This window comes from Carassius auratus, chromosome 9 (genome assembly GCF_003368295.1).
Source record: "Carassius auratus strain Wakin chromosome 9, ASM336829v1, whole genome shotgun sequence".
NCBI classification, from domain to species: Eukaryota; Metazoa; Chordata; class Actinopteri; order Cypriniformes; family Cyprinidae; genus Carassius; species Carassius auratus.
Window position 1 is genome coordinate 32,048,040 of NC_039251.1, and position 72,089 is coordinate 32,120,128.

Sequence of the window (72,089 nt, forward strand, 5' to 3'; positions counted from 1 at the left end):
GTAAACTGTGAGCACAAGCTAGATTAAAGTGATTATTACATTTTGAATATAGATATTTTCTTACAAAAACATATCGATTCGCTACAGAAGGCTTTTGTTCGCCCCCCAGAGCCGGGTTTCTCTGAAGTAGCACTCATTCACTCTCTTTAACATAGACAAGTGTAATATTTGTTAAATAAACCGATTCTTGAACATGAAAGGACATTAAATGTGTTTTAGAGAAAATGAAGGTGCCAGAATAAAATCGTTCCTGTTGTCATCTGAATTTCACCTTTTTAATTTTTTTTTTTATGAACTATGCCTTTAAGAGTGTGATTGAATACGTTTTCTCTGGCTTTGGGGCTTATATAAAATTTAATCAAATTGTGATCTTTTTTTGTGGTCAGATTTTTTTGAAGAGGGAAGCTGTTGGTAGAGGCTTTTTTACTGTATCTCAGAGTGAGAGAGATATATTCAGAGCCACAATTATAGACGAATGTCAAAAGGAATTTCACCAAGATGTCTTACTTTACTTAATTTTTAACTGTATAACAAATTTCTTTTTATCCCAGATCTGATGAGAAGCTCCTGGGAAAGGCTTTGGTCTCATTTTAATTATTAATGAGGATGCATATAATATGCATAAAATTGCATCATATTTCTTTACAACTCAAAATCATCAAAACTGAAGCTTTGCCTTTTTTAATTTAAGTTTGTACCTTCATTTACTTAATTTAACCTCTTTGACTTGAACTGTCTGTTTTACTTTTTTATATATACATAAATAAATAGACATTTCAATTTACTCCTTGTTTTTATTATTAATAATATTCATTCAGATTATTTTAATTTATAAATGATGAGTTATTATTTAGGTATTTTAGTCATCCTACAGCCCCCTGGATGGGAAACATTGCTTTAAGAAATGGCTGCATGTCTTTCTTTTGGAGATATTGAAAGTTTTGATAATCTGCATGCAGGGTTTTCTTTTTTTCTTCAAAATTACAAAAACAAAGCCCACTGTAAAAGTCCCTTTAAAGCAGTCCATATGAAATGTTGTTCTAAAAGTGTAAGTCATACTGATAATTTCCCACTTTGATCTGATCTGTTTGCAAAGAATGTATCAGCACTACTGGCCATGAATTTCATCTTCTGAAGAGTATTAAATTGTGGAAGACACTTGTTTATATGCAATGCAACCATTTATCAATGCTGTATTTGTCTTAGTCAGTTACACAAATACTGATATTTGCGATGTAAACTTTCTTTTGTGAAGCATTTGATTTAAGTTGTTTCCTCTGTTAAGTTTTTTTTTTGAGGATATTGAGTAGGGCCCTTTGTTGAAATCTAAACTGTCCATGACATGTCTCTCACTTTTCTACAATTGCTATTCTTTAGATATATGCTCCTCCTTCTGTCCACTGAAGCATTAATGTTAGATACTAAATGACTTCATTGTATCTCTTTCTCTCAACAGGTCTCAACATGGGATTTCCTGTGCTCTGTTATGAATGCTTATGAAGGTTCTTAGTCATCAAGGTCATTGTGTGATGTCAGGCAGAGTTTATTTCTAGAGCATCAGATCTTGTTTAATCATTCTTAACTCACTTAATCTCTGGCAAACCAGCATTAGATTTGAGAGAGAGCAAATGTGGGTGTGGTGTTATTGGTTGACAACGCTCCATTCTCACCATGGCAACTATATAAACAGTCATACTCGGGTAAGAAAAGGAAGTGTAGATCTGATGTCTGTCAGTCAGCTTTACATTGAATGAGATTGTACTGTTGTGCCCACTCGATCTAACTGAATATTTTAATACTCCTCAAAAACAGTCATAGTAGGATACAGTATCAGATGATAATACACCATGGTTCATATACAAACCCGATTCCAAAAAAAAAAAAAAATAGAACACTGTACATTGTGAATATAAACAGAATGCTGAGAAACCATTATATTTACATTGTAGCCTACTATGGTGTGTCTAAAACACCAAGGTAATATACCATAGTACTTTTTGGAACATTGTTCTTTGTGGCATGTATAATGTGAAATGTGTAGTTATCTTTGGAAACAGCCTTAAACATGTTTGTTTTGGTGTAGGGCGCCCTCTGCTTACCTTAGGGTTTCTAACTCCAAATCTCAAATGTAACAAAAAGATCTGGAGAAATATTATTTTTGAAACAGTAAATTTTCTCTTTAAAAAATTTGTGAAGGAAAAATATAAAAAATATATAGCCTGCTTAGTCATGGTAACAAAGCATTTGTACTTTGTCAATATACTTATGCAAAAAAAAAAAGAAAAGAATTTGGATAGGCCTCGGAAAGTTCTAGATGAATATTTAGTGAAATAAAGAGATGGGCCCGTATTCATAAAGAATCTAGAGTAGTACTGCATCCTTCATAACTACAAAAAATATTTAGTTTTATTATATTCATAAGAGAAAGATAGTCTGTACCGATTTTTCCCGGAAAAACACGAGCGCCTGTAGGCGTGACGTGTGGGCGGAGCTAAAGAATCACGAGCACCAGTTGCGTTGAGAGCGTTTGGAAGCTGTGACAGCTGTGAAGGCTGAAACTGAATGGCAGCAGCAGCAGCAAGGACTCGCTCCGAGCGGGGCTCGAACCCCGGTCTGCGATGGGAGGCGGACGCACTAACAAGGAGGCAGAGATATTTTAAGCAGTTTTACTCACCGCCTGTGGTTCCAACACACAATTGTGACCCTTTTTCGTTGGGATTGCATCATCCTTAAGAAATAAACGATACGCAAATCCGTCGTCAAACTGGGCCTTGTTTGTAAAACAAGCATTTTCGAAATGCAGGGAACAAACAAAAACACTTGCACAACTCCGTTGATGCTCTGTAAAAATAAACTCCATCCACTGGTCCCTTAATGCTGTTTTTTCTTTGGTAATCTGTGCAGGGTTGTCTTGCCCTGGCAACCAAAAACACACTCCTTTTGTGACATTTCGCGACGCTCTCGCTCTGATCAGTGATTGTCTGTGCCAAGGGGCAAGGATCTCGACCGGAAGTTGAATTCGGGTGGGGGCTGCCATCTTTTAGCAGAACTTCACTTGCGTTAGCATTCCCATTGACTCCCATTCATTTTGGCGTCACTTTGACAGCGAATAACTTTACATCTGAGGCGTTTAAAGACTCTGTTTGTCCATTATTTATTTCTAAAGATACACGACAATGTATAAAGGGCTCCATTACCTTCTATGTTACATTATGGCCCCGTAGAAACAGTTTTTGTAAAAATAGGCTAACGATTGCGTCATAACCACTCAGCTCTCTGTCGCATTACCGTACAGACAGGAGGAGAAGCTCGCAGGCAATTAACTTAATATGGCGTACTGGCGTTACATTTTAAAATACTATACAAAATAATTAATCAGAATACTTACTCCTGCTCACTCACGACAAAGAACTCCCCGCTCAAGCTCGCCGTCTCTGCAAGATTAACGATGCCAGTTTGCACGCACAGCCACATAGAAGATTTACATCTGTCAGACAGGTTGCTGACGTCGTCAAGCTTCGTTTGAGTCTGCGTGTCAGAAACGGAAGTGCTAAAAAACGCTAAAACTGGGCTTCATTTGTCTCAATTGAGTTCCAATGGGGTCGCTGTGTCCATTTCTTTTACTGTCTATGGTCTGTGCACAGCCTGTCACGGTTGGTAAACCGTGATCTCGGGTTGTTTACACTTTGTGGTGAATTCTGTGTGTTCTGCGTTTGCACTGATTAGTTGTGGGCGTCTCCGTTAATTGTATCAGCAACAGCTGCCACTCATTACTCATCTCCTATATATATGGCTTGTCTCACGTCTTGTGTTTGTGAGATCGTTGTTTCATGTCGTTGTGTTACCCCCGTCTGGTTAAAGTGTTAGTTTGCGTTTGGATGTCTGTGTTTTTTCCTAGAACCTCATCCACTCTCCGCACGATCACTCAGCCACGGACACTTACCTTCGGCTCTATTCCCCGCAGTTCCTGTGCCACTCTCTCCTGCTGCCTCACGCCACCAAGTCCCGGACTTCCCACCTACACAGGCCGGATTTTTCACCAACCACCGTCTCCCTGGAGTGTTATCGTCCCATCGTCTTTGTGTATCATCGTTCTACTTGTCTTCATTTCATTAAATCCTGTTAACTCGCATTTGTTTCCGGACTGTCTTTCACCAGCCGTCACAGAACGATCTCACCCAACATGGAAGCAGCGAGCACCAACACCCTCACCGATTTCATGCACCATAGCGTCAAGAGAATGGATCAGCAGCAGGAGAGCATCTCGAACACCGGACGCGCTGTCCAAGTGCTGGTGGCACAGGTGTCCGAGCTCACCCAGCAGATCCATCAGCTCACGTCTCCCACTGCGCCCATCGCCCCGCCTGCGCCGACCGTTCCCCCGGGGATTCCCCAGGACCACTTCCGGCCTGAGCCGCGACTTCCGGCACCGGAGAATTACGCTGGTGAGCCAACTTATTGCAGAACATTTCTTAACAAGTGCTCTATGCATTTTGCTCTGCAGCCCCGCACTTTCGCCTCAGAAGAATCCAAGGTAGCGTTCACGCTCACACTATTATCAGGCAAGGCTGCCTTATGGGGAACGGCGGTGTGGGAGAATCAACATCCGTGCTCTGCCTCGTTCCACCTCCTATCTGAAGAGATGAAGAGAGTTTTCGACCGGGCCGCGACCGGCAGGGAGGCCGCCCATCGCCTCTCGGAACTCCAACAAGGACACTCATCTGTCACTGAATACTCCATCGAGTTCCGGACCCTGGCGGCCGCGTGCCAGTGGAACGAGGCGGCGCAGTGGGATAGATTCCTGCATGGGTTATCCGACCGTGTTCAGCAGGAGATCTACCTCCTCGAGCTGCCTCCTACCCTCAACGAACTCATTGACCTGGCGTTGCGGGTGGAGGCCAGGTTTAATCGCCTGGGCCGTCAACACAGTCCCTCCAGACAACCCTTCTCTTCCGGTAGGGGGCGCTTGAGTCGAGAGAACATGGTCGGTTCAGTCGACGATCACGACCCCATGCAGGTGGGTCGAGCTCGGCTATCCCGGAGGGAGAGGGAACGGCGGAGGTCCCAAGGACTATGCTTGTACTGTGGAGGCGCTAATCATAACAACTACTCTTGCCCGGTAAAAGAGTCAGCCCGATAGTAAACCTGAGGCTACTATCGGGTGGGATCTCCGCCGAGAAGTCCTCACCCACATCCTCGACCCTCCTTCCGGTGAAACTGCGGTGGAGGAATCAACATCATGAATGCCAAGCTCTTCTGGACTCTGGAGCCGAAGGTAATTTCATTGATTCTTCACTTGCACATCACCTGAACATTCCTGTCCTTCCTGTGTCTCTCCTCATCCATGTCACCGCACTCAACGGCCAGGAACTGCCTCCTGTCACCCATCATACTGAACCCATCACACTCATCACATCCGGCAATCATCAAGAAACTATATCCTTTTTTCTCATGGACTCCCCTGTTGCTCCCATTGTTTTAGGTCACCCCTGGTTGTCCAAACATAATCCACGAGTGGAATGGGGTTCGAACACTATCACCTTGTGGAGTGAAAGTTGCCATGAGTCTTGTTTGGTTTCTGCCTGTCCTGTTGTTCCTGTGTCTGTCTTTCAGAAGGAGATCATGGCGTTGCCAAACGTGCCCGTAGAGTATCTGGACCTGAAGGAAGTGTTCAGTAAGTCCCGGGCTGCTTCTCTTCCTCCGCATCGTCCCTACGACTGTGCCATAGACTTAGTGTCAGGTAAATCTCCGCCTAAAGGCAAGTTATACTCTCTTTCTATTCCTGAGAGGGAGGCCATGGAGAAATACATTCCTGATTCCCTAGACTCTGGATTCATCCGTCCTTCCTCATCTCCAGCGGGGGCGGGGTTCTTTTTTGTGGGTAAGAAGGATGGTTCTCTGCGACCTTGTATTGATTACCGGGAGCTGAACAACATTACTATTAAGAATACTTATCCATTACCACTCATGTCTTCAGCTTTCGAGAGGTTGCAGGGAGCATCGGTATTCACAAAATTGGATTTACGTAACGTTTATCATTTGGTCCGCATCAGGAAGGGGGATGAATGGAAAACTGCCTTTAATACCCCTAGAGGGCATTTTGAATATTTGGTTATGCCGTTCGGGCTTTCCAACTCGCCCGGGGTTTTCCAAGCACTCGTAAATGACGTGTTGAGAGATATGGTAGATCAGTTTATATATGTTTACCTGGATGACATACTGATTTTTTCTTCATCTCTCCAGGAACATGTCCAACATGTCAGACGAGTGCTCCAGAGGTTACTAGAGAATGGGCTTTTTGTCAAGGCGGAGAAGTGCGTATTCCATGCACAGTCGGTCCCCTTCCTAGGGTTTATCGTGTCGTCTGAGGGAATACGAATGGACCCTGACAAGGTAAAGGCTGTGATAGATTGGCCATCTCCAGATTCCCGTAAGGCCCTACAGCGGTTTCTGGGGTTCGCCAATTTCTATCGGCGTTTTATTCGTAATTACAGCCAACTAGCCTCACCTCTGACAGCCTTGACTTCCCCCAGTACTCCGTTCAGGTGCTCTGACGCAGCTGAAACTGCGTTTTCCAACCTAAAGAGCCGCTTTGTCTCGGCTCCCATCCTTGTCGCCCCTGATCCCACACGGCAGTTCGTGGTGGAGGTCGACGCATCAGAGGTGGGGGTAGGAGCAGTGTTGTCCCAACGTGCTGCTTCAGACGATAAGGTCCACCCTTGCGCGTTTTTCTCTCATCGATTATCTCCTGCCTAACGTAATTATGACATTGGCAATAGAGAGTTGTTGGCGGTCAAATTAGCGTTGGAGGAGTGGCGCCACTGGTTAGAGGGTTCAGGGGTTCCCTTTATTGTTTGGACCGATCATAAGAATTTAGAATACATTAGAACTGCTAAAAGACTCAATTCCAGGCAGGCTCGGTGGGCACTTTTTTTCGGTCGTTTTGATTTTACCCTATCGTACCGCCCGGGTTCCAAGAATGTTAAACCCGATTCTTTGTCACGTCTTTTTGATCCCTCCGCCCGTCCCGTTACTCCTGAGTGTATTTTGCCTGAGAGATTAGTTGTCTCAGCACTCGTATGGGAGGTCGAGTCGAAGGTCAAGACGGCCTTAGAAGGGGTAACGCCTCCGTCCGGTTGCCCACCGAACCGCTTATTTGTGCCGGAGGAGTTAAGGTCCGAAGTTGTCCGGTGGGGTCATTGTTCCAACATGGCTTGTCATCCAGGGATAAGTAGAACTAATGGGTTGGTTAGACAACGATTCTGGTGGCCACGTATGGCTCGCGACGTCCGCGATTTTGTTTTGGCTTGCTCAGTGTGTGCCAGTGGTAAGTCATCTAACCGACCTCCTGATGGGCTCCTTCAACCGCTGTCTGTCCCTTCTAGACCCTGGTCACATATCGCTCTAGATTTTGTTACCGCCCTCCCGCCCTCTAATGGCATGACAGTCGTTTTGACTGTAGTGGACCGGTTCTCGAAGGCGGCACATTTCATTCCCTTGCCCAAATTACCTACAGCCAAGGGGACAGCGGTTACTGTGTTAGATCACGTCTTTCGGCTTCATGGCCTCCCGGTAGACGTGGTCTCAGACAGGGGATCCCAGTTTATATCCAAATTTTGGAGAGAATTTTGCAAGTTATTAGGAGCGTCAGTTAGCTTGTCGTCGGGTTATCATCCCCAAAGCAACGGACAGTCTGAGCGAGCCAACCAAGATTTAGAGAGGACGTTGAGATGTTTGGTCTCCAAGAATCCTTCTTCCTGGAGTCAACAACTCTCTATGGTGGAGTACGCCTACAATTCGTTGCCAGTGTCTGCTACGGGCCTCTCTCCGTTCCAGTGTAGTGTAGGGTACCAGCCACCAGCATTTCCCAGTCTGGAATCTGAAGTCACGGTCCCCTCCGCTCACGCGTTTGTCCAGAGGTGCCACCGCACCTGGACCAGAGCCCGTGAGACTCTGCTCCGGGTGAGGGAGCGCACTAAGGCCAAGGCCGATCGCCAGCGGTCAAAGCCTCCCGTCTACGTCGTGGGTCAAAAAGTGTGGCTTTCTACCAGTAACATTCCATTGCGATCCGTTTCTAACAAATTAGCTCCCAAATTTACCGGCCCGTTCACTATCACCAAGATCATTAGTCCGGTGACAGTCCGCCTCAAACTACCTCCTGCGTACAAGAGGATACACCCCGCCTTTCATGTGTCCAAAATTAAACCCGTGTTTTATGCACGTATTAATCCGCCTACTCCGGTTCCCCCGCCGCCGCGTCTCGTAGAAGGGGAACCAGTATATTCGGTTAATCGTATTCTGGACTCGAGACGGAGGGGACGAGGATTCCAGTATCTGGTGGACTGGGAAGGTTACGGTCCGGAGGAGAGGAGTTGGGTACCTGCTAGGGACATATTGGATCACTCCCTTATTGATGAATTCAATCAGCAGGTAGGCCCTTCTGGGAACTCCAGGAGGAGTTCTTAGAGGGGGGGGTACTGTCACGGTTGGTAAACCATGATTTCGGGTTGTTTACACTTTGTGGTGAATTCTGTGTGTTCTGCGTTTGCACTGATTAGTTGTGGGCGTCTCCGTTAATTGTATCAGCAACAGCTGCCACTCATTACTCATCTCCTATATATATGGCTTGTCTCACGTCTTGTGTTTGTGAGATCGTTGTTTCATGTCATTGTGTTACCCCCGTCTGGTTAAAGTGTTAGTTTGCGTTTGGATGTCTGTGTTTTTTCCTAGAACCTCATCCACTCTCCGCACGATCACTCAGCCACGGACACTTACCTTCGGCTCTATTCCCCGCAGTTCCTGTGCCACTCTCTCCTGCTGCCTCACGCCACCAAGACCCGGACTTCCCACCTACACTCCACCTCAGGCCGGATTTTTCACCAACCACCGTCTCCCTGGAGTGTTATCGTCCCATCGTCTTTGTGTATCATCGTTCTACTTGTCTTCATTTCATTAAATCCTGTTAACTCGCATTTGTTTCCGGACTGTCTTTCACCAGCCGTCACACAGCCTCTCTCTGCTCTGCTATACGGGTGCGCGCGCTCTTCCGGCAGACGTGCCCTCAGGACCCATATAAGGAGATTCCGCTCCATCTAACGTCACACAGAGCCATACTTGAAAAAAAACTTTCCGAAACTTGTGACAAACCGGAAGTAGTATTTTTGGAACAGAAATACTCCTTCAAACGTACAACTTAATTTTTGAAACTTTGTCCATGTTTAGCATGGGAATCCAACTCTTTAACAGTGTAAAAAACTCAGTATGCATGAAATAGCATTTCACCCCCCCTTTAAAATCACTCTTTTTTTCCTTCTTGTACAACCAACCAATCACAGTCTTCAAAAGAGTGTGTCATACATCGCTACAGGTTCAACCCCGCCTCCTCACTAAGATAAAAGTTTTTGTCTTTTCCTTACTCAGAGTTGCTCTCAGATCGGTCCTGAATCGCTTTCAAGCTAAGACTCCCATGTAAAAGTTTTTAAGCTAAATTAAGATTTTTCTGAGAGGATTCTTAGAATCTTTATGAATACAACCATGATGATTATTCGACTTTTAGCAGGACAATGATACAGCCAAATCCACCAAAGACTGGTTTAGGTTTCCTGGCTTGAATGTTCTTGAAATTTCTAGATTTAAAGTCCACTGAGAATCTATGGTGAGATTTGAAGAAAACGGTGGTAGCAGAGAAACCAAAGAATGTGAATATATGAATAAATTCATTAATTTATTCTGAACATTGTTTATCTTTAATCATTTTAGTAGTTTTTTCTAGTTTGCAACACAAGAGGGCATCCTAAAAAATAACACATAAGAGAAAGTGATTCTTCAATGCATCATTCATATACATCTCATGTGTAATAACATTTGAATAATATTAGGCTTAATATGGAAAATGGTAGTTTAAAGGCTGAGGTAAGCACAGTGTAGATTAACATGTTTTCTTATCAGCATTTCCTTTCCTTGCTGTATTTATATTCACATTTACATTGTGGTCAAACAGAGGGGCTTTGGCCGCACAAAAGTATGTTCTTCCTCTGAAGCTCAACCCACAGCAGTTTCCGTTTCTCGTGATGCATAGGCAGGCAGAGACGTGATGATTTCACAATGTTCTGTTAAATACTGTAAAGATATGATAATTTCCTACATTCCTATATCAAAGTGTAACCATATAATTTAGAACAGTGTTGAATACTTGGACAACACAGTATAAAATCCTAGATTTGAAAGAATCAAATTCTTTACTGTGTGAGCTGACATGACAGAGAAGAGTTTTGACATTCAGTGTGCAGTGGAGAGCTGTTTAGTCCTCTGCGGTCTCTGCTTGAAATGCTTGAGGCAGCGTGTTTTCCTGCCATTTGAAAGAGTCTTATAAGCAAGAATTGCAAGTATTTAAAAAAGATTTTACCATTTGAAATAACCACAGACAAGCAGACGCTGTCCCCTACTCTTTTATTTTTAGTGAATGAAATATCAGCCTTGTCTAGTGTCCAATGTTAGATCAATCAATATTTTTTGGCACAAGTAGACAGATATACACTGGTCAACATTTGAAGTGGATCAAAACCTTTCATCAAAATTGTCCTAAAACCTATAACCAAAATGTGTTCTTGTTTTAGAACAACTTAGATTAACTTTTTTGATCCACTTCAAAGGTCGACTTTTTCAAGCTTGTTTCACTACTGCTTTTTTTCACTTCCTGTACCTGTGAACTTCTCTACTGTGGAGCTCTTAGATTGATCTTTGACATATTTCACTTTGATTTTAAGTGTTTAGCCTCTGCTGGCATTCTAATATTTTATATTTAATAAGAAAAGAAAAGGTAAGTGCTACTATTAGTTGGTTAAGTGCTGACGAAAAAGATGTCTTTAGATGTTTTTTTTTTTTTTTTTAAATGAGTAAAGACTTGAGATCGGGAGGTCATTCCACAACCTGGGCACTTCATAATAACTTCTTAATGAACTCTTGTATAAGATGAGTATCACATTTTGCACTAATGTGATATTGCACTTAGCCTGCAGCTTGTGATATGATGTATATATGAGACACAATCTCAAACGGGCATTTTGCCCCATATCTTCAATTGTAGGGATATTCTCTAGGCCCCATCACGCAGTAAATTGTTGTCCTGCCTCATATTAGTCATCAATCGACTGTATGAAATGGCAGATGATGCAAGGAGTAGATTTGGGGCAGGGTAAGTGCATTAATCATTTAAAAGTGTCATTTTTCTCCATAATTAATTAATCTAATTAAGATGTTAAATTACCAGCCCTAATTATAAAATTTTGAATATGGATATTTATCTTACAAATTCATAAGTTTTGGATGAACTTTGCATTGAGGCCATTCTGATGATGATGATGATGATGGCAGCACGTAATGCAGGTAACCACTGCTAACAAGAACACAATTGGAAGCGCTTTTTCCCTCCTTAAAATCAGTCAATTATTGTTTGTAAACATTGTTTCTTGAAACGTTGTGCCAATGTGTTATTGACAATATTGTATAATTATTATTACCAGAACAACATCCTCAAAATGTTGGAGGAAAAATGTTCTTTCTTAGTTAAACATTAACTAATTAAAAGAACATTTAATGAAAATATATCATCACCTCAAGCCTCAATGATGTGGCTGAGAGAATGCTCTTCATTTGTTATCTTGAAACATTGTGCCAATGTGTTTTTGATAACATTTTATATTATGTTACCTCAACAACATCCTCAAAAAAATCCTCAAAATGTTGCAGGAAGAATGTTCTAGCTTTGTTTTCACTTAACATTATAGGAACTTTTTTTTTTTTTTTTAATTATAAACATTCTTAGAACATTTTTTAAACATTACATTCAAATGTTTTCTTTCAAACATTTAAAAATCTTTTACGGAATGTTAGCCAAAGTTCTAAGAATGTTCCCTGTGGGGAAACCCTTAAATACAATAATTTTATAAGAATTCTAAATCAAAGGTGGGTAATCCACAACATTGCATGGAAATAGTAAAAACCCCAAAACCACTCATAACAGTCTAGACAAACATTTTTTCACAAAAACTAAGTGAGAAAACTGTGTGGTCCAACATGAAAAATCAGGAAGTAATGTGACAGGAACTAGACTAACAGTTTTATATCCTGGAGAGGGCACCCTCTAGTGATCTACAAGGGAAATTTGGGTTGAGATGATACATCTATTACATCTGTAATAGCCTGAATTGTCATTTGCAGTCTTGGAGGCCTTGAAAACCACTCATAATAGTCATAACCACTTTTAATAGTCTAGTCATAATAGTCTCAGAATAGACTGAGGAAAGTCTTGGCCTAGTTGTTGCAGAGCATGAATTCTGAGTATGGGTCACCATACTTGGTTGTACATCACATCGCTTTTTTTAAACAGAAATTAGGTTGGACACTTCCTGGTCTCTGAAGTAGCGCTCATGTGGTGACATATGATGAATGTAACATAGACATTAATGTCTTTTTTTTTTTTTTTTTTATAAACTGACTCTTGAACATGAAAGGCCATTAAATGTGTTTAAGAGAAAATGAAGGTTTCAGAATAAAATCGTTGTAAGAATTTTACCTTTTTCTTTCTTTCTTTCTTTCTTTCTTTCTTTCTTTCTTTCTTTCTTTCTTTCTTTCTTTCTTTCTTTCTTTCTTTTTTGAGTGAACAATGCCTTTAAGAGAGTGATTAGATACATTTTCTCTGGCTTTAGGGCTTATATAAAATGTAATCAAATTGTGATATGTTTTTTTAATTAATGGTGTACCTGTAAAGAATATAGTAGGAATCAAAAGATGCAAAAATACTAAGTAAATAAATAAACAGGTCAGTTAAATTTTCAATCTGGGTTTGTATTATGGTTAATTAGAGACTTGTTAAGATATATAACTTTTTTTTTTTTTTACTTTTATTTCCTCTTTTTTTTCAGAACAGATTTTGCAAATTTCTGTTAAAATGTAATCACTTTTTAGAAAAACTCGCGGTGTATAATCAAATAATGGTGAGTTAAAAACAACAACTGCTGGTATGTTGTATTGTTCTGTTCACAAACACAGTAATGAGAATTTGAGGACATTGACGCGTGTGAAGATCAGTGTGGTGCTAGACGACAGGAAACCATATTTATCACACTTGTTTCCTCTTTATGTGATGTCACAGTCACTTGTTTCAGAGAACTTATATCAGGTTTAAGGCACTCTCAGTGAAACCTGTAATAACTTAGAGATAAGAAAGCAAACGGATCGATCAGTTTAAGGATGGTAGACTTCTGGTGCCAAAAGTGGAAGCTGCCACTATTGTTGTGTCTCACAGGACTGCTGCAGTGGGGTAAGACTGAACTGAATCACAAATATGAACCTTGACTTATTTTCTCTGAGGATATAGAAGTTTTGGGACATTATTTAATTTTCTCACCCTCATGTTAAATCAAATCCTATGTGAGATGCAAAATGCTAGTAAACATTGAAGCTGGAATTCCCATACAATGAATGTGGATGGTGATTACTTTCACTACCATAAAGATTTAAAAATGAAATAAACGTTACATGCAAGTGGTTTATATGACTCAGGAAATATAGCTTTTGAAGCTTTTTGACATTTAAGGGTTATTATTAACTAAAAATTTACTTAGCTGAAGATCTTACATCTTGTATGCACTGCTTTTCGTTTTACTTTTGTAAATTAAAAAAAGGTTAAAGAGAATGAACAAATCAGAGATTCTTGATTTTATTGCATTTTACAAAATGTCCCAGCTTGTCTGGAACTGGGGTTGTGTTTCTGTGTAAAATATCTCTGAGATTAACCTGTCTAATGCTTCTCTCCACACAGATCTGTGCAGTGGTCAGATTCAGGTCCAGATCCAGAAAGGTCCTCTGTATAGAGTGAAAGGATACCCCATCTCCATATTCTGTAACACAACAGGGTTTACAGGCCCATCTGAGAGGGATTTTGAGTTCATTCTCAAGAAACAAAATATGGAGTTAAATATGATCAGTACCAGTGACCCAAACTTTGCCTACGGATTGTTCTCCGGTAGAATAAGAAAAAAAGAGATTTATGTTGAAAGGCTGTCAGGATCTTCAGTTGTCTTGTGGATCAAAGATTTGCAGGAGAGTGATGCAGGCGATCTGCTCTGTGCGACCCTACACACAGGTGGTGGATATTTAGGAGATTATGATGATGAAGCAAAGCTTAATGGTAAGATATCTATTTATTTTCAGGGTTTGGGTGATTAATGAGATGATCTTAGAGAAATCTATTCTTTAAAATCCATTCAGTTTCCGATTTATCCCAAAAGAAGGCGTTTGGCTGTAAGTTATATTCATATTAAACACTACTGCATCATCCATCAGTCACTGATGTAGTATCAGCTGATATCAGTTCTCTAGATGCTGGTACTGGCTTGAAAAATGGATATTGGTCAATCACTTTTTGTCACTTTGTTAATACAATGGCAAAAAATAAATAAAAAGTCTGTTTTCTCCACAGTGATAGCAGACACCCTGGAGGCATCGTACTCGGGCTCTCCCTCACAGAGCTTGTCTGAAGGGGATCCTCTTCAGCTTGAGTGCCAGGTCTCCAGCCAGACTTTTCAACACACTCATCTGTCGGTCACCTGGTTCCTTCATGGTGAAGAGGATGAAAACCCCCGGCCAATCATTACTCTGGACAAAGATCTGACTGTAAAGCCAGGAGCTGGATTTGAGGATCGCTATCGTGCTGGTCTTATCAGCATGGATAAGGTGGAGGACACAACCTACAGACTGAAGATGCCTCAAGTGGCGCAGTCTGACCAGGGGAAGTTCTTCTGCAAAGCCATTGAGTGGATCCAAGACCCAGACCGTTCCTGGACACAGATTGCCCACAAAACCACCACGCCATGCGATGTAGAGATTAAACGAATCGGTGAGATTTATATTCTGTCAATTAAACCAAAGGGTCTTTGATTTTTACTTACACTTAGAAATCTAAGACAAAGTTTATTGTACGAAAGTAACAATTATATGCTTACAATCAAATGTTGATGTGTATTCCCATTTATCTATCCATTTGTCTAAATAGCTCTTGAATTGTAATAGTTTCATGCTCTTTTCAGTCAAAAATTTACAGCAGAGAGAGAGAAAAAAAATCACTGAACCTGTGTTAACGTATTTTGTGTCAGATTTGCTGTTACCTGAAGCAGTTTGTAAATGTTTTTGAGGATAAACGCAGGTCACACAGCCCACCCATGATGGCATTTTTAGCTTCTACCAAATGACAGATACATTTGTTGCATAATAATGTTCTGCAGATGTCATTGTGACTACTTTGTAACTACTTAGTCAGAACCTGTTGTAATGTCTGAGTGAGTATGAATGCAGTCATACACAGGAAGTTGTGTAAGAGAACATGTTTAATCTCATGCTGTTTCCTGTGTCTCAGAAGTGGCCCCTGAAGCTGGTTCCTTCAGTGTTAATCTGAAGGCTTCAAAGGGGCCACTACAGGAGGGAGACGCACTGGACATCCGCTGCAGTGTGAATGCACAGAACCTTCCTGGTCATTTCTTCTCGGTGACTTGGCTGAAGGACCAGCAGAGAGTGGCCCAGATCGGATCCTCTGGGGTGCTCACCGTTTTCGACAGTTACAAAGACAGAGAGAATGCAGCAGAGATGAGAGCAGTGAAAACCAGTCACATGGACTACCTGCTGACCGTCCGTTCGGCTCGGACTGAGGACCACGGCCAATACCAGTGTGAAGTGTGGCAGGAAAACATGAATGAAGATGGCACCTTCAAAAAAATACAAAAACAAATGTCCAGTCCAGAGACTGTGAGCATCACGGCTAAAGGTAATAAACGATACAGTTCTTCTTTCTCTGCTGTCATTGTGATTTACAATGTTAAGTATGGAGAAGATTACCTAATTATGAGTGACTATGACAGTGAGGCTTGCCTTGAAATAATTGCCATTGGTTTGCTTTCTTTGCTGTAAATAATCTAATCACAGATTTCACAATAAAAATGCTTGCATTAAAAAACAGACAATGGTAAGTTTTTTTTTTTGTCTGTCTGGTCAGAGAGTAATCTGGCGGTGGTCATGCTGATGAAGGATGCGGTGACTGAGGGAGATGCACTACACGTCTCCTGCTCAGTGTCAGGATTCAAGGGTCCTTTATCAGTGTCATGGCAACACAAGAAAGACCCGGGGGCTTCCTTCAGTGATGTCGTTAGTCTGACCCATGAGGGAGTGATGAAAGATGTTGGGGCAAGGTATCAGAGCAGAAATGTCCAAACATTTCATTCTCCAGCTGGAAACTTTACTCTACAGCTTGGTGCATCTGCAATATCAGACAGTGGAGAATATAAGTGCATTGTGTCTGAATGGACAGTACAGAGCAATGGAGAGATGAAAGCCATCACCCAATCTCAGCAAAAAGCCATTACAGTTAAATCTATTGGTAAGATTACTATATAATAACATTATTCTCAGTAATAGAGAAAACTGTCAAGAAATTCTGTCATAAATTCTTTGTCATTACTCTGCTCAAATTTGTTCTGTTACTGATATTAGAATTGTAATAATCACTGCAGACGTTTCTTTTCAGAATCTCTAATGGTGGTGAGCTTGACAAGTCGTACATCAAATGTACCTATAGATTCTCCAGTACAACTGCTATGTCGAGTCAGAGGGCCTAGAGTGTCTTTGGCTCTACGCTGGATGTTTCAGCCACACAATTCAACTGTTCAAACAAATATTTTATCCATCAGTCACACTGGAGAAATGGAATGGAGAGCAGATCAGAGAAACTATCAGCTGAACATTCAAGCACAGCCGGAAGACACTCGTTTCACTCTCATGGTGCCGAGAGCCAGCAAACAACAAAAAGGACAGTACCAGTGTCAAGTTGATGCCTATCAAAAGGATGTACAGAAAGCTTTTAAGAACTCCAACCTGTTAGCTGTGATTGTAAACAAACCTGGTAAATACAGCTACTTATTCAAAAAATAATGTATTTATTTCAAGGTTCATTGTTCATCAAACATTTGGATCTTTTATATCTTAAGGCATATTCCTATGCTGAAATGCATGCAATTAGTTTTGAAGAAAAGTATAAATTGTTTTATATATGAATTTCTTTACAGTTTTATGTACAGTATGTTTGGACTGCATAGTGAAACAGTTAACAAGAGTACATCATACTTCCTGCTTAAAATAATACTCTTTAAAAGAATCCCAGGATGCACCTGGTTGAGTAAATTTCCTGAGTGAACAGAGCTGTAATCTAAATAATATCAAATCTAAGAGGGTTTGAACCCACATTATATTAGATGTCTTTAACAAATATTGTATGTACATACATAGAAAATGTCTGTTAAATAAGCCACAGTAAGTTGTTATTGTAGTTACAGTTAAAGGACAGTTGTACAATTACACATGTAATCTTGACCATACCACAATCCTATAATTTCTATACTTTTTCCTTATTCTCATTAATTTGCAACTACATGTCTACTAACCCTCAGAGTAGACTGTAAGATCAGGTTTAGGGTTAGTAAAATAAGTTGACATATACTAGCAAAGATTCTTATAGTCAGTACATTGTGGGCCCATCAAAGTAAAATGTTAAAAAATATTAAGCAGACAGTCTGAACCATTTAATTGTTTAACATTTTTAGTCATTAAAAATTTCCCAAACTTCCATTTGTATTATTTACAGAAGTAAATATTTTAAAAGTATTTACATATTAAAGTATTTAAAATATTTTTTCTATTATTACAATGTGTAGAAAATAGAGCTAAACAATAAGTAGGTACATCTAAATTTTTGACTGTTAATAACTGTGGACACCAGGTCTTTCAATAAGGAAACATAAAGGAGAACAGGAAACTAAGCCATGCGGCATAAACACAAATTAGCAGTAATAAGACAGACCGGTGCTAGCATACATACCTACTACAAAAGAGACTTGCATATTTGTAAATGTCCTTTCCAGCATTTTTCCTACTATGTTGTCTTTACACATTTAGAACCTTTATTATTTTATTTTATTTTATTTTATTTTTTTGTAAATAAAGCATTTAGATAATCGTAGATTCAGCTGTTTGATATCCATATCTCTCTTTCTTCCTTACTTTGTAATGTTTAATACAGACAGCAAGATGAGCCTGTTCTCACCCACTTCTCGTCTGGAAACCACTGTCGACACTGATGCTAAGCTTGAATGCTCAGTCATGAAGACAACCACAAATACGTCTCGTTTCACAGTAACATGGATGTTTGGGTCCCAGGTGCTCTTAACTATGGACTTAGATGCTGTAGTCAAGTTTGGCCCTGCAGCCGGCCTGGAGATGGACCAGAGGATCCGTTTGGAAATAAGACAGAAACAGAACTTCCAGATGACTATCCAGCAGGTCAGAACATCTGACAGTGGACAATATCACTGTGAGGTGGAAGAGTGGCTCCAGGATCCTCTTGGTGACTGGTATTCCCTCAAGAAAATGTCTGTTTCCACAGAGCTGGTTGTCAAAGAGAAAGGTAAAAACATATTTACCTTACTGAATGATTATTATTATTATTATTTTCCTTTTTCACTGAACTGTGTTTTACAAAAGGATAAGTTTAACTGATTATTAAGTTATAAATTATAAAATCTAAGAAATGTATTTATATTGTATTTATGTTGATTTCAAAAGTGTTAAATGTTTCTAATATAAAAAAAAAACTTCACTGCCATTTAAAAAAAACAAAAAACAATAATAGACAACTTTTTAATGAAAAGAAAGTTTTACACGGTGGTAATTTTGTATGCGTACATACAATGTAATTTGTATGGAAACATTTAAAAAATAAATAAAAATAAAATAAATAAATAAATAAAATAAAATAAATTTTGCCACCTAGTGCACCAAAAAATGAACTAGTTACGAACTGAATGAAAGTATGTTGGGACAAAAATTACTTTTAATGAAAACAAATTAAATGTGCTCAGTATAGATTTAAATAATTGCATGCATGATTTTTAAATTTATTTTTGAATAAATAAAAATTTATAATAAATTCAATAATGAATAAATTTAAAATAGAAAATAAAAACGTCATGATCCAATTACTGATACTGTACTTATTTATAATTTTTTTTTTTTGGTTTCAGCCAGTGATTTAAAAATGAATAAAGCTGATACTCAGTTGAAGGTTGAAGAGGGAAAGCAGGTAAAGTTGAAATGCTCAGTGGAGGGCATTGGGTCTGATCCCACTCTTCGTTACTCCCTTACCTGGATGTTTAACCAATACCAGTCCTCCAGTTCTGCACTTCTGACATATAGCCATGATGGTCGTCTGAAGTACAAAAGCTTTGACTCAGAGCTTGAGGGACGACTTCACTTCTCCACCCCAGAAGTGGGTGTCTTTCACTTGACTATCCATAGATCCATCCAGGAAGACAGGGGGCGCTACTACTGTGAAGTTCAACAGTACCAGCTGGACTGTAAAGGTCAATGGTCACATAAGGCAAGCGACACGTCAGGTTTTACCAATGTTACTGTTCAGCTTATAGGTGAGTACTCTAAATTTCAATTTAGAATTTTGAAATCATCCGAAAATTGAAAAGAATATTAATGCATAATTTAAAAAAAAAATACAATTAGAGAACAAATTGCAGGTTAACATGGAGGATGTTACTTATCTTCCTCTTCACAATACCAAATAGATTCTCTCTGAGGATCAGGTCAGGTGAGTTGACTGGCCAATCAATCGCAGTAATATATCATGGTCATAAAACCACTTGGAAGTGGTTTTGGCACTGTGGGCAGGTGCTAAAGTGTTTTTTGAGATACTGAACTTTTTATTTTCCTAAGCTGTAAGTCATAACCATCAGAATTAAAAAAAGAAAAAGAAAAAACTCTTTAAATATTTCAGTTTGTGTGCACTGCATCTAGAATATAAGAAAGTTTGCTTTATTAAATTAAATGACAAAAAATAAATACCTTTTTGATGATATGCTAATTTTTTTTTAGATGCGCCTGTACATTTTTTGAGGAATGCACTTTAGTTGTAATTGACTAATCACTCTGGAGATGCAGGAAATGACATAATGACACTAACACTAACTCTAATAGTATTTTTAAAATCACTTAAAGCACGTGTATCCACAAATCTTATATCTAAAAGCTAATTCTAACATTTAATTGTTCTTCTCAGGTGATTCTGAAAAACAGACAGACCCGTTGGGAACAGCACTGGGAGTCACCATTCCTCTGATTTGCTTTCTTGTATTGGTCATAATATTGTTGTTGATAAAGGATCACAAGAGGGATTCTGAACTGAAGAAGAAGAAAGAGTGTCTGTGGGCTGAAAATAACCCCCTTACTCCTCTACCTGAGAAGACTTGTGCTGCAGAGGATTATTCCTAGTATTAGTGCAGTAATATGCAATTACATACCCAAAATGTTGTTACTGAGGGATATCTATTTTCAAAGTTAACTTACCCCTACAATTAAGGATAATGTATTTGCATTGCTATAAATATCCATGTATTATAAGGCGAGATAAGAAGAATATTTGAACCAGTGTTTCTGTTGTCTTTACAGTTTGAGTATTTCTTGTGTTTAGATTCATACTCTTAACTATTCATTAATCTCTCCTGAAAACATATTTCATGTATCATAGGTTGCATTTTACCTCACTTAGTTTTGCTCTTGTTTTTAGAGAATGTCATGCAACCTCTCCATGCTAATTTCTGCTGAGTGAAAGAAAAAAAAAATGTGCCAGCAGTTTGTTTGTTTGCACAGTCTTTGAAGTCAACACAAAGACATATAAGAAACATGTTCTCCCATTTTTTTTTTTTTTTTTTTTGTATTACTACTATCAGAACAGAACTACAACTTTTGTTTTTTTGCAGTTGTAATTGCATATTATTATAGAGTTCACATTTGAATTGTGCTGTATACATAACATGGCTATAAAACAATTGAAGTTATAGTTATGATGATGCCATATGTTCAATTGAATGCAGTTCAGTTTATGACATTTACTTATTAACTCTTTTTAGGTATTCACGGGCAGTTCAATAGCAACAGCAATCACCGCACATGCTGTGTAGACATTTCCATGGTAGACGGGAAGTCAAGATGCTCTGAGCAGATCTGTTTAGCAATCACAATGCAGTGGTTGTGGGTTTTTTTTTTTGCTCAAGACTGTTGGGCTGATCTCACAATGAAGTCAAAGAGGAAAATGCTTTCTTTGCAAAAGCACGATGCATGACTGAAACCACTAAAAGACATTTGGTTTTTAAAGCCAGTTTACTGTCACTTTTTTTGCCATGGGAACCCTGGACAGAAGAAAGCCATGTCATGGTTTATGATAAATGTGTGTAGTTTTTAAATGTGTTTTGTGATGGATTTAATTATCTGTTTAACCCTCTTCAGTCAAAATATGGTACTGCATCTAAATAAAAGCTTGTCTGAGATATCAGCCCCACATTCGGACACACCTTATTTAGAATTGTAGATTTAGATTTGTAATCGTAAAATGTTTTTTAGAAAATATATTTCATATTTCATATAAAAAAAATAGTATTTTTGTCAAATAGTTTTTTTTTTCCACTTTTCCTAACCTTTTTCACTTAAGCAATAATCTGTCAAGAGTCTTCTAAAAAAAAGAGAGACCAAACATAAGTCTGTTTTTCAAAGCATTCGAGATTTGATACAGTTGGATTTGAAAATGTTCTATGCTCAAAAATTGACAATAGACAATGAGTGGATTATAACTACTGCATAAATGAATAACCATAAAATCAACTAGAAAATACAAAATATTAAATAAAAACATTGACAAGCAAATACATGTTACATTAATTTCACTGAATAATAATAATAATAATAATAATAATAATAATAATAATAATAATAATATCAATCATTTTGACTGTCACTCGAGGTGCACCAGAAGATTGTTACTTACATGTGCATTTACTTTAAGACTATTAATTTAAACATTTTTATTTTATATATATATATATATATATATATATATATATATATATATATATATATATATATATATATATATATATATATATATATATATATATAATAAAAATATATATTTTTCCACTATTATTGTCTATCACACACTACGACCCAAATAATGTTCCAGTATCTATATGCTTTTATATGGTGTAAAAGGAAACAACTTTTCATGTATTTCACACAGCACTATATCTGCAAATGTTGTTATAGCCACAAACACATTTTCTACTTCTGCTTATATCTTTTTGTTGAAATACTTATTCAGTTTGTTTAAAAAAAAGAGTCTCTTTGAGACTCAGAGAGACTATATAAGAACCTTATATTCACACACAAAAAAAGACATATTTAAGACGTTTTACTTCACTTTGTTTCTCAAAAGAATCTTGCATCATACTGAAGGTATGGATACACATCACTCTCTAGTGGTGAAAAGTGTCCTTACAGCATCCAGTGATTTCATACCATGTTATACAGCAGTGGCTCCCAATCCTGGTCCTGGAGAACCCCAACACTGCACATTTAAAGCTGCAGTCGGTAACTTTTGACCGTCTAGCGGTTAATAAACAGAACTGCTTGCATATTGCGGAAGAACATCGTTGCCGGAACTACTTCTCTCTGTTTATGTCTATGAAAAATCACAAAGGTACTGGGTTACTCCGCCGCAGTATCCTCGAAGCAATCTAAAATAGTCTGAATATAAACACTTATTATAGGTGCACCCTAGTGATTCAGGACAAGCTAAAAACACAGTTTGGAAAATGGATTCATGGTGTACTCGCTTATTATATACATTTTTCTACATTTTGAACACAAACAAAGTTACGGACCGCAGCTCTGATTGGTCGTTTCTTAACGGGAGCGATGTATTCCTGCAAATGGCAATAGGACCACTGGGAGGAGCCAGAGGAGCTTGATTTTTTCACAGATTATTCGTCTCATATTCTACTGTCAGGTCATAATGACAGGTTTAACAAATATATTTTTACAAAAGTTACCTACTGCAGCTTTAAGAGGTCTCCCTATTCAAACACACCTGATTCAACTCATCAGTTCATCAGCGAAGACTCCAAGACCTCAAATGTCTGGGTCAGAAAGACATTGATACTAGAAAGACACCAAAAGTGTGCAGTGTTGGAGGTTCTCCAGGATTGGGAACCACTGCTATACAGTCTGCATCACATGTGCACTGGAATCTGCTACTGCAGGATATGACTACACAAAGGCACGCTTGCTTTGAATTGTTTGCCAAAAATAATGAACTCAAAAGAGTGATTGAAATTTTTAATGTGTGTCCTTATAGTGTAACCAACATCATGATATTCCATTCTCTTTTATTAAAGAGGCAATTTTTTGCTTAAGGGCCCCAAAGAATGAATGTCCATCACCTTACCATTCACCCAGCGCCATCTAGTACTGCTATCAAGCAATAACATTATAAGAGCACACAAGATACACACTATTAGTTGCTCATAGTTCAGTTAAAGAATAAAACAAGGCATTTGGACAAATGTTAACTCATTTGTTAACATTGTATTGTATTAAACATAAAGCTGGATGAACATAGCAAAGTTTGAGTGAGGGCAAATAATCACCATCACCACCTACTTGTAAAACAACATTTTGTTTGTTTGTTTGTTTTTGTTGTTTTCCAGAACAAACTTGTGGAAAATAACAAAATAAATGCCATGCATTATATGCTCCTGCCCAAAGATTAGACAACATGTTTAAAATGATGCCACTGAAAATGAAACGGGTCATAGTTCAAAAGTTTGAGTTAGTTTTTTTGTATTCAACTGGCTAAAAAAAGTGTTTACATAAAACTGTGTGTAGAGTTGAAAATTCATTGTTTCTTCTATGTTTTCTCTGTCAAAAGAACCAGAAAACTGGTTGTAATTCTGTCACAGATAACACATTCTGCTAGGATATGATGACACCCAAGCAGATGCAGTCACAGATGCTGCGTTGTGTGGCTCTGTAACAGCATACACACAATAATAAACATCAAGTTCCACTGAAAAACGGAAACAACCACATTCAAGAAATTCATTTAAACAATATTTCACTTTTTTATTTTAAATAAATGTTAAACATCTATTCTGTGCGAACAGTATAATCAAACATTTTTACTGCAGAACACATTGTGGATTATGATAACCCTGCATGGATTGTCCAAGCATCTATGTATTGTCGATTTATATGCAAGCATTTATATATTCTCTATATTTGTCAGTTGCATGTAGCTGATTGCACAGTTATATTATTACTCTATTACTTAAACATAAATGTTACAAATTGTGCATTATGAAATGATTTGTGCATAAGGCTTGGCCTGGTCTGAATGTTTTTCCACATTTTCTGTGCTGATATCTGCTGAATGGCTATTACATTCTTAGAAGCAAAAGCCTTTCATTTCCGTGAAGCTTTCTGAGGGTTCACATTTTGTGTTTGTCTCAATTCTCTTACAGTTTCAGATATAATACGTGTAGTAGTAAGTTTTAGTATTTTTGATGGGGTTTAACAACTAAAGAATTTGTTCCAAGTAAGGTAACTGCATGTAGTATAATGATGCATCCCCTGTATCTTCAAAGCTGATAAGATATAGAATTACACCACTTTTTGATAAGATAAAAAAAAAAAATCATTAAATTAAGTTAAATGTAAAAAAATGTGCAAAGGCATGATTTTCTACAACTGTGCATGGTCTATAAGACTGTATTGCATGCAGGCAGAGAATTATCTTTATTATTTTACAAAACTAAGAGCAGATGAAAGCGTATTTTATGTCATACATCACAAATACAGAAAGACATTACGTGAATGTTATACCTTTCAATTCTTAAGAGCTTTCGGTTGTACTCTTAATTTTGGCTCTTGTTTTGGAGCGTGTGTTGACTTCTGACGTCGAAGGCGTTGGGGACACAGCAGTATGCAGCTCAAATGGGGGATCGTCTTCCTCTTTTACTTCCCTGTCCTCACATCCGTCCATCTCTGTCTGATGTTTTCTGCAGTGTTTCTCAAAAGTGGACATCTTCACAAAGATTGTGTTGCACACCTTGCAATGGAAAAGCTGCTCTCCGTTTTGCAAGTGCAGTTTGAGCTGCAGATAGGAGGAATGAGCGAAGGCCCCCGAGCACACGCTACAACACAGCATCCCGCTGCCCTGGTGGCTTTTCTCGTGTTGTTTTAGCATGGACACTGACCTGAAGCCCTTGTTGCACGTGGCACTGTTGTATCTTCCCTCTCCCAGCTCCAGAGCCTGATGGTTAAGCAGGTGGGCTGACGTGCGGAAGGCCTTGCCACATTTCTCACACTTAAAAGGGCGCTCACCTGTGTGCAAGCGCAAGTGTATAATAAGTCCGGCCTTTTGCGTAAAAGCCCTTTCATACTGTGTGCATTTGAAGGGTTTTTCACCAGTGTGGAGCCTACGGTGGGTTTTCAGGTGTGAGGCACAGCCGAAGCACTTATTGCAATCTGGGCATTTGAAGGGTTTCTCACCAGTGTGGATGGTCTTGTGGCGCATAAGCTGGGACGATTGCATGAACATTTTGGAACATGCACTGCATTTGTACTTCCTCTCTCCGCTGTGAGAGCGCAGGTGCAAGGCAAGGTGAGCCAACGAGATGAAGGTCTTGGAGCAAAGCCGGCAGGTATGAGGCTTCTCCGCAGCATGGGAGCGTTTATGTAGAACCAGGCGAGAGGTGTGCAGCTGCTGGTGTCTGGTGAGCATGGATATCTGGGCAAAAGATTTGTCGCAAAGGCCACAAGGATGGGATCGAGGCTTGGAAGAGTGAGACATGTCGGATTACTCAGAGCAGAACAAAAGCCATCACACCTAATGACAAAAAACCATTAATAAAACTTATAGTTTAGTCTGATTATATGCTGTCACACACAAAAAAATTTTTTTATGCCAAATAAATCTGTTTTAGTAATTCAATATACCACTTGCTAATTCTTTATAATTATTTGTGAAATTGATTCAATTTCTAAAATAAAATTATTTTTACATCCATTTTTATTTTTCATTGTACAGTGAAACATTTATTACAGGTGCAATTAAGGGGCAGTATTGAATGGCAGTCATTGCCTACTCGGATGGGGGGGGGGGATCCACATATTTATTCTAAATAAACATAATAATAAAACATAAATTAAAAAATAAAAATGCCTCTTGTAGTATAACTAATTACATATAATTAAATATGAACTGACAAGTCCTTTGAATCAGCTCTTGGTTAAATTAAGGACTTATATACAATTTTTGAAATCAATATTTAAATATCAAATACATTATCATATGGCCTAGCTAGAAGATATTTACCAGAGCCTAAACTTTATGCAGGGCTCCTACAAGGGTGAAATGTATTTTTCCTGGCATTTGATGTCTCAGCTCAAGGTTGGAGTTGCACTGTATTTATTAGTGGGACAATATTCATACAATACTACAACCTAGAAATAATTTGCAGGTCACGGCAGCATGAATTATGTGCCCAGCTACATCTGATTCAAATATTATGCTAATTAACAGTGAGCGGTGGTTTCAGACATTACAGTGCTTCACGCGCACTGACTCTTATTCTTGTCTGAAAGAATGAAAAGACCGAGCTGACGGTTGAGCGATTCGGCCAATCAGATGAAAGCAGCGTTTCAGCTCCGCCCACAAGAGCGAATGAAATATTGAAGCCATAAACCGAAATGATCAAATCGTGTACAGGCCAACTGTCTTGTCCATGTTCTCTCACTTGAATCCTCTCGAATCTTGAGTCTCTTGACCTTCTGCAAGGCCCGCCTTTTTCATGCAGTGATTGACATGGTGCGAGGGGGCGGACACGTGATCGGCTCGGAATGCATTTTCAATGTACACATTGAATTTTGCTACATTCATTGCGGGACATTGAATGAAAATGCAATCGTAAGTGTCTTGACTGTGAGTGTTAATACAATTAAGAAAAATAGCATTTGAATGATAATCTTGAACATGTTATACATATCTAATCATTTCTGTAATACATTTTAATTTTAATTTTTGCAACTTATAAAGCGTTAACATTAGTATTCATTTTACAAATTAAAACTAGTGTGTGAAATGGCAAAGGAAAATTATGTAATTTATTTTTCATTATCATTTTGCACCATACGTTGCACAAATGTATTGGAAAATGTAAACTGAAATTTGAAATTTGTTCCCCTGTCAGACTACAGTTCCATTGGTGTTTGCCTTCGTGCAACAAACCGCCTAAAGACCATCAGGAAGGAATCATTATTCATGGTACTGAGGAGGTCCAAGTGCACCGCTCTAGTAGTTAGACACTTAAAGATTATCCCCCAGCGTTTTTCTGTGCGTCTCCCAATTTTAATCAGCATTGGCCCAAAGCAGTCTACACCACATGAGTAAAACGCAGGTTTGTGGAGACGGAGACGGGCAGAAGGCAAGTCTGCCATTTTAGGAATAGGTGCCTGTGCCCTCCAACGCTGACAATTCTGGACACCCATGCTGGTGCCGACGAATGGCTTCACGGCCATAAATAATCCAATAATGGTGTTGGATTTCGGCAAAAACACGCTCAGCTCCTGGGTGATGTAACTTACAATCATAATGCTTAGTCAGTAGACGGGTGACTGGATGATGAGCGTCCAATACAATGGGGTGTAAGGTACATTCTTCTATGGACTCAGCTCTCATCAATCGACCTCCCACTCGGATTAAACCACTAAATCTGTCCAGTTCAGGAGCTAAGGTAAGAAGATTACTGTCAGAAGACACTGGCTTCCCTTTCTCCAAATGTTGATAGTCATTGGGAAAAGACTCCTGCTGTACTCGCTTGAGAATAAGGATCTCAGCTTGATTCCCTGTTAGTTCCTGGATTTCGGCAAATCTATTGCCAACAAAAACTTTGTAATGGCATGATTCCGAGTTCAGTCAGGTAAGACTAGTGGAGGAGTCTGTCCACAACACCGTGGTCTCAATTTGCAAAGTCAATTCCCTCTGAAGCAATCTGGCTAACTGAGCAGCCACAAGAGCTCCACAAAGTTCCAGTCGAGGAATGGAATGAGAACGTTTGGGTTCTACTCAGGATCGAGCTACCATGAAAGACAGGTACACTTGGCCTCTTTTGTCAGTGGTCCTCATGTATGCCACAGCTCCATATGCCTGTTCTGAGGCATCTGAAACGATGTGAACTTCATGTATGGCACCATCCTTCTCCACCACAGGAGGGACATAAGTCCTAGGGAGGGTTATGCTTGGTAGGTACTGAAGTTCATTCTCCCAGATGCGCCATGACTGCAAAAGTTCATGAGGTAAGTTTGGATCATCCCAACCCCTCTGCTTATTCCATAGCTGCCTAATGATGACCTTGGCTCGAGTAGCGTACGGCAAAAGAAGTCCGAGAGGGTCATATTGAGTGGCTAGGACCTTGTAGATGTTCCTGAGGGTGGGAGTCTTATACACGACAGGGCGGCTCTTGAATGACAGTTAATCATTCTGCCAGTTCCAGTGTAGACCTAAGGTTGACTCTGATATGTCGGTCTTGTCTTGAGCTAACCAAAGTTCCAAGCTCTCAGCTTGAGCTTCTGTGGGTAAGTGACTCAGAACTCCGGGAACATTGCTGGCCCACTGTCATATCTCAAATCCAGCTGTAGAAAGCATCTCTCTCAATCCGTCAACCAGATACCTCGCCACTTCAGGGGTGCTCAGACTCTGAAGGCAATTGTCCACATAAAACATTTCTCTACTGAGAACCTGATGGACTCATCAGCCACACTGTGCTCGGTCACATGGCGCTGCAGAGCATAAGTGGCACAGCACGGACTGCATACATCTTTCCGCCATAACAAGGGTGTTGCAAGTCGAAGAATGCCATTGACTTCTGTGCGGATGGTCTTGGTTTCGAGTAACTTTGAAGCCTCCTGATCTTGTTTAGATCGAGTCACCTCTTTCTCATCTCTGTGTGGAACAGTTTCTATCTGCCAGAGCCTTTGGACATTCTTAAAGAGCTAATCTTGAGGTGGAAGGACAGATGTCAGCCGGCATTGTTGGCGGGATGCAGGCCGCCCCATGAATGATGCAGGGCGCAGGAGGGTCCATCCCAGGAGTGTGAGGACAGCAGCAGGTCCACCTGGAGAACCTAATCTAGCAGGTTCAATTGGGGTAATGAGATGGGGCTGATCTGACCCAATCAGAAGTAGAGGCTTTCATATTTTTCATCTTTAATTTGCAGGATGGGAAGACCATGTAAGTGGTAATACTTCTTCTGCAGCTGATCCACAGGATAATACTGTCGTGACAAATTGAGGCTATCAGCAGTGAAGGCATGTTCAATTTTGTAAAGAATTTGAGGCTTGGGGGTTGAGGATACTTGGAAGGAGATAGATGACCCACAAAGAACTTCAATGTCTTGTCGAACAGTATGCAAGGAGAGATCTTCAGGTGTACCATGTATGCCGAGGGCTTTGGCAGCAGTAGGGAGCAAGATGGTCCTCTCAGAGCCATCATCCAGAAGTGCAAATGTATCTAAAGTGTGGTCTTCATAATGAACATGGATAGGTACTACCTTCAGCATGACACAGTTGCCAACCACTGGTTTGTCCAGGTGAAATCTGTCTGGAGAGGAATTGGTAAAGGCAGGTTTTGTCAATATTAACTATATCCTCTTGGGAAGATCTAACGTTTACATGGTGTAGACGTCAAAAGTGTTTGCCTTGACATAGGTTGCAGGGCTTCTTCAGGTCACACTGAGCAGCGTGGTGAGTCCTGGCACAGCGCCAACAATGATTATTTTCTCAAATCCAGTCTTTGGCCTGATCAGTGGTAAGTTTAGCAAATGCTTTGCACTGACTCAAATAATGCTCTGTGCTATCAGAGAATGGGCAGAACTGTTTCATTTCACTTGACTTGGTCCTTTGAGTAGTACCCTTCTGAGGTGATAAGGAAGTTAAATTATGAGCCTCTCCAACTCCATGAAGAATGGCTACAGTCCTTTTACTCTGTACAGGTCGGAAAGTCTTGACGGTCTTGAGCTCCTCATGAGGCAATTTCAACATCAAAGTCATGGCACCAAGCTTCATAGCAGAGCCAGTTTGAAAGGTCATGCAGAGTAGGTACAGTTCCAGGTTGCCGGAACTGCTCAGAAGGAAGTTTACTCACAAGGCGTGCAACATATGACCCACAATTCAATTCAATGTCACCTTCAGGTCCTAAAGTTTTCAACAAACCCACCAACGACTGTACCTGAAGAGCAAACTTCTGGAATGCAACAGTATCCCCACGCCTTACATCAGGGGCTTCCAGAACACTAGCAATTTTCCTCAATGCTAGTTGGTGGGGCTGACCAAACTTCTCATGGAGGGTCACCATGGTGTCAGTATATGGGGTAGGCGAGTTCAGAAAGGCATCCGCAATCAGCTTAGCTTCATCCAACTTTAAATGGTCCACCAGTATTTGATACTTAAAGAGTTCAGTCCCATCTGGAGGAAGCAAATTCTCTAAAGCAATTCGAGTCTGGCGATCTCGCTTGGATCTGGCCGGCTGAACTTGGGGATGGTAGGGGTAGGCCCTCTATAGACATACTCTGACCCTGAGGTGTGGGTAAAATGTGGTATATTGGACTCTACTTTAACTGCAGGTGTTGGATGACTTGGCTAAGCTGGCATGGTTCCATATCGAGGAGAAGAAACTGGGATTTGAGCCTGTGAAGGTTTATGATATAAGGACTGTGCAGTTGAGGATAACAACTCTCTGAAGACTTCAGGGGTTGGTGGCGGAGGTAGCACATCTGTACTTTGAGAATAATACTGAGGAGGCAGATATGATTGGGAAGATTGAGATTTGGAGGCCTTTGAGTACCTCGGTACCTCTCGTTGGTATGTAGCTGTGCTGGGTTTTGATAACTTTAAAGTCTCCATGCCCCTTCTCAGTTCTAACTCGGGATCAAGCCAGGGTGGAAGATCAGGCCATTCTTTATCCTCAGCTGGTGTGGCCTGCTCTGTCTGGTCAACGTGGCAGGAAGGACGGGATGGCAATTTGGGATCTGATCGCACTGGAGGACTATCATGGCTTTTACTTGGACTGAGCTCTGCTCTCAAGGCTTGAGCAACTTTAACTAGTTCTTTGAACTCAGTACTAACTGCTTTCAACTCCATTATGTCATCACGAAAGGCTTGGTGTGTCTGCAGCAGCTGTGCATTCTCTCTGCGAATGGCTTGTAGCTCATTATAATACTCAGGCTTAGGGTATCTGGGCTGCTGGGCTGACATGAATGACTGAGGTAGGTTTTCACTGTGCTCTGCAGAACTGAAGCTTGGTGATCTCAACCGAGGGCCTGTGGGAAGCGCAGCATCATCACAGAGGTAATTAGGATCGTGCCATGATGACTAGAGAGGTGTCAAATGGGCTGGTACCTCCCAGGGGGGTGAGATAGCATGTTCAGTTACAGCTCTCCCACCTACATACTGCACTTCGAAGTCATGGAGTCGTACTGGTGGACGTGTTTGGCGTTTTGGTCTGGATGTTCCAACGATCTCCTCATCAGATTCCATGGTACCCGGAATGAACACTGCATCCGGCTCGAAGGACCAGTTGTTGGAGAGGAAAGAGACTGCTAGGTTTGGGTTCTAATTATCAGCAGTATACACTCCTGGTGTGTCGGTCAGGACACAATGAATGAGGAGACTGGAGCTTCTTTCTAAAGTGTATTCAAAATTAGTCTAAAAATAACAAAACATAACAGTATAAGTAAAACAGCTTCACAGATAAATCAGACACTTCTTAATCAAGAATAACAGCATTTTCATTATAATCTAAATAACAGCTGTAGTTTTCAATATGCAGAGGATGCAATTAGAGACAATATAACTATTGATCTGGTCCCACAAAATGGTTTCAGTCCTAATATATTAATAAATCCAGGTCCATTAAACTGTGCATCAATTCTCAAATAACATCATCAAAAAGGAAGCAATACTGGTTAATCCTTACACAGTATCAAGATATAACCAATTACTATGCAAACTGTAACATCAAACTCTGTATTTAGCAGAAATTGCACATCATATCTTGTTTATCTATCGAACGATCACACGTGAATCGTTACATGCCCATACATGCCTGTGTAAACTACAATGTTAAATAATACACTTCAATATATATATATATATATATATATACACACACAGGTCCTTCTCAAAAAAATTGCATATTGTGATAAAAGTTCATTATTTTCCATAATGTAATGATAAAAATGTAACTTTCATATATTTTAGATTCATTGCACACCAACTGAAATATTTCAGGTCTTTTATTGTTTTAATACTGATGATTTTGGCATACAGCTCATGAAAACCCAAAATTCCTATCTCAATAAATTAGCATATTCCATCCGACCAATAAAAGAAAAGTGTTTTTAATACAAAAAAAGTCAACCTTCAAATAATTATGTTCAGTTATGCACTCAATACTTGGTCGGGAATTCTTTTGCAGAAATGACTGCTTCAATGCGGCGTGGCATGGAGGCAATCAGCCTGTGGCACTGCTGAGGTGTTATGGAGGCCCAGGATGCTTCGATAGTGGCCTTAAGCTCATCCAGAGTGTTGGGTCTTGCGTCTCTCAACTTTCTCTTCACAATATCCCACAGATTCTCTGTGGGGTTCAGGTCAGGAGAGTTGGCAGGCCAATTGAGCACAGTAATACCATGGTCAGTAAACCATTTTCCAGTGGTTTTGGCACTATGAGCTGGTGCCAGGTCATGCTGAAAAACAAAATCTTCATCTCCATAAAGCTTTACAGCAGATGGAAGCATGAAGTGCTCCAAAATCTCCTGATAGCTAGCTGCATTGACCCTGCCCTTGATAAAACACAGTGGACCAACACCAGCAGCTGACATGGCACCCCAGACCATCACTGACTGTGGGTACTTGACACTGGACTTCAGGCATTTTGGCATTTCCTTCTCCCCAATCTTCCTCCAGACTGTAGCACCTTGATTTCCAAATGACATGCAAAATTAGCTTTCATCCGAAAAAAGTACTTTGGACCACTGAGCAACAGTCCAGTGCTGCTTCTCCGTAGCCCATTTCCTGCACACGCCTGTGCACGGTGGCTCTGGATGTTTCTACTCCAGACTCAGTCCACTGCTTCCGCAGGTCCCCCAAGGTCTGGAATCGGTCCTTCTCCACAATCTTCCTCAGGGTCCGGTCACCTCTTCTCATTGTGCAGCGTTTTTTGCCACACTTTTTCCTTCCCACAGACTTCCCACTGAGGTGCCTTGATACAGCACTCTGGGAACAGCCTATTTGTTCATAAATTTCTTTCTGTGTCATACCCTCTCGCTTGAGGGTGTCAATGATGGCCTTCTGGACAGCAGTCAGGTCGGCAGTCTTACCCATGATTGCGGTTTTGAGTAATTAACCAGGCTGGAAGTTTTTTAAAGCCTCAGGAATCTTTTGCAGGTGTTTAAAGTTAATTAGTTGATTCAGATGATTAGGTTAATAGCTCGTTTAGAGAACCTTTTCATGATATGCTAATTTTTTGAAATAGGAATTTTGGGTTTTCATGAGCTGTATGCCAAAATCATCAGTATTAAAACAATAAAAGGCCTGAAATATTTCAGTTGGTGTGAAAATATATGAAAGTTAAATTTTTAACATTACATTATGGAAAATAATGAACTTTTATCACAATATGCTAATTTTTTGAGAAGGACCTGTATGTATATATATATATATATATATATAAGGGCCGGGACTTTAACGCGTTAATTGAGATTAATTAATTACACAAAAAATAACGCGTTAACTCAGATTAATTAATTACAGAAAAAAAAATCCCGCATTTTTAATAACTTATTTTTGCACCGCAGAACGTTTCTCACTGGATGAGTTTCGGCGGACCGATTATACTGAAGCACCAACTAGCATTCGCATATCACTGCAGCACATCGAGCCTCAAGTATCACCTTAACGCAAAACATATAGCAGCTAGCATGGACTTTACACTTTATGTTGAACTATGTATTATTTTGTTGGTGCAACTGGCAGTTTATGTTGAACTCTTTATTGTTTTGGCCAAGGTTATTGAGAGTTGGACTTAGTATGTTATGGCCTCTGAAGCAACAGAGAGATGTTTTCTAATAGTCAGTGTTTCCAATGTTCTGAATGTAATTGACAGTATTGTGTTTTACTTAAAAAACACTTTACAGAAGGTTCCAGCACCTATAAGCTTCCTGAATTTCTGAAATGTACTATTTCTAAATTGTTTCTAAATATGCTATTGCTACACTTAAAGCTGCGGTAGGGAACTTTTGACGCTCTAGCGGTGAATATACAGAACTGCTTGCGTCTTGCGGAAGAACATCGTAGCCGGAACTACTTCTCTCTGTTTATGTCTATGAAGAATCACAAAGGCACTGGGTTACTCCGCCGCCGTATCCCTGAAGCAATCAAAAATAGTCAGAATATAAACACTTATTATAGGTGCACCCTAGTGATTCAGGACAAGCCAAAAACACGGTTTGGAAAATGGATTCATGGTGTACTCGCTTATTATATACATTTTTCTACATTTTGAACACAAACAAAGTTACAGACCACAGCTCTGGTTGGTTATTTTTTACCAGGAGCGATGGTGTTTCTGCAAATGGCAATAGGACCACTGGGAGGAGCCAGAGGAGCTTGATTTTTTTCACAGATTATCTGTCTCATATTAATAATGTCCCAGTCGGTTGCAGTATGCACTTTTTGTAGTCTGTACTTTAAACTTTTTACTTTTTTTTTTTTCTTTTGATAGTTTTTTTTTATTTATTTACTTTTTTCATCCAGTTTTAGTATTATGTTAGACTATTTAAGATTATTCGATTATGTATAGTCTTTTGCTGACTACGGTGTGAGTTTTGTAGTTTATGTTGCCTTGTGTGTAGCACCATTGTCCCGGAGAAACGCTGTTTCATTTTACTGTGTACAAGCTGTATAGAGCTGAAATGATAATAAAGCCTCTCTGACTCTGACAATTTGAGGACATTAATGCATGTGAAGATCAGTGTGGTGCAAGATGACAGGAAACCATATTTATCTCACTTGTTTCCTCTTTAAGTGATGTCATAGGCTTTTGCTTCAGATAACATATATCAGGTTTAGGTGAAACCTGTAATAACTTAGAAATAAGAAAGCAAACGGATCGATCAGTTTAAGGATGGTAGACTTCTGGTGCCAAAAGTGGAAGCTGCCACTATTGTTGTGTCTCACAGGACTGCTGCAGTGGGGTAAGACTGAACTGAATCACAAATATAAACCTTGACTTATTTTCTCTGAGGATATAGACGTTTTGGGACATTATTTAATTTTCTCACCATCATGTTAAATCAAATCCAATGTGAGATGCAAAAGTCTAGTAAACATTCAAGCTGGTTTTCCCATAGAATGAATGTGGATGGTGTTTACTTTCACTACCATAAAGCTTTAAAAATGAAATAAACGTTACATGCAAGTGGTTTATATGACTCAGGAAATATAGCTTTTGAAACTTTGTGACATTTAAGGGTTTTTAACTAAAAAATAACTTTGCTGGAGCTCTTAAATCATGTTTGCACTTCTTTTCTTTGAACTTTTTATCAATTAAATAAAGGTAAAGAGAATGAAAAAAATCAGAGATTCTTGATTTTATTTTATTTTATTTCGCAACATGTCTGGAACTGGGGTTGTGTTTCTGTGTAAAATATATCTGATATTAACCTGTCTAATGCTTCTCTCCACACAGATCTGTGCAGTGGTCAGATTCAGGTCCAGATCCAGAAAGGTCCTCTGTATAGAGTGAAAGGATACCCCATCTCCATATTCTGTAAAGTTACAGGGTTTACAGGACCATCTGAGCGGGATTTTGAGTTCATTCTCAAGAAACAAAATATGCCATTAAATATAATCAGTACCAGTGACCCAAACTTTGCCTACGGATTGTTCTCCGGTAGAATAAGAAAAAAAGAGATTTATGTTGAAAGGCTGTCAGGATCTTCAGTTGTCTTGTGGATCAAAGATTTGCAGGAGAAGGATGCAGGTGATCAGCTCTGTGTGACCAAACACACAGGTGGTGAATATTTCGGAGATTATGAGGATGAAGCAAAGCTTAATGGTAAGATATCTATTTATTTTGAGGGTTTGGGTGATTAATGAGATGATCTGAAAGAAATCTATTCTTTAAAATCCGTTCACATTCCCATGTTTCCCAAAAGAAGGCGTTTGGCTGTAAGTTATATTTATATTAAACACTACTGCATCATCCTTCAGTCACTGATGTAGTATCAGCTGATATCAGTTCTCTAGATGCTGGTATGGCTTGAAAAATGGATATTGGTCAATCACTTTTTGTCACTTTATTAATACATTTTCAAAGGCAAAAAATAAATAAAAAGTCTGTTTTCTCCACAGTGATAGCAGACACCCTGGAGGCATCGTACTCGGGCTCTCCTTCTCAGAGCTTGTCTGAAGGGGATCCTCTTCAGCTTGAGTGCCAGGTCTCCAGCCAGACTTTTCAACACACTCATCTGTCGGTCACCTGGTTTCTTCATGATGAAGATGATAAAAACCCCCGGCCAATCATTACTCTGGACAAAGATCTGACTGTAAAGCCAGGAGCTGGATTTGAGGATCGCTATCGTGCTGGTCTTATCAGCATGGACAAGGTGGAGGACACAACCTACAGACTGAAGATGCCTCAAGTGCAGCAGTCCGACCAGGGGAAGTTCTTCTGCAAAGCCATTGAGTGGATCCAAGACCCAGACCGTTCCTGGACACAGATTGCCCACAAAACCACCAAGGCATGCGATGTGGAGATTAAGTTCTTCGCCTGCACCCTGACGACGGCGTCCTCAACTCCCATTGTTCGGATGTGTCAATATACAAATAGATTAAATGAAACGGGACAAATTTAATCTTGACAAACTATGTATCATTATAAAGATTTATGAATAACGAGTCATAAACACATCCACAGCTGTAAATCCCGATTTAGTTAGGAAGGTAAGGGTCCACTGAACGACATCTCATGGAGCCCGTTTAGTCCAACGAAGCAATAACTTTGTAATATGGTTGATAATTTCTTTGTTTACATTTCAGTTCTTCAGGGACAGAATTGTTTATGTCAGTTATGGAATAACTCACACTCAGAAACTGTGTCTTGGTAGTAAAAACGGCATGGTTTTGTAGCGTACAGTGTCAGAAACAGAATGAGACGATCCACAAAAAAAAAAAAAAAAAATAAAGATAGGCGGAAGATTGTTTATCTTGCGATATAATAGGGATAGCCTTTTTCTTTTTTTGTTTTATTTTTCAACAGTTTTCATATATGTGTGAGTGTGTTTTATGTTGAATGTGCCTGTATCTGCATGATTTCCAACTGTTTTTGAGGACAATTTTTGAAAAGTACAAAAGTACAACATGAAGTCATGAAAATGGCATGTTATTCAAGTAGTTTTGTATGTCACACTGGAGGAAGTTTCAAGGCTATTTTGTGCATTAACATTTGCTATTTTGTGCACTTGCATTCTTTTAATAGACTATTTTATTCAAAGCAGCTTACAAAAAAACTGTTGTTTTTTAAGTGCCATCCGGTGTATGCAACTTTTAAAAGTATAAGCTAGCAAATAAACTATAGAGCAGACGTAATTAGATAAGTACCTTTGTTTGTTTTAAATTAGATAAGAGATTGCAAAGGTGTGTCTTCATCTTAAGAAAGGGAATGTAACTACTGCATTCATGAATAATTGTTTATCCAAATCTCAAAAAAATTTATTTACATTTCTCAGGTCTCCTGTCCTGATTAACCATATTTTTAGGGATTCCCAGCAAATTGTTCAATTATTGAACAATGAACGAAATCATAAATGAGCCAGTCACTCCACTTGAGTCAAGACTCACTGATAATTTATTATTAATAGAGAGATATTGCTTAGAAGATAAAAAACAGTACCGCGGGTAAACTTATTTTCCAATCATTTTCTGAGGTGACGTTTTCATGGGTTATTGATATGGATAGTCTAAAAACAAATGAATGAGATAGCAGAAATTCATATCCAGTTTGCCAAAAACATAAAATAGTTATTCGAAAAGCAATAAGATTTTGCTAATGTTACATTTAAGTCTCACTACAGGGCAACTAAAACATTTTACTTGTAGACAAGCATTCCAGTTACATGAAATGTCTTATTCCGTGTTCTTATTATATATTATATAATATTTTGTATGAATGACTGGGGAAAGAACATATCTGAGAAGGTTAATTTCCAATTGCTATCAGATAATGTGCTTCTATAAAGTGGCAGTACCAAAGTTCCTCTCTTGAGGACTCATTGATGCATTCCGTTAATTGTGATTGCTCATTCAGAAACATTACAACAGTTAATTGTTGAGTTCTGTCTCTGTTCAATTTGTTATACTCTTCATTGCATGCTTGCATTCAGAGCAGAGCACCAGCACACTACTGGCTTCTTTCTTTCTTGTTTCCCTCCCCATGTTTGCCGCTGGTAATAGAATCATGTCAAGGATTTCTGTGCAACATGCCGCTTTATTTTTGAAGTCTTCTCTCTCAACGTTAAATGTTAATCAGTGTTTTGCATATTCTAACTGTACTTTGAATTCAGCTTGGGGAATTTCCTTTTTTTCTTGTAGTAGTTTATTCAAAGCTATGCTAGCCTACATAATACAGCTAAATGCAATGTGACTAAGGATTGGATTTCTTTGTTTAAGCTTTGTATTACTTTTATAACCCAGTGATAGCTGTTTTAATAATGATAAAATAATAATAATAATAATCCGCTCCAATCTTTACCCCTTTTTTTAAATCAAGCCAATCTAGGGTGCCTGGCTGTCCGTGTGACGCCACGATGAATGAGTCTAAAGTAAACAGCCCCCCCCCCCCCACCCCACCCCAGTCTCTCTCTTTCATTTTCCTTTCCTATTTTTCTGAACTGTAATTCATAATTCAGTCACACATATTTTTTTCTTTCTTCCTTTCTTTTGTTCATCATAGCATATTTTCACAGCTTAGAATCAGATTTTGATCAGTTCTGTCAGAAAGCTGTTAGCATTAACAGGGAACTCGAAGCTCAATGCTGAACTGGAAGAAGTTTCCAGGGAAGCTGAAGTCCTTCAAAAGTTCAACACTTCACAGGTAATGTTGAAGACATTTAGTTATAACCGATTCACTGTAATTAATTTATCCTTACTTTATGTGTTAATAACCTTCCTTATAGTCCTTCCTTTCAAATATTTAGTTCACAGGTCATTTCTAACACACTGTCTCAACATGTATGTACTAAAACAAACAACAACTTCTTACTTTTTCTTTATTTCAGCTAAAAAAGGAAGACCAAAGGACCTGTCAAACTCTTGTCAAACATGTCTTGTTTGTGGAGAGGGATGAATTTGACCATTTTGTTTGTTTACGGAAAGACCAAAAACTGCAAAGGCATTTCCGGTGGTACGTCTGTGTCGGGCTGAGCACCTCGACAGAACTTTACTGCAGTTACATTTTGCAGTAGCCCTGTGCTACGTCAAAGTAGTAATAATAATTCATACTATTTCAGCAAATTCATAGAGCGTTTATATCCTAAAGTTTATATTGAGTCCACTGTATTCTTTATTGGTGCTGTCTCTTCCTGTTCTAACAGTACATGATATCTGTCAACACCTAAATGTCTGCCTTTATTTCCATGTTGATTTTAATGGAACACATCTGTCTAAAAGCAAGTCTGGAAAAGCTGTTTAACTTGTCATGTGACACATCAGGGGCCGGTTGGGTAAACAAAGCCATTATGTTAAGACTGTGAAAAACTAGCAGTTAGTCATGAGATAATCAGTCTCATATTTCTTATTAAAATTGGGCCAATGTATGTTTTTTTTATCTTACTTTAAACAGTTATGACCAGTCTAGAGAAAGACAAATTAGATGGCTAACTTTTTAAGACTAGTCTAAGCAGTTTATGCAACCGGCCCCAGGTCTTTTATTAATTTGACCAAATTTGATCAATTAAAGGTGTTTACCACAAGGACAATAACTATAATAACTATTTTAGCATTGGAGCCAACAAATGATAAAGTTCTGTTTATTGTTATACACGCTAGAGTAATGTTGTCTCCGACCACTAGGCCACTGCCAGGGGGAAGTTGTGGCCTAATGGTTAGAAAGTTTGACTCCTAACCCTAAGATTGTGGGTTCGAGTTTTGGGCCAGAAATACCACGACTGAGGGTAATGTAGGGTACTTGAAGGTACTGAGCCCTTGAGCAAGCCAACGAACCCCCAACTGCTCCCCGGGCACCACAGCATACTGTAAATGATGCCCACTGCTCTGGGTGGGTGTTCACGGTGTGTGTCTGTGTGTTCACTGCTGTGTATGTGCACTTTGGATGGGTTAAATGCAGAGCACGAATTCGGAGTATGGTCACCATACTTGGCTGTATGTAACATCACTTCCACTTTTGTGTCACGTTCATTTATTGTCAGTGTAATTTTTCATCATGTGATAAATTCAAATTTTTATTTTCTTACAGGATTTCTAACAGATTACCTAGTCCTTCTCCATCAGCTCTCCACAATAGCAGCCCTTCCAAAAGCAACCATATTGCTATCTCTTGTGTGGCACATCTGCTTAGCATGTCTGCTTGTATTATTTCTCCTCCCATCTCTACTGTGAACACTCCTGTCACTATCACCATCCCACCTACTGTATTCTACATGCTAACTAATTCAAAATGGTAATGTAAAAATGTTAATTTTTATTTATAAAATTATAATTGTTATTAACTGTTTTAGTTAGTAAATGTCTTGCATTTATTTACAGAAGCGATCAGTGATTACAGGAGATTTAGAGGCAATAATGTGAAATATTAGTCTTAACAATATTTTTCTAATTAGTTAATCACTTTTAAATTGAAGAAAATAATATATTGTAAGGCTGGAGCCTTGTAACTCCTGGTTTGTAAAAATATTATTTGGCAACTTATAACAATCTCTGCAAACAAATCAACAATTTATTTTTTATTTTTTTGAAGGGGTCCTGTTACATATTTTTGTCTGTACCTATTAGTTACTTTATCAATCAGTAATTTAACTATAATATACTATTTTTATAATAACTGCTTTTTTGTTTTTATTTCTTCATAGTTCCACAAACTGGAGAGAGAGAATGGTGTTATGGGAATTATGTTTGTCTGAAAGGTTTTACATATCAATAAACACTGATATGGAAATTACTACAAATGTGTGCAATTTTTATGCCTGTGTTTTTTAAATTTTATTTATTTTTATTTTCTATTATTATTTTCCTTTTTATTCCTGTAGTTCAACTGATAGAGCTAAGAGTGGCAAGTGACATACATGTCCAATAAACACATAAGTGATTAAAAGTATACATTTAATACACTATAAATTATTTTTTTAGACAGTATATGCAAAAATGTTGCTTAAATATTGTACATTAAGTAATATTAGTGTAAAGAATCTAGTGTAGAAACACATCTTTAGCTAAATCAGGTTTACGCCACATTGCAAATCTGTCGTTGTAGTTTTAGATTTAGTGGGGCAAAATAAGCTGAATCTTTCCATTCACAAGAATCAATCAATCAACCAATCAACATTTATTTGTATAGCACTTTCAACACCATAACAATGGACCAAAGTGCTTTATATGGTAGAAATCATTAAATAAGTCATAAAAAGTATGATCATAAAAACACATCAAACTAACATATTGATAAAAGTCTAAAAATGCCATACACAGTAGCACAAAAACAAAAAAAAAAAAAAAAACAATCATACAGCAAATGCCTTAGAAAAAAGGAAAGTCTTCAACTGTCCTTTAAAACTACCCAAAGAGGGAGCCGATTTCAAAGATAACGGTAGCCCGTTCCATAACACAGGAGCTGCCACGGAGAATGCACGATCTCCACTCCTCCTCAACCGTGATCGCGGAACAGACAACAACATATACTCATTTGCTCTCAAAGAGCGAGAGGCAGGCACGTGCACAGGTAGGGCTCAACCTGTGCAGAGCACATGCCCTTTTTGCCCTTACACTCCGAAGTGCCCTTTTTTTTTGGTGGTTTTTTTTTTTTTTTTTTTTTTTTATCAATGCTACTGGTCACCCTTTACGTCTGTCTGTCTGTTTTACAAATATTTAGCAAATGAAAGTTCTTAAAACGAGCTTGTGTAAATCTTATTCGCAGAGATGTATAGTAACGAAGTAGAACTACTTCACTACTGTACTTAAGTACTAAAAGGCGGTATCTGTACTTTACTAGAGTATTATTTTTTTTCTCCTACTTCCACTTTTACTTCGGTACATATTTTCGCTGAGTTTAATACTTTTACTCCGATATTTTTTTTATGTGCTGCATCGTTACTCGTTACAATTATAATAATGTTACGAATCATTCCATTACAAACCACTGCCAGAACTGTAGATGGCAGGTTTGATGAAGCTGCCACATCATTGAGGGAAACAAGCGATTAAGAAGACTGCGCGTGCTGACTGAACTGCTGTGAAGAGAGAAATGAACACCGAGCCGAGCCAGATAATGACTCGTTCACGAGTCAAGAACCGGTTGCATTGGTTTTCGGATGACCAGTAACGTTAGTTCTTTCTGACAGTTCGATTCAATAAACCAGTTGAAGAAAACAGTTCACCGATTCTTTTGCGCTCGATGCAATGGCGTCATTGGCGTTTACTGCACATGGGCTCATAACATTAACACAGAATCAGTTCAGAATCAATCACTAAAAGAATCAGTTCGGTTCAGACGCTCTGTGTGTCGGTTTGCTTCACGCTAAATCACACATGTGCAGTATCATCAGCTCATCGGTTCACGAATCGGACGCGTCTGACAGAAACGGTTCTTGACTCGTGAACGAGTCATGATGTAAGCTGCTCATGCCTAAAGAAGGGGAGTGGCAATACTGAGAGCGTCCTCTGTGTTCCTCATGATGCGCTGGGGAAAAGGAACACCTGTGTGGCATTAGTAATTAGAGGGAAGCATTATAAATGTATGGTGTGTTTGTTGTTGCGGGAGGGTTGTTTGGTTTGTTGTTGCTGAGTTCCTTGCCAGAGCTGCCGTACCGGGACGTGGGTTTAGGATTGTTGTGCGACCCGTGCGAATCGATCGGGAGGGATATTTTGCTGGGGTTTTCCCCGTTTACGTTTGGCGGCCGCCGTTGAGTTCACTGAACGCGGAACCCACGTCCGGTAGCGGGTAAGAAAGCCAGCAGTACATGTTGTTTTTATTATTGTGTTGGATGTTAATGTCTGTTCCTGCTGTGTTTGCCGGGGAGGCCCTGATGTATGTATGAACCTAATGGTCCCCAGGCGCTATTTGTGTGTAGAGTGAGTGCGTGTGTAAGGGGGTGGGCAGGTTATCCTTTCCCATACGCCTCCTATACAGTTGACGACGGCTAGATATTTAGCACGAGTATGATTGACGGTTTGTGGTGATTTAATATTTGATATACATTTATTGGTGTGGTATTTATGACTATTAGGTTTTGCAGTGTAATGAACTTATGTGTGAGAGGTGATCACGTGAATATATTTAATGCATGTACCCAGCTAACACAGTTACGTTGTGACGACGTAACTGGACCAGACCATATTCGTTGCAGCGACATCCCAAATAACGTTCCAGCGACGTAACTTTGTGATTCCCATATCCGTCGTGGCGACGTTATAGTGGAACGTCGCTGGAACGTGATGAGTACGTCCCAACGACCACACTGTCACGTTATGAGAACGTTACTATAAAGTACCATATTGGTCTCAGCGACGTACCATATAACGTTCCAGTGACGTAACTTTGTGATTCCCATATCCGTCGTGGCGACGTTATAGTGGAACGTCGCTGGAACGTGATGAGTACGTCCCAACGACCACACTGTCACGTTATGAGGACGTTCCTATAAAATACCATATTGGTCTCAGCGACGTACCACATAACGTTCCAGTGACGTAACTTTGTGATTCCCATATCCGTCGTGGCGACGTTATAGTGGAACGTCGCTGGAACGTGATGAGTACGTCCCAACGACCACACTGTCACGTTATGAGGACGTTCCTATAAAATACCATATTGGTCTCAGCGACGTACCACATAACGTTCCAGTGACGTAACTTTGTGATTCCCATATCCGTCGTGGCAACGTTATAGTGGAACGTCGCTGGAACGTGATGAGTATGTCCTGACGACCAAACTGGCACGTTATGAGGACGTGACATTACAGGATCATATTGGTAATTCATATTTTCACCTCACCATTACCTTGAAATACATAAAGAACTAATATACTCAATCCATCTCTGGTGCAAAAAATAAACCTTATGAAATCTAATTGTAATCTAATTATAGGGGATTCATAGTTAATACATTAATTACATACATGCAATGCAAACAAATACAAAAACATTACATTCTAATATAAAATAGACAAAAACACGCTGCATTCATTCACAAATCAATATTTATTCAGCACTACTTTGTACAAATACGAAGCCAAAACAATTTGAACATCGCACCTGTTCTTTAACCATGCAAAATGTTACTAAGTTATGAGCACAGAAAACTAAACGCATCAATTCATAGATTACACAATATAAACAATAGAAAATTTTTGTCTTAAAGATGGGAAGATGGTTAATGACGTTATTAGTGAAAATTAAAAATAATTATCAGTAAACTTATTGATACAACATAATTTAGTGCAACAAAAAATACATGATAAATAGATATGAAACAATTCAGCAGATACTGCACAGAGATACTGCACAAAGTAAAACTGTGAGCGTCCTATAAGAGGTTCCTGGTGGTGATGTGCTTTAATTACACGACATGCAGAAAAAAATTTAGGCTAATTCATGCCCACGATTTTCTATTTCATTCCCTCGATTTGCTAAAACGTGTACACTATTTATACATCAAGATAACGAATTAGTAAATTGTGCATACGATTTAGCAAATCAATGAAATGTAAAAGTAATCGTGCACGTTTTAGTACATAGAGGTAAATCATGGACATGATTTCTTTCTTTTTCTTGCATGTCATGATCAGGGCTCTGTGCTCACTATCAGAGGATAAAACTAAACAATAAAGCAATTACCAAAGAACCATAATTTTTGAGCTTCTCAGAAGAAAAACATTCATAAAGCGTAAAGATATGAAAAATGAACAATATAGAGATTTCTAGCATCTCTCCTGTATTATTTGTCCCACCCGAAAAAACAAAGTTTTTTAAGAAAATGAGCATATCGACTTTCTCAGAAGAATCTGTGATCTGTGATTACTGACTGTGGAGAAGACTCTTTCAGACAGTGCTGAGGAGGCAGAGTTAGGTGCTGGACAGCTGATAGAGAAGAGGAAGAGGGTGTTTCTTACCCCAGCAGCAGAAGACAGGCTCTTCTGAGGGAAGGACAGGAGGCTTGATGCAGTGTTTTGCTGTAGAACAAGGCTTCTTCTCAGCACCTGATCTTCTTCAGAAAAGAGTTCCTCTAGTGTAGAGTCAGACACTCAGACTTCTTGCAAACTGGAATCTTTTAATAACATTTAGCATATTATTGTAGTCATGTTCATTGTTTTTATTATAACACATGGCAAGCTTATGAGAAAATTGTTAAACGTGTTCTTCCTCCTCTTCTTCATCCTGGACCTGCACTGTCAACATCCTTCTCTGAGCTGAAAGGGAGGATCATCTTGTTAATGTTGCTCATGTATGTTCACAACCAGTCAAAAATCTGGAATCTTTTCTTTATGGTTTTCAAGAGAAGTCTCTTCTACTCACCAAGGCTAGATTAATTTGATTAAAAAAAAAATTTAAATTGTAAAAAAAAAAAAAAAAAAAGAGAAAGAAAGAAAGAAATAACAGTTTTCATACTCTTTTTTTTAATATACTTAAACATATTTATTGAAATAATTATGAGGCAAAGCTGAATTTTTCAGTAACTTTACTCCAGTCTTCAGTGTCACATGATCTTTTTCATATACTGATTTGCTGATCGGGAAACATTGCTCATTATCACAAATCAGTGCATTTATATCGCATTATTGCCGCTAAGATCAAAGTGTACTTCTGCTCATGACATACATGATGTAAATCACATCTGCAGTTAGCTTACTACGGTCCTTAGTTCCACTGAACTCTATTGGTAACGAAGGAACTTTGTGAACAAAGTTGGTTTTAGGGAAGCGCACCCCATATTAGAAATGATGGGGAAGAAAACTTAGCATTTCTGGAAAGTTGAATTTTTTCTTCATTATTATTTTATAAAACACAAAGTTCAAAACCTTGAAAAAAAGGTAATCTTTTGTAAAATTACAAAAGTCTTCTCTGCCACTGGTTTTCAATTTTATGCATTCTTGCTATTAGCCAACCCCCCCCCCCCAAATAAAATAAATAAATAAAATAAATAATAAATAAATATAACTGTAGTGTAGACAAAATGTTTGGGCAGCACGACTGTTTCCAACACTGATAATAATCAGAAAAATGTATTGAGCAGTAAATCATCATATTAGAATGATTTCTGAAGATCATGTGACACTGAAGACTGGAGTAATTAATGCTGAAAATATAGCTGTGCATTATAGAAATAAATTAAACTTTTAAAATATATTTAAAACTTTTGACCAGCTGTGTACATTGCCACATTTAAATGAAAACTCAACTTGTAATAAACAAAGCACACATTCTCAAAGAACTTACATTCTGGTGATTACTTCCTTCCCTCCCTGCTGTCAGTTCCCTTCAGTCATTCCCAGACCTCCTTGTTTTTAATCTTTCCCTCAAATCTACAGAAACAAACATCATTTTACAGACAATTTGGATAAGTCACGAATTGCAATAGTTATATAACTATAATCACAATGCTAAATTATATATATATATATATAATTATAAATATATATTGAATCGGCACACAAGTATCGGGATAGTATTGAATTGGCAGATTAGCGTATCATCCCATCATAGTTACTACAGTCAAAACAATGAAACTCTCTTCAAGAGCGCACAATAACTGATATTTAAAACTGTTAAAAGAAAAGGCTCAAAATATTGCACACATATAATACACAACAATATCTCTTCCTTTGGTGTTTTGAACATTTCTGTGAGTAATGCTACACGCTGTGACTTTGTGTTGCTTCAAGTGCATCATTCTGCGCACTGGTTGTTTACGCGATGCACACTGTATAGGAGCCATACCCTTTTGTATTATAATACATTAGCACAATGAAAGATTCTTGTTCTGTCCCATCTACCACATGTTGCTGCCTTCATTACTGTGCTATAAATTTAAAAGAAATGTATTTTACACACACATACATTATACACACACACACACACACACACACACACATATATATAGACGGTTTCAACGGCAACAACATAAACAAACGTTACTGCACATGCGCGCTTTTGTGGACCTAACCTAACCGGTAGACTTCCAAATAGAATCAATAACAACAGCCAAGTCCCTCTAGAGTAGATATTTTTTGATAACAAACAAAATATGTTTGCTGCGTGGATCAGGCGGACTTGATGAAAATGCAAATTCATTCTTTGCCAGCAGGAGATGTTTTAAAGCATAGACATAAAGTGCGAGAAATAGAGGTTTCCCCAGTAACAGCTGTAAACAAAGCAGAGCTGGTACGCTCACACGCTGCTTTATCAGGCATATAACATGCAAGTCTTCCTTCAGAAATACAGCGATATAAAAACACGTGTGCCTCGTTTTTATAATTAAACATATAAATGTTAGGAATTATTAAACGTGCAGTACGTAACGTTACTCATGTTTATTCAACAAAGCCTTTTTGAAAATCGATAAGTTTTAAAATTGTGGCGAGTCTCCAAAAATAAATAAATGTATGGGAACACATCCCACAACACAACCACCTGAGCCCAACTTCAGTCTACTCATCACCTTGCCTTTAACTGCGTTTGTAGAAGGCACTGCAGCCAGACCGATATACACAACACAGACTGGAAGTTAACTTAGGTCCAGGCGCGTGCATCCGATGAAACTGTCTTATATATATATATATATATATATATATATATATATATATATATATATATATATATATATATATATATATATATATATATATATATATATATATATATATATCAGTTTGAGACCAAAGGTTTGGACACACCTTCTCATTTAAAGAGTTTTCTTTATTTTCATGACTACGAAAATTGTAGATTCACACTGAAGGCATCAAAACTATGAATTAACACATGTGGAATTATATACATAACAAAAAAGTGTGAAACAACTGAAAATATGTCATATTCTAGGTTCTTCAAAGTAGCCACCTTTTGCTTTGATTACTGCTTTGCACACTCTTGGTGTTCTCTTGATGAGCTTCAAGAGGTAGTCACCTGAAATGGTTTTCCAACAGTCTTGAAGGAGTTCCCTGAGAGATGCTTAGCACTTGTTGGCCCTTTTGCCTTCTGTCTGCGGTCCAGCTCACCCCTAAACCATCTCGACTGGGTTCAGGTCCAGTGACTGTGGAGGCCAGGTCATCTGGCGCAGCACCCCATCACTCTCCTTCTCGGTCAAACAGCCCTAGATGCCTTCAGTGTGACTCTACAACTTTCATAGTCATGAAAATAAAGAAAACTCTTTGAATGAGAAGGTGTCCAAACTTTTGGTCTTTACTGTAAAATATATATTTTACAGTTTTATATATATATATATATATATATATATATATATATATATATATATATATATATATATATATATATATATATATATATATATATATAATATACACACACACACACACTTTTGCACATCCTGTCATACCAGTGACTGGGTGTTACTGCAATAGACTTTGCAGCATTAAGGTTAACGATTAATCGATTATTTGATCGTTAATTTAAACGACGATCGATCATGGAAATGATTGAAAATTGACATCCCTACACAGAAGTATAGAAAATTCTACATTGATTTAAATTTTTTTTTGCAAAAAACGACACTGATATCGGATCAGAATTACTGTCTCTTCTCATAGTGACAGCCAATCACATTAGTTTTCTGGTATTGCATGCACTTGATTGGCTTGCATCTGCGCTTGGGTATTTGCATAAGATGTTCTGACTGGAGGACGGCTGCATTGGCGCTTGAAAAGTCTTCAACTTCTATTTAGAATTAATTTCTAGAATTAATTTCACCATGCTTGACGTCACTTCATTTAAAAGTAAACGAGAGGCGTTCACGCCCCGTGTGATGGGGCGTTATATGTCTGGATACCGCTGCACAAATCTTTCAACAACGAGAAATGTAGTTCCAGCACGGCCTTACATCCAGGACAGCAGAATGGTCAAGATGACCTGAAACACATAACCAACTGAAATCAATTTAAAAGTATTTAGTCTTGCCTGAGTGATGCTGAAACAACCAGGTTTAGTTTTTCACCCAGGAGAAACTGCTTCCTGCGGAACAGTCTCCATGAAGAATGATCTCTTGATCCTGGATCCTTGCTGCCATCCACGCAGAGATGATTTGGAGGATATGTGGTTGTGTCTAAAGGGTAATGAATCAATGTTACAAGAATACTGATAGCAGCACTATTGATCCTGTAGCTTATGTAAATGTTTTCAGTACTGAACAAGTCAGGAACCAAATTAGTACCAGTTCTTGAAACCCATCTCTACTTGTAATAGTTGTCTTGTTGCTGCTGCCCAGACTGTCTCTTCCCCTGATGATAAATATATGTGTTCATTTTAAAGCAATAAATAATACATTTAAATTACTAGGTGCTAACAAATATATTTCCTTATAAGGAACTCACTGAATCATGGACTCAAGTGGTGGCGGTCAGGCCCTAAAAAAGTGAACAATTTGTTTACTTTTTGTGAAACGAAAGTATCAGATCAATTTGAGAATTAAACTAGCATTAAAAAGCATGCATGTGAAAAACACCATCAACACCAATAATGAACAGATGACAGAGTTTACAAGCCTGCCACTTGAGGGAGAAAAGGGGAAATTATTAATCCCACATAACGTTACACTGAACATGATTTCGGCAGCCTCGGTCTAATTAACGTTAACCTTTATATTTAACGTTATATCGGATTATATTCAAGTTCACAGCATGGATAGCATGAGCATCATCAAGCTCAAGCAGCAGGTGAGTTATTCAAACAAACTAATTAACGTTACTACGGTTAAAAATTTAATTATTAGAAAGTTAACACTGTATAGTTTATAGTGATAAATTTCAAATAATTTAAAACAGGAAAGGTTAAATTCGATTTTAACAGTCACCGTTACCTTAGACCACCTCTGAGACTGCTTTTGAGCTAATTAACCAAACGGAGCATTTATTTATTAAATTGAAAGAGAAAACCTACAAAAATACAAAACACTACTCCTCTTTGATGGCATTTAACGTTATATCAAGTTAAAATCTATGAATAAAAGTAGATTTATAGGACTTACCTTTCCTCCGTGTCCGTCCGCTGGAAGTTGACCGTTACAAAATGACGGGCACGCGCACGTCGCGCACTTCACTCAGAAAGTGACGTGCGCTGCTAGTTTAAGGTTTAAATGTTAATTTGTTCCGTACTCTCTTTCATTAACAAACATTATCACCATTTGCTAAGTAAATTGTTTATTTTATTGTTCTTAAACTGATGGCATATACATATATATATATATATATATATATATATATATATATATATATATATATATATATATATATATATATATATATATATATATATATATATATATATATATATAATTATTTTAACATGCTTGATTAATTTTTTTGTATATTTCCCAAAGAATATGCTGTTCAAATGGTATCTTAATAATAATAATACATCTAGTGCAATAATATTAAAAGTTATCTGAAGACCAGCTGACCACGTCGCTACAACGTCCCCAATGGGACTAACTAGCGACGTCTTTTGAGTACGTGCCCACGACGTTTCTGGGAAGTTAGCCAAGATTTTAAAAAAATGGAACTTTACCACGACGTCCTCACAACGTTGCCATAAAGTAATGTCGCGCTGACCAAATGACGACTAACTGGCGACGTCCTCAGAACGTTCTGTGTTTGCTGGGTATTGACTAACTACTGAAATTTTTTGCAGCGTATATCCTGTTGGTTGTTACTTTTTATTATGCTGGAAGTTAACATCTTTGAAATCATTCATTGCTTAATTAAATTCAACCTGTTATGACTGCATTAACCTGCTGCCCCTGGGTTTTAATATTATGATTGTAAAATAATAAAACTATTAGTCAAGGAGTTTTGGGTATTTGAGAGTTTTCTTGGATCTTGTCCCACTTAAAGTATCTAGTCCAATAGAGAACCTGTAAACCCTGGGTAGAGGGAGTTTATGGGGGTTACAATTATCTGGCTCGGCTCGGTGTTCATCTTCAGTTCTCTCTTCACAGCAGTTCAGTCAGTGTACTGTTTGAGTCAATAAATTACTCCGGGATATTGGTTTGTTTTAACTCAGAGGGAGTGTCAGACACATTAAACAAGTTAACAGCTTAATTCATCTGTGGATTAATGCGTATTGGAGACGCGAACTGTTTAAAACGATTCGATTTGGTGAACTGTTTCAAAAAGATCCGGTTACATCGAATGATTCGTTCGCGAACCAGATATCACAAACTGCTTTGTTTTTAACGGTCTTACAACAGACACGGAAGAGAAGACAATGCTGAATAAAGTCGTAGTTTTTGCTATTTTTGGACCAAAATGTATTTTCGATGCTTCAAAAAATTCTAAATGACTCTCTGATGTCTTACGGGTTTGAAACAACATGAGGGTAAGTCATTAATGACATCATTTTGCAAATTGGGCTAACTAACCCTAGTAACCGTTTTTTGTTTACAAGAAGTTACAGTCAAAGGAATTGTGATTGTCCTTTAGGTTAATCATTTGAAATGGTAAAAAAAAATGTTCAAACTTTTGACTACTTTCTTTAATAGCTACATAACACAATACTTCTACTTTTACTTTCAGTACTTGAGTAGTAAATTTTAAAATAGACTACTTGCAATACTGAAGTACAAAAAATGTTGAATACTTTAGTACTTCTACTTAAGTGTGGTGCTTAAAGAGCACTTCAACTTCTACTCAAGTCACTTTTTTGATCGAGCACTTGTACTTTTACTCAAGTATGGTTCTCTAGTACTTTATACATCTCTGCTTATTCGATCCTCAAGCTGTCAGTAAGCTGATAACTCCGCCCCCTCTATATTCATTAAATCAACTGAAGTTCCACAGCAGCCGCACAGTAGACAACAGCTGAGCTGAAAAAAGTTTTGCGAAGGGTAAATAAATATCTTGTTGTTTTAATAAGTACTACTAAACACTAGGCTCATATTTATTTATTTGATGTCTGACTGACTCCCTGACTGAGACATGTGGGACGTCGCCTGAGAGAGAGGGCTAGCATTTGCCATCTAGTCATAGCCAACACTTAAATAGCCTGTGCATACAGTTGCATTTCATCTTTTATAAAATGCTATTTTGGCCAAATGCATTTTACCACAGGAAAAACTGAGCGCTCCGTCTATATAGCTACAAAAACTATTTTGTAACCTGTAACGTTAGATGAAAATGTAATGTGATGCCGGCAGGCGCCGTCGCCGTTTTAATGACGGACAAAAAAAAAAAAAAAAATCACATTTGCTGGCCAAAAACAATATATTGATAACTAATACAACAACACATAATTTGTTTTTACCATCGGGAAATCATAACAGGTGCTCCCCCCGCTGTTTCGTACTGGAACTTACACAAAGCGACGAGTGATCCTCGTCACCTACATAACTATATTTCTAAGAAATGTATTTTATGATTGCTGATACACTTAATTTATTAACATTTAGGCTAATCACGTGATGGTATACTCTCTGCTCGTCCTCACATGTATAAAATGTTGTAAAACATGGTTTTACTACAGTAATGTAGTAAGTTATAACTAAAAAAAAATTTCAGAAGATCACTGTGAAATCGTTATTTTATCATGCAGAATGTAATTCATGATTCATTCCAAGGGTTCATTTATTTGATCCAAAATACAGCAAAATCTGTAATATTATCATATTTTTACAATTTTAAATTACTGTTTTCTATTTGAATATATTTTAAAATGTGATTTTATTTTTGTGATCAAAGCTGAATTTTCAGCATCTTTACTCCAGTTCAGTACTCTTCAGTGTAACGTGATCCTTCAGAAATGCTTTTCATTGCAACTGTAGTTTTCACACTATTTTTAGTTATTTTTTTTATTGCTGGCTTATTTTAGGGAAAGTGTAGTGAATAAGAGACCAACATCCCTGGTCCACCACAGTGTCAAATTTTTTCCAGGTACATGGCTCACAGAAGGTTGATGTTGTAATTAGGGTTAAAGAAGCCCTTAAACCCCTGTTTATCTATATTATCTAATATTATTATTATTATTATTATTATTATTATTATGGTTGTTATTAATCGTGAATAAATCTAAAGCTTTTGAGACTATTATTTTGTGTTATTGAATTTGTCATGAAGATGTGACCATTTCTTCCTTTTATGCAGGCTTACTAAATAATCTTGATATAAAAAAGGGAGGGGGGTGCCCTTTTTCAGTTTCAGCACATGCCCCTCAAAAGGTCTGTGCACGGCCCTGGCGAGAGGATTTGTATGGGCTCAACATAGCTTTGATATAGTCAGGAGCCTGTTGATGTAAGGCCCTATACACAGTAATCAGGACCTTATATTCTATCCTATATAACACCGGAAGCCAGTGTAAAGAAATTAACACAGGTGTTATGTGATCCCTCTTTTTAGTGCCAGGTAAAAGCCTAGCAGCAGCATTTTGAACATACTGAAGGCGAGCTATGAGTGATTCATTCAAAACCAAGTATAGGGCATTACAATAGTCCAACCTCGTAGAAATAAAAGCATGAACAACTGATTGTAAATCTTGTCTGGAGAGAATAGATTTCAGCTTGGACAACTTTCTTAACTGATAAAAGTTCTGTGTCAAAAATGACACCCAGGTTCCTAACATAACCATTTATACTGGGAGCAATATCCTCACTCACAAACTGATTTCCTGTAGACTGTTTGTTTCCAAAAACTATAATTGCAGTTTTATTCTCATTTAATTGCAGAAAATTACTTGCAAGCCATAACTTCACTTCATTTAAGCATATGTTGAAGCTGTCCCATGCAGCACGCTTATCCAAAGAAAAATATAATTGCAAATTATCTGCATAGATGTGGTAATTAATATTGTGGCATGTAAAAATAGACCTCAAAGGCAACAAATACAGGGAAAACAAGGTTGGACCAAGAATAGATCTCTGAGGGACCCCCCACAAAACATCCACATTGTCAGAAAGACAATCTCCAATCTTAACTGAACATTTTCTACCCCCTTCTATGTCCCAACCTGGTTGGCGCACCCGCAATCCCCACAAAAAAAAAAAAAAAAAAAAACACAAAAAAGCTGTCTTTTATTGCCATATAAAGAATCATGTTTAATCGTGCGCAAATAACCAGAGCACGCATGACAATAAAAACATCAACAAAGTTTCAATACAATGCAACAAAGCTCCGCACAAGCTTCCACTTTTAAGAGGACGAGTGACAGACACAGGCTCAGTAACAGAAAGCACGGTTATTTTCAGCCGCGTAAAAGAAACATTGCAGCAATAGGCTAGGCCTGTTAAATGACCATGGATCTAGCAGCAGCGTCATCTCAACCCGCGGCCTGTCACGAATTCAAATGCGGCCCACCATGATGAAAACACAATTATTATTTTTTTCAGTTTTACATTTTTTTTTTTTCACATTCATTTAAAAATGTACTTAAGTAATATAAGCTATAGCCTAATGTTTTTAGTTAAATTATTTTGTGTATCATATATTATTTTCAGACATGAGCAGACCTACTCACATAACATTACGCATTTAACGAACACATACAAGCGCCCACTTTGGCAGAATTCAATTCAAATAGCCATCAACAGCCATTAGTTCGGTAAAATTGAGCATCATAATGGACAACTTTGTTTTTAAGGGAGAAAAAAAAGAAATGTGAAAAATGCCAGCGAATTAACACATAGAAAAAATAATAGTCGCATTATCAGTAGTGAAGAAGAGTGCTGGATTTTCATTTTTTTCGTTGAAGATTGCTCCGCATTTTACTTGAAGAAGATCAGGCAAATGGAAACACCATATATTACGTAGCAATCATCCTTACTTGAAGAAATGTGGCAAAACATCTCTGGAGGGAACCTCATATTATTAAATTCGAATGTGCTTTCCATATTTGGATCAACATAGGCTACATTTGTGAACGCACATTTTCTGCAATGTCGCGCGTCTTACAGACTGCATCTTAAGCCATATGTTAAACTTTCCGCGTCCGCGGGGAGTCCGCTATGGACGGCTAGGTAGGCGTGATGTTAACATCGTCATGGGAGAGTGTGTGCGGAGGCTCTGAGAGGATGAACGCGCACCTCCCATTTTTTTATGACTGCGCAGACAGGTGTGTGTGGTCAGTAGGCTTCAAAAGCACAATTGCACATGTGGAGGCAGTGTGAAGAAGCCCATTGCTACTCGAACCTGTGCAATCCGCTTGCACTTGGACCATAGTGCGGCCCAGTGGAAAAAAAGGTTGAGAACCACTATAACACAATGGTAATGGAAATTAGAACGACAGTACATTGAATTAAATTGCAATGAAACAGACGATCCACATTCTCCTCTCTGTTTCCTCCAAATCCTCACTCTCTCTTGGCCCCTCTCCTCCTGACTAACAACTTAATCATAAGATGTCCGACTTGACAGTTTCCCTGATTTCAGCCAGTTAAGCATATTTATAATATATATTATGGAATGAATGAAACGAGTTGGCATGCATATAGCCTAGCCTGCAGTAGTACATAAAAGAATAGAAGACAGCATCCGTCTTCTACGTTTCCATCAAAAACTAATAAATTATAGTTTTTTTTTATTTTGGGAATCCACTTTGGGAATCCCTGCTCTATTATATTAAACTATGTGTGCCCTACTCCTGATAAACTCGACCTGACCAAATCAACCTTGTCCACAAAAAAAATAAAAAAAGCCTGGCATAAGTCATAAGATGGTCTTACAAGTACACTTTTAGGCGAGTTTAACACCTTATCTATGGTAGCAAACAGCACTTTAGGGTTGTTCACCTCTTGTGATACAATCCTTGAGAAATAAGATGATATCTCTGATTTTACTGCATTTTGATCATTTCTCAAAGGTTCCCTAAAAATATCATATGAAATTTGCAATTTATTTTTAACCCATGTACGCTCAGCCTGCCTGCAGACCCACCTAAAACCCTGTGTTACCTCATTTTTTAGCCATGGTCGCTTATTTACCTTTTCCCTCTTCACCTTAAAAGGTGCAACAGTATCAAGAATCTTACTACATACATGATTAAAAGAATGTACCATTTCATCTGGTGCTGTTACAGGCACTTCAGAAAAAAAACATTTATAAAGGTAGTTCTACAGCCATTAAAGCGGCAGTAAAAGCATCATGTGTATGATCCGTAATGACTCTGGACATTTTTGAAGGAAAAGAAACATCCTGTACAACACGAGGCATGTTCAAATTAAACCTAAGAGGCTTATGATCTGAAATAGGAATCTCATCAATGCAAACGAATGCTTATACCCAAAGATAACACCAGATCCAGTGTATGCCCATGGACATGTGTATGCCCCATTACACTTTGGGTAAGATTAAAAGAGTCAATCAAAATTAAAAAATCCTTAGACATGGGTTTTTCTGGGCAACAGACATGAATATTAAAATCCCTCATAATCAGAATCTTGTCAGCACAAGTTATAAATCCAGATAAAAAAACATAAAAATATACTAATGCACAATACACTGGTGTAGACATATCAACCTTCATAACTTGGACTTTGTAATAATAAAAACTCCATATTCATCCGGAAGAAGGAGGCGGGAACCGGCGCACAATCAATATGAAACTTTAATGACAAAAATAAACACAAAACAGCGCACCAGCCCCTCACGGAAGACTGGTGCGCACAAAATAAAAACCAAAACATAAAATATGGCCCAGGCCTGGTCCTCTCTCGTCCTTCACGGTCGTCGCTCCAGTTTTATATCCTTCCATCTCCTACGTGGGACCCGAGACCGGTGGTGGGGCGCAGGTGCAGCTCCTCTCCAATCACTACACCTGGCCTCCCTCCTCGTTCCCACGTCTCTCGGCCCCGCCCCACTCGTCACAGACTTAAAAGGATTAAAAATTTGCAGTAGGGAGCTGCTTACATTTAAACAAATGACTAAAAATAGCAGCTAGACCTCCCCCACGACGATTTATCCGTGGGGTATGTAAAAACTGGCAGTCAGGCGGTAAAAGCTCAGCTACAGGGCTCATGTCATTATCATTTAGCCAATTCTCAGTAATGAAGAGAAAGTCCAGGCGATGAGCAAAGAAAAGTTATTCAAAATAAAAGTCTTATTTACAATATAACGTACATTTATTAAACCTATGTTCACAGTAGTTGAAGCAAGACATACATCTGTGGAGTGAGCACTTAGCTCACCAGAACCGACTCGTTTTAAGTGGCACAGATTTGTGCAATTCACCCCTCTGCTTACCCACCGCCTCATCCACGTAGTCTGGATCAAAGGTGGCAGAGATGCAGGAGGGACCACAGGTACAGAAAAAAAGGCCGTATCTCCACAACTCATCTACTTCCACAATCTGACCTCAGTTTCTTAAGCTTTACCATGATTCCCGCACGCGTCCCCCGTTTCCTCCAACGTCTAGTGAACCAGCATGCACAGCCCGGTGAATCACACAATTTAAAAGGTAAGTGTGGTGTTCGTCTCTGCTCAGCGAACAGTTTCGTATGTGAATCTCAAGTGTTTGTTTTTCGATACCATCTGTCGAATGTTTAGCAGAGTAACCTGATCATACATCAGCCGTAGACAGTCCATATGATTTAAAGAGCATAATAAAACCAAAAAACATAATGTAAGCAGTCTATACACGGAGAGATGGCACGCCAAAACACCACCTGGCGCCATCTTGCTCCTAAGATGGATTCTGTCCTGAATGACCATACAGTATATGAACAAGTAAGTGTGACGCTTCTGCTCAACTGGGTTGCCATAGGCTTTGAAGTCCACTTGGCATTTGCAGGACTCGCTGTGACTTTCTTTTTACCCGAGCCGGACAGTAACGGAGTACATTTAACTGAGTACAGTACTTAAGTACAATTTTTGAGGGATCTGTACTTTACTCTACTATAATTTTTGAGAGTATTCATGACTTTCAAGTAGATTTGAGAGGCAAATATTGTACTCTTTACTGCGCTACATTTCTATCCATAACGGTAAGTACCCGTTACTTCTTCGGCCCCGTCCACACGGAGACAGAGCTTACCCCAATCCAATCTTTTTTTCCTTGTCTCAAGAAATATCCGCGTCTACACGAAACCACAAAAATGATGTAGTATACATGCCAGACCAGCATGTGGCGCTGTAATTCTACAACAGAGATACACTTAAAACGGAGAAGAAGGCATGCTCATAAAACTTGCGCATGGTACACAAACGAACATGCAACAATACATTTATTCATCTGTGTTGATGTTAAGTAATAAAAAGATATTTATTTCAAAGATAAATAGTTCAGTGTTTGTTCATTTTTTTGTTGCTGTTACATATCCGACAAAATAGGGGTGGGCGATATCTCGATATTTAAGATAAATCAAGATATTTTTTAAACACGATATGTATTTTGACATATCGTATATATATATCGATATACTGTTTATATTTAATTCTGATTCTGCCACTTTGCTTGTTTGCTTTCTCTGTGCTTTGCTCGCCCCCCGCCTCCTTGATTTTGTTCCCCCTCCCCTCACGTGTTGTCTCATTAAACATAGCGGTGTACGCAACCAGACGGGAGGCTACAGAACTAAGTTAGTCTAAAAAAAAAAAAGATGCAGCAGATGTTTACTGTAGGGCCCTATGATTTCCGCAATGCAGAAAACGCGGGCAGAACCGCGGAATCCATTCATAAACACGGAATTTACAGTTTAATGTTGAATGTCACGGAATTTGTCAAATTTTGAATGAATTAATCTAAAGTAGGTCATTGCACTCACATCAAATCATGATATGGACTAATATCTGTAAATATTAAGCCAGCAAAGTCTATTTAAATATGAATCCTCACGGTAATTTCAGCGTCTGTCGTCTCACTAAATGAGGATGTGAACACATGAACAACATCTCCAGAACTGCACTGAGAGTCACTTCATAAGCATCTGACCGTTTGATTTGAGTAAAACTAGCGTTATATCAGATCATAGACTGTAGTATCACATATACAGAACTGTAAAGGTAAACCCGTCAAAATAAAAGTAGTTGCCAGAAATCTATTACTATTGTTCAGAAGAATGTACGTAGCCTACTACTACTACTACTAATAAAATTAAACGAATGTAATTTAAGGAATAATCACACAACCTTTCTTCCATGTTTTATTTTCAATAGTAAATCCACTTTTGTTTACCAAAAATAAAGTTTGCTTAATTTTCAATAATTAAAAGATTAAATTTGATAACCAGAAAAATTTAAATACACAGAATTTCAGAGGGGAAAAACATTTCACATAATACAATTTTAAGAAAAAGAATGAACAAATTATGTTATTTTAATGCATTTAAATAATTACAAATGCTAAAACACAGAATTAGGTTACAATGAAACATGTGGTGAAGAAAAAAATAAGACATTTCATAGGGCCCTAAATATGTAATATTTGAGATATTTGTTTTTGCAGTAGTTTTGGGGGGTTATTATTCCTGTAAAGTTATTGAGATATATATCGTATATCGAGATATAGCAAAATATATGGAGATATATTTTTGCTCCATATTGCCCAGCCCTAGGTAATCATCACAGTCAACCTCCTGGGAAACGAGGACCCAAGTTTATTTAGCAATGCCCCGTTCCTGGTGAGTAAAAGGCCAATTGAGAGACCACTACTGGATTTCAACTTAATTGAAGAACTGATTCAGGGGCAGTCTGAGCAACTGATGCAAACACTTACCTCACTACTGGCTGGAGCCATTGACATCCTTTGTGAAAAGGCACAAACCTTAGTCAAGGTGATCAAAGATGCTGAAGATGATGATGGAGATGGGCACTTGAAGGTTGGTCCGAGAGCAGTAGTTATCCGGGCAGGACATGTGGCTTGGGTGCAACGATCCAAGCCAGGACCACTCGGGAAGATGAGGCAAAGTCATTGTGACACCCACGTGTCAACCTGGACCATCTGAAAGAAGGTCAACGAGAGGCAGAACAGAGGATGTTGTATAAGGAGTCTGGTGCTTTTAGCAGAGATGACAATGACATTGGATGCATACCCAGCTTGCAGATGACAATCACACTTAAGCATGACATCCCGGTTCAGAAGGCATATTCCTCAGTACCAAAACCCTTGTTTAATGAGGTGAAGAGTTACATATAAGATTTCTAGCAAAAGGATGGATCGTCAAATCAAAGTCACCATACACTGCTCCAGTAGTCTGTGTCCACAATAAAGATGACAAGCTGAGGCTCTGTGTTGTTTACCGTCTCCTGAACAGGAAATCCATCCCTGACCATCACCCATTGCCTAGGATTCAGGATCTAATAGACACCCTTGGGGGCTATTCTTGGTTCAGCATTCTCGACCAAGGCAATGCATACCACCAGGGATACATTGCAGAAGGATCCAGACATATGTCAGCATTCATAACACCCTGGGGGCTTTATGTGTGGGTCCAGGTCCCCTTTGGATTGTCCAGTGCGCCTGCTGCCTTCCAACACAATATGGAAGAAATACTTCATTCACTCAGTGATCAGGGATGAGTGCTGTATCCCATATTTAGATGACATCTTATGCTATGCGAGGTACTTTGAAGAACATGTTGTGAGTATAAGTAGAGTTTTGAGGGCCCTCCAGCATCAGCAAAACCTGAAAACTGTGAACTGTTCCAGAGTGAAGTCAGGTACGTCGGGGAGCTGGTGTCAGCCAAAAGGGTACGGACAGATCCTAAGGACCTGGAGGCTGCCAGATCCTTAACAACCAGGACTCCTCGGACAGTGGGTGATGTAAGGAAGTTGCTCGGGTTCCTCAGCTATTACCGTGACTTCATTCAAGACTTCTCTAGGGTAGAAAACCCTTGTATGAGCTACTGCATTCCAAGTGTCAACACAGGACACTCACATCAAGAAGAGATCTAAAAGCCCACAAATTCCCTTCAGAGCTCCAGTAGAATGGACCAGGGACCACCAATGGACCCTGAAATAACTTATTGGAATGTTAGCAAGCCCACCTATACTGGCATATCCGGACTTCAACTTACCCTTCGTGCTCCACACTAATGCATCTGAAGGGGACCTAGGGGCCATCCTATATCATCGACAAGACGGGAGGTTGAGGGTAATAGAATATGGGTCCAGAACATTGAAAATGACAGAGATGAATTACCAATTACTCAGTGGCAAATTTGAATTCCTTGCATTGAAGTGGGCAGTGTGTGAGAAGTTTCGGGACTACGTGTTCTATGCCCCACACTTCACAGTGTACACAGACAACAACCCCTTGACATACATGATGAACACAGCAAAGCTCAACACAGTAGGCCATCAGTGGGTCTGGGAGCTGTCTGACTTACGGTTCGATGTGAAGTACCGGCCAGGGAAAGTCAACATTGATGCAGATACCTTGTCTCATCTTCCTCTTGACATTGAAGTATATGAATCAGAGTGCACAGAAGAGCTACCTGCGGGAGCAATTCAAGCAGTATGGGAGGGCAGTAATGCATCAAAGATGAAGGACGTAGCCTGAGTCACTGCCCTGTATATGTCTACTGTGGAGGACGGACCACGTCAACCAACCACCTGGTTACCGACAATAGAACCAGATGAACTGATTCAAGACAAGAAAAGAAGATTCTGTAATATCTCAAGTGAGAAAATGGAAGGAGGATCTTGTAACTCTCACAGATGAGATGAGGGGAGATTTGACAGAAACCAGCAGAGAGTTGATGTATGAGTTGAACAAGCTACATCTTGAGGGAGGACTCCTATATCGAAGGACGAGGGAGAGAAAACAGCTTGTCTTACCAAGCAAGTTAAAAAAACTGCAACGCGAGCACCTCCATGAAAAATGGGACATGTGGGCACAGAACGAGTGCTGAGCCTGGCAAGAGAACGGTTTACTGGCCATACATGAAAGTTGAAGTGGAAGAATATGTGACCAGAAAGTGCCCATGTATAAAACAAAAGAAACCATCTGTACATGTTTGAGCACCCATGGGTAGCATTACTACACACTCACCAATGGAACTGGTCTCCATTGACTACCTGCACCTTGAGCCGAGCCGTGGAGGATATGAATATATCCTGGTCGTCATGGAACATTTCACAAGGTTCGCCCAAGCTTACCCAACCAAGAACAAGTCAGGGCAGACTGCAGCTGAACGCTTGTTCCATCAGTTTGCTGGAATCAGCCACTCTCGAACAACACCATATCACCCCCAAGGAAACCCAGTTGAGAGGTTCAATTGACCTCTACTACAGATGTTGAGGACACTGTCAAAAAAAGAAAAAGAAAAGTGGAAAGAGCACTTACTTCAAATCATGCATGCCTACAACCGCACCTGGCACGAGTCTACAGGGTATTCTCCCTTTTACCTGTTGTATGGGCGGCATCCTTACCTTCCATTTGACCAGATTTTTGGCCTGGTGGAGCCAACGGATGGAGTGACACCAAAGGGGCATGCAAATCAGTGGGCGGAGGCATACAAGATCGCTGAAGGAAACAGTCGTCAGTCAAGTGCAAGAGGGAAGGCTCAATACGACCGAAAAGCCAGAGGAGTGGTGCTAAAAGCGGGAGACCGAGTGCTTGCCAGAAACCTCAGAGAACAAGGGGGTCCCGGGAAGTTACGATCCTACTGGGAAAAAGTGGTCTATGTTGTAAAGGGTGAAGTCTCTGATAACCCAGTCTATGTAGTTTATCCTTAGAATGGAGACTGGAATAAAACCAGGACCCTGCCCCGGAACCTACTACTGCTGGTCAATTACTTACATGTGGAAGCTCCCATGATGACACCTTGATCGCCGAAACCTGGAAAACAGAGAAAGACACCCATCAAAGAAAGCATTAGAGATAGTAACATGACAGACTCAGATGAAGAAAATAGCGGAGGAGGATACTGGTTGAGAACCCCAGTCAGCTGGACAGAACAAGGGAATAGCCGTCTACCTGAGCGAGGACATGAAAGGGAAGAATACAATCAAATACACAGAAGGGAGGAATCAAGGGTACTGGAAAATTTGTCATAAAGAGAACCAAATACTTACTTGGTGAAGGGAGTGAAGCTGCAGTAAGAAGATCCACGAGGGAGAAAAGGCCAAGACAGATTTACACTTATGACATCCCTGGTCAGCCTGTGCTACAGCCATACCCAACACTTAATGCAGTGACAGATTACCCTATTACACACATACCTGTTTGGGGCTTTAATAATTGCTTACCACAAATTGGTTATACAAATTCATACACTCCTCACACATACTTACCTTAAAATTTCACTGTACCTGTGTGTTGATTGCACATAAAGGAGGTAAGAGGTTGATCACTGGAGCTTTTCTTATTTTGCCAGGGTGAGTGTGATACACACAAAGTATGTATACAATTGTGTTATTTTTATTTGCCACTGAAATCTGTATATTGTTATAAGTTCAACGATCACCTTATTTTGTTATGCAGTGTGCCAGTTAGCGTATGTATATTGGTTTATATGGACAGAAAAAGGACTCTTATTTTGATATTCTGGCCCGGGAGTCACGAACGGACTGGTGAACTGTGCATGCTTCCTCATACCAACAGAGGAAATGTGAAGGAGCAGACATGACTCTCCCGGGTTTTTTTTTTCATTTTACCATGTTTTTACAGGCACAGTAATCTGTCTGACGGGCCTCCTGAGGCGGGGCCTGCAACATGTGCTTTGTATTTTTAAGTGCAAAATTGCATCATTAACTTATCAACATATTAATGGCAAACTTTTGAAATAAATTAAGAGGTAAGTCTCTCTTTTATAGCACAGAGTTTTACAAATTACTCATTTTGAGGTTGAATTTCAATTAGCATCCCTTAAAAAAATATTTAGGCAGTGTAAAGCCAGGCAGCTCAATACATTATGGGAGCCTCTCTCTCTCTCTGTGTGTTAGTGAATGAATTCAAACGAAAGGTTGAATACATTTATTATTTTTTATTTATTTATTATGTTTAGAAATATTAAAAATATTATGTTTTCAACTTCCAGTTGATTCTGAAATCTAGACTTTTTAAACAGCATATGTTTGTTTCTTCTGCAGGCCCAGTATTCAACATCTCCATTCATATAGAAGCAAAAAATGTGTTACCGGGAAACACAGTTCACATGAAGTGCATCATATCCATCCTGCAAGCTTCTCCGAACAATGGCAAGTACTGTTTGTGTAATGTTTAGAATTTATAATATAAACTTTATAGAAAGGTTAAGGGAAATGAATTTCTAAGCTAAATAGCATTTAAATAAATGCCACTGTAGCTTTTCTCCTTTAAAATTTCAAATCTTTTCAAACTTCTTGTTGTTGAATCTTTTGTTAATCAATCTTATACATTAAATAGTTTGGGGTTTTGTTGTCTTATCCAATCAAATTCATTACTTTTAATCGTGGTTAAAAGTGTCTTGCCATAGTCCAGTCTGACTTGTAGGCTGTCTGGATGGCATGTTTTAATAGCAGTGTCCACGTTTAACTTCTTAATTAGTGAAGTGTTCCTGTGGTTCACTGGTAGAGCATTGCTTTCGCATTGCGGTCATGAGTTTGATTCCCAGGGAACACACATACTGGTATGTGACGAGTGGGGCGGGGCTGAGGGACGTGGGAATGAGGAGTGAGGCCAGGTGTAGTGATTGGAGATGAGCTACACCTGCGACCCACCGCCGGTCTCGAGTCCCACGTAGGAGAAGGAAGGATATAAAACTGGAACGACGACCGTGAAGGACAAGAGAGGACCAGGCCTGGGCCATTATTTTATGTTTTGCTTTTTATTTATGTGCACCAGTCGTCCGTGAGGGGCTGGTGCGCTGTTTTGTGTTTATTTGTGATTATTAAAGTTTCATTTTGATTGTGCGCCGGTTCCCGCCTCCTTCCCGACGACTATGGAGTTTTTATCATTACATGGTAAAAATAACAAAAATAACAAAAAAAAAAAAAAAACACTGTAAGTCGCTTTGGATAAAAGTGTCTGCTAAATGCATAAATGTAATAGGCATCTACTTTCAGTATGTTTATCAGCACCTAATGTCCATCTTTCTTTATTAGTCTCCTTTTTTTCAAAGTCACAAGATGGATGTGTTTTTGTGGTTATTCACAGTTGATAGTTTAAACTAATTTGAACCAGATGGAAATTATCATCTGAATTTTAATCTGAGTCACATCCTGCATTGGAGTGACAAAGCATATTTTCCTTTTCTTCCTGTTGCTTAATAGTTACTCATAAACACTGTATGGACAGTATGAAATGTGAGGTAGGACATTTACTTATTTCTTTATAAAGCAGCAGTTTTTAGCAGTTTTACCAAAGTGCATTAACTTCACATTTGAGGCTGCTGTGGTCAACAGAGCAAGCATGCTTTTGGAAAGGTTATCAATTTGGCATTTTTCCAGAGATTTTTGTGAAACTCTGTGAAATGGAAATGTGATTTGGTTTGGAGACACTAATTGTTTGTCTGTGAAATTTAAAACTGTAACATTGCTGCCTTTTAAGCACTGCTGTTTTCTAAAGGAAATGCAATTAGTTGTATTCGATGTGAGTGGCTGGATGTTTACTTTAAAGGGTTAGTTAAAAATAGCAAAAACTACGACTTTATTCAGCCTTTTCTTCTCTTCCGTGTCTGTTGTGAGAGAGTTCAAAACAAAGCAGTTTGTGATATCCGGTTTGCGAACGAATCATTCGATGTAACCGGATCTTTTTGAACCAGTTCACCAAATCGAACTGAATCGTTTTAAACGGTTCGCATCTCCAATACGCATGAAACCACAAATGACTTAAGCTGTTAACATTTTTAATGTGGCTGACACTCACTCTGAATTCAAACAAACCAATATCCCGGAGTTAATTTACTCAAACAGTACACTGACTGAACTACTGTGAAGAGAGAACTGATTTGGAACGACATGAAGGGTGAGTTATTAATTAAATAATTTTGATTATTGGGTGAACTAACCCTTTAAGTGATCCTAGTGATACAGAGCTGGGGGTTGCAGTTGGTCACATTGCCTGCTGTGATAGTATCAGTCAGAAATGTTGTGTAATACCCCGAACATGTCATAAAAAGTTCCTTCCTCTGTAACCGCAGGCAGGCACACACATACTCTAGTCATAGATACATGTCAGCACAATGTTCACAAAATACAGTATAGAGAAACAAGATATGTTTTTGTGCTGGTTTAACTGTTCAGATTTTAAAAGCTTATGGCCCTGAAGGAAGATAAGTTTCTGTTTCTATTGTGTTTCTTTAAGAGTAATCCTTAGGGAGTCAAGCAGCAATAGACACTGTGTGTCGGATTTGCCCATTAAAAGGACATTTGGTTGTTTTAAACCAAGTTTGTGTTGAAAAATGGTCTAGATTTTAACCCAGCGGCGCTGTCACGTTAAGATTGTAGGCTATGTCTCCAGTGTGAGTAGCCGCCAATTTCTCAGCGTGAAAGAAGCGAGAAGGGAGTGAAAGACATTATGTTAAGTAAAGATTCAAAATGTTAACTTATCGTTTATTGTTTACCCGGTTGTATGGAAGGCAGAAGGTTTTATGAAAGGCGGAAACAAAAGAGCTTAACATTATACAAATACGTGGACTCTGTTTTCAACTCAGAAACAGAGGTCTTAATGGCCTCCTTTAATGTTACTGAACGGAAGAGGTACTTTTAATATAACGTCAAGGAACCTTCAGAATTCTATCAAGTTATCTTTTAAGTCTATCTTTTTTTTACTAAGACTAAAATAATGTTTGTTTTTGTAGATGTTGAAATCCAGAGACAAGATAACTTCATTCTTTTGAGACTGATGCATGTTATTTTTTCTGTTTCTGTTGTGTCCTGCCTGTTTACTTCACATTTGGAACAACAGTGTCTTTACATGTTCATATTTTACCGAAACCATTGATGTCCCTCTTTGCAGAACTCAAACTAACTGGAGTTAAAGACACAGAAGTCTGCTTGTGTGAGAAGGCGGCTGTCTCAGCTAGGGAAAGATAGTTTAAGGCAAGTAAACTTCATTATTTCATGTTATCAGTTGTTGTTGTTTTTTTTTTACTAAGAGTAAAATAATGTTTGTTTTTTGTTTCTGTAGATGTTGAAAGCCAGAGACATTTGCTTTCTGCGTTTCCACCGCTGTCTAGAGTACAGGGAAGATAGGGCAAATAGACTGGTGACGTAGGTCTGCGCACGTTTCTCAATATACAAAGTACGCAGATTTTGGATGAGCATCCTCGGTAGTTCAGACTTTGTGCATTCGACTCGGGAAAAAACTACAAACAGCAATGTACTTGATAACATCAGTCAGCTCGCCTTGGCCACCGCAATTTTCCTCTCTGTATATTTACAATAAAAACGAATTATGATATCAAATACCACTGCCTCCTTTCGTTTTCATTTAAACATAATAACAGCTGCATAAATTTACTTAGTTCAGGGATATGTGTATATATACAGCCATTATAATGAAACAAAATATTATATAAATTTGCCTTTTTTATTTTCATTTTAACATATACAGTAGATAAATTGAATACAGACCAAAGATAACCTGTAAGATTTACCCAAAACGAATGATATTTTATGTTTAACCACTTAAGAGACATCAAAGCCAGTGGCACATATCAGAAGGTCTAGCCGAGGTGAGGCTGCTCTCTGCGGATCGCGTGGAGCTCACTTCTCCGAGATCGGGAAAACACCTTTTTAAATAGGCGCTGTCTTTATAAATAAACCACAGATTTTAGTTTTAAACAACTACATTCTCGCCTGAAATACTTTTAAAATTACCTTTTATGACACAATAACAGTAATATTTTGAAAATGATCCGAATAAATGGTGGTGGAACTCAACCAATGCTACGTGAACTCAACCAATCAGGATGTTCTTTTAAAGGCCCCCGAAAGTTTTGGAACTTTGAAAAAGTACTACCTTGCCAGCAGGGACTTTCTGAGGGGCAATTTTTTACCCTGACCTTAATTTAGTTCCTGGTTCCTGCGGTGGAAACACACCAAGTACCAGCCCAAAGTCCCTAGTTCCTGGGTAAAGTTCCTGCGGTGGAAATGCAGCAATAGGAGAGCATCATTCCTTTGAGATTTATGTAAGTTATTTTTAGAGAATAAATGTTTATGTTGTCTCCTGCCTGTTTACTTCACATTTTGATGCAACAAAAGTGTGATTACATGCTCATTTCATTAAAACCATTGATGTCAGTCATTTCATTGTAGAACTCAAACCATTTGGATTTGTCTGATTTGGAGAGTCATCATTCTTGGTCTTCCCTTTTAAAGGTAAAGTTCACACAAAAAATCATTTGATTGCCCTCATGTCATTCCAAACCTGTAAGACTTTTGTCTGTCTTTACAACACAAATTAATATATTTTTAATTTTCTCATAATTTTTTTTAATCCATTGAGAGTGTAGATAATCAGGATTTTCAAGCCTCATAAATACAGAGTTATTGTATAAGTAATTCATTTCGATATTTATATATGATTAAATCTTAAATTATATGATAGCAAACATGTATGTTCAAAATAAAATATTGGTCTCCCAGTCAAGCAATGGAGGACAACAATTAAGGGAATATTAAATATATTTTATATGGGTCTGGAACAACATGGGGGCGATTAAATTATGACCATTTTCATTTCCTCTTCAGGAACTCGAGCTGCGTCGAAACGCTTTGGGGAACGCGTTTAGCGTGAGCGACTCTGAATATGATATCTAATCTGTCTTATAGAAGAGTGTGACGTCACGGGCGAGGTGACGTAAGTGACCAGGAAGCTATAAAGGCACGAGCCGCACAGCTGGCTTCAGCTTCTGCGTTTTCAGCAAGCGCTCTGTGTATGCATGTCATTCTGTCTTGTCAGTCTTATTTATTGTTGTTTGTCACTATTAGCTCCTTGAAAAGTAAGCAATAGTCAAAGAGCAAAGCTAAGACGAGACATCTGAAAGGCGAATCCAGATCGCGTTTCAGATTGTGTGTTCATCACGAGTGAGAATACACGGTCTGTGCGCGGTCTGCCTGGGATTGAGGCACGCTGTTTCGGCTCTTGAGCGAGCCGACTGCCTGCACTGGTACAAGCCAGTGTGGACGCTTCGATCCCGGAGGACTCTCTCGAGGGGGAGTCTTCGCCAGCGTTCCTCGCGGTGTCGGTCCTGCTTTCGCCGAGGCGGAGCGGCGCCTGCACTCGCTGGGTTCGCAGATAGATCTGCTGGAGGGTAGGGAGACGGGCGCGTCCCTATCTCCTACCTCACCCGCCAGATCTGCCCGATCTCCGGGTGCGGAAGCCCGAGTGCTCGGTCCTTCCCCCCGAGTGACGGCCGTGACGCACCGCCTTTTTTTTCTCCGAGGAGATTAAAACGGAGGGCGTCGATGAGCTCGCAGTTGCACAAACATAAGCTGCATAAACATCAGCTGCACAGACAAACAGTTATACAAGCATCAGCTTCACAAACATATTATGCCTAACTGTATAACGAGCAGCATTAATGAGGAGCGCAGCTCACGCAGCCAGCTCTCGAAATATAAATAAAAATAAGGGGGCTGACTGTGCTTCTCGCATATCTAGGACGGATCGAAGACGGCTCTGCCTATCTCCACCCGTATTCCCTAGATTTAGAGTTCATCGAGGTTCGGAAGCACGCGAAACGGTTCCTTCCCCCTCTGTGAACTCGCAGCTGCAGCTACTTATCTCTGAGGAGATTTATATTGTTTGTGTGACTATGCGGCTCGCGTGTTGCCGAGGCAGCGCGTGTACTACATCATTTTCAGTTTTGATGTAAATCTTACCAAATCCAGACCGTCTTTACTCGTCTGATTGTTTGTTTGCATTAAATTCTGAGGAATATAATGACACTTATCTCACTCTGAGAAATTATATATACTGGAGGGGCTGTTGGGCGAGAGCAGCCCTCCCAGTCTGTAGTCAGAGCGTCGCCACCCGCTCCCCCTGCGTCGGGACCGGAGGCTGAAGCAACGCTCTGAACCAGGGTTTTTTTTTTTTCAGCCGAAGGCGGATCTGAGGGCCGTACTTCAGGCTGTGAGGCCCTCGGTTAAGAAGTCCTGACACGTTTCGGTCACGACTGCAGAGGGCGGCCCCTACTGGGGTGGAGCGGCGTACACCGCATTACACGGTTCCCGTCTCGCCTCAGCGCCCTCTGGGGGCCGGTCTGCCAACCCTGCCAGTGTTCCAGGGCGCAGCGGTCCCCAGCGAGCATCATTCTCAGTATTTTCCGCCCGTGCGCGTAGCGGAGCCGAGACGCTCGCTGCCCCTGCGGGGGCCTATTGCACCAGAGGTCAGTCTCGAGAGACTGATTCCCTTAGTAGATTATTTAGCAGCGTGAAAACTACTGCCAAATGTATCTCAATGGGTCCTGCACACAGTAGAAAAAGCTACCGTATTCAGTTCGGTTCTGTACCGCCGATATTTAACGGGGTCATTCCGACGATGGTCGGCCCCGGGCAGGGTCTGGTTATGGAACAGGAAGTGAAACCCTATTAGAGAAGGAGGCCATCGAGGTGGTCCCTTCTCAAGACAGGGAGTCCAGGTTCTACAGCTGGTATTTCACAGTTCCAAAGGAGGATGGGGGGTTGCGTCCGATTATAGACTTGAGGGTCTTAAATCGTTCAGTTATGAGATTGAAGTTAAAAATGCTCACAATTAAGCATGTTGTAGATCAGATCAGGTCCGAGGACTGGTCTGTCACAATATATCTCAAAGATGCATACTTCCACATTTCCATCCTTCCACATGGGAAGTTTCTGAGGTTCGCTTTCGGGGGCAAAGCCTACCAATATCGAGTACTTCCCTTCGGCCTTGCACTCTCACCCCGCATGTCCACAAGATGTGTAGACGCGGCTCTGGTCCCCCTGCACATGCAGGGCATCCACATTCTCAACCACATCGACGACTGGTTGAGTTAAGCTCAGTCAAGAGCAGGTTGCAGCTCGGCATCGAGGTGTCGTTCTCGCACATATGGGGGAGCTGTGTTTGAGACTGAACGCCAAGAAGAGTGTGCTTTCTCCAGTTCAGAGAACCACCTATCTAGGCGTAGTATGGGATTCGACCACGATGCAGGCACGATTGTCCCCTGCTCGTATCGAGTCGATCCCATCTCAGTCGAGAGAGGCAAAGAAGGCCAGTCACTCACTGTCAAACAATCTCAGAGGTTGTTGGGTCTGATGGCAGCTGCGTCCAACGTGATACCTCTTGGCCTGCTGTACATGAGACCCCTACAGTGGTGGCTCAAGACCAAGGGATTTTCCCCGAGGGGCAATCTACTTTGCACTATCAAGGTCACGCGGCGCTGCCTACGTGCCTTAGACATGTGAAAGAAACCTTGGTTCTTGAAACAGGGCCCGGCGCTGGGAGCTCCTTGTCGCCGTGTAACACTAGCGACGGACGCATCCCTCACCGGCTGGGGTGCAGTCATGAGTGGCCACCCTGCCCGTGGTCTGCGGAGCGATCGCCATCTAACATGGCATATCAATTGTCTAGAAATGCTAGCAGTTTATCGTGCACTGAAGCACTTCCTCCCAGACCTAAGGGGTCACCATGTGTTGGTGCGCACTGACAGCACATCGGTGGTCTCTTATACCAACCACCAGGGAGGTCTGCGTTCGCGCCCTTTGTACAAGCTGGCGCACCAGATCCTGGTGTGGTCCCAGAAGCAAACTCCTCTCATTAAGAGCAGTATA

The 72,089-nt window shown here is 39.3% G+C and overlaps 3 protein-coding genes across 3 annotated transcripts; 2 read left to right on the forward strand and 1 right to left on the reverse strand.

Annotated features, from left to right (window-relative positions):
- The first annotated feature begins 13,116 nt into the window (after positions 1-13,116).
- On the forward strand, positions 13,117-21,437 carry LOC113109050 (immunoglobulin superfamily member 2-like). The gene is made up of 9 exons (XM_026272572.1): positions 13,117-13,321; positions 13,823-14,191; positions 14,483-14,899; positions 15,416-15,820; positions 16,049-16,429; positions 16,577-16,951; positions 18,125-18,508; positions 19,125-19,526; positions 20,171-21,437. The coding sequence occupies exons 1-9, from the start codon at positions 13,252-13,254 to the stop codon at positions 20,380-20,382; spliced, it is 3,015 nt and encodes a 1,004-aa protein (XP_026128357.1). The 5' UTR covers positions 13,117-13,251; the 3' UTR covers positions 20,383-21,437.
- Positions 21,438-24,835: 3,398 nt separating this feature from the next.
- Positions 24,836-25,795, reverse strand: LOC113108086 (oocyte zinc finger protein XlCOF19-like). The gene has a single exon (XM_026270902.1). It carries the CDS (start codon positions 25,793-25,795, stop codon positions 24,836-24,838), a length of 960 nt encoding a protein of 319 aa, XP_026126687.1.
- Positions 25,796-35,132: 9,337 nt separating this feature from the next.
- On the forward strand, positions 35,133-37,604 carry LOC113109057 (immunoglobulin superfamily member 2-like). The gene is made up of 3 exons (XM_026272588.1): positions 35,133-35,252; positions 35,747-36,115; positions 36,412-37,604. The coding sequence occupies exons 1-3, from the start codon at positions 35,183-35,185 to the stop codon at positions 36,912-36,914; spliced, it is 942 nt and encodes a 313-aa protein (XP_026128373.1). The 5' UTR covers positions 35,133-35,182; the 3' UTR covers positions 36,915-37,604.
- The last annotated feature ends 34,485 nt before the right edge of the window (positions 37,605-72,089 follow it).

What these genes read in the sequence shown, in the direction of transcription:
- LOC113109050 (XM_026272572.1), top strand. Translation starts at nt 13,252, where the DNA reads ATGGTAGACTTCTGGTGCCAAAAGTGGAAGCTGCCACTATTGTTGTGT. An exon ending in TGTGAGCATCACGGCTAAAG is followed by an intron (nt 15,821 to 16,048) that starts GTAATAAACGAT and finishes CTGTCTGGTCAG; the next exon opens with AGAGTAATCTGGCGGTGGTC. An exon ending in CATTACAGTTAAATCTATTG is followed by an intron (nt 16,430 to 16,576) that starts GTAAGATTACTA and finishes GTTTCTTTTCAG; the next exon opens with AATCTCTAATGGTGGTGAGC.
- LOC113109057 (XM_026272588.1), top strand. Translation starts at nt 35,183, where the DNA reads ATGGTAGACTTCTGGTGCCAAAAGTGGAAGCTGCCACTATTGTTGTGT. An exon ending in CACAGGACTGCTGCAGTGGG is followed by an intron (nt 35,253 to 35,746) that starts GTAAGACTGAAC and finishes CTCTCCACACAG; the next exon opens with ATCTGTGCAGTGGTCAGATT. An exon ending in GGATGAAGCAAAGCTTAATG is followed by an intron (nt 36,116 to 36,411) that starts GTAAGATATCTA and finishes TTTTCTCCACAG; the next exon opens with TGATAGCAGACACCCTGGAG.
- LOC113108086 (XM_026270902.1), bottom strand. Translation starts at nt 25,795, where the DNA reads ATGTCTCACTCTTCCAAGCCTCGATCCCATCCTTGTGGCCTTTGCGAC.